The sequence below is a fragment of the Miscanthus floridulus genome, chromosome 19 (genome assembly GCF_019320115.1).
Source record: "Miscanthus floridulus cultivar M001 chromosome 19, ASM1932011v1, whole genome shotgun sequence".
Lineage (NCBI taxonomy): Eukaryota > Viridiplantae > Streptophyta > Magnoliopsida > Poales > Poaceae > Miscanthus > Miscanthus floridulus.
Genome location: NC_089598.1, coordinates 16,298,460 through 16,370,548, shown reverse-complemented (window position 1 = coordinate 16,370,548; position 72,089 = coordinate 16,298,460). Strand labels below are relative to the sequence as shown.

General features: G+C 45.0%; 3 protein-coding genes and 1 non-coding gene across 4 annotated transcripts; all 4 read left to right on the top strand.

The window, feature by feature from the left end:
- The first annotated feature begins 7,220 nt into the window (after positions 1-7,220).
- Positions 7,221-7,328, top strand: LOC136530246 (small nucleolar RNA R71). The gene has a single exon (XR_010777729.1). It is a non-coding gene; the product is annotated as a small nucleolar RNA R71 (small nucleolar RNA).
- Positions 7,329-16,896: 9,568 nt separating this feature from the next.
- LOC136527243 (26S proteasome regulatory subunit 6A homolog) lies at positions 16,897-22,607 on the top strand. The gene is made up of 9 exons (XM_066519892.1): positions 16,897-17,124; positions 17,255-17,371; positions 18,295-18,402; positions 19,167-19,358; positions 19,522-19,713; positions 21,406-21,524; positions 21,732-21,939; positions 22,051-22,191; positions 22,376-22,607. Exons 1-9 carry the CDS (start codon positions 16,987-16,989, stop codon positions 22,451-22,453), a joined length of 1,293 nt encoding a protein of 430 aa, XP_066375989.1. The 5' UTR covers positions 16,897-16,986; the 3' UTR covers positions 22,454-22,607.
- A 21,152-nt stretch (positions 22,608-43,759) lies between these two features.
- Positions 43,760-44,984, top strand: LOC136525629 (uncharacterized). The gene is made up of 2 exons (XM_066518556.1): positions 43,760-44,755; positions 44,841-44,984. The coding sequence occupies exons 1-2, from the start codon at positions 43,760-43,762 to the stop codon at positions 44,982-44,984; spliced, it is 1,140 nt and encodes a 379-aa protein (XP_066374653.1).
- Positions 44,985-52,798: 7,814 nt separating this feature from the next.
- LOC136525628 (uncharacterized) lies at positions 52,799-59,160 on the top strand. Its single transcript, XM_066518555.1, has 4 exons — positions 52,799-52,933; positions 53,368-53,698; positions 58,720-58,829; positions 58,909-59,160. Exons 2-4 carry the CDS (start codon positions 53,371-53,373, stop codon positions 59,158-59,160), a joined length of 690 nt encoding a protein of 229 aa, XP_066374652.1. The 5' UTR covers positions 52,799-52,933; positions 53,368-53,370.
- Positions 59,161-72,089: the final 12,929 nt, after the last annotated feature.

The window sequence follows — 72,089 nt, the reverse complement described above, 5'->3', positions numbered from 1 at the left end:
ATAATCCGCAAGCGCATGGATATATCATTATAGAATTTCACCCAAAAGTATTTGGGTATCATTCATTTATATTTTCCCAAAGGAAGGCATGGTGTAAAAGTCTCTAATAAAGATATGGACAAGATAACATGACTGCATAGTAGACCAAAGTCCATAACAGGGGTAATTCCAGATAGATATTGGATAGTGTGACACACACACTCAAGCCAATCTCAAGGATAAAGATAAAAGAAAGGAAAAAGAATAAAAGAATAAACCTAAACTAGAGCAGACTTATCTTGTATAGCTATGATAAGGTGAGCAGATCATACAAATACATGAATATCTAAGGGTAGCGATCCTAAGTTAGGATAGCTTTGGTCATTATAAACTTACTTCGGGCACCGAATAACACTTGATCTGCCAAGCATTGCCAGCCTATAGATCTACGCCGTATTCAAACATGGGGGATTACAAAGTACGGATAGGGCTATCACCACCTGCCGCCTACCCCTCAACCGGAGGATACGAGGCAAATGAAGGTAGCCTCTAGCCTAGACACCAAGTCTATGCTATTGACTACTACTCTAGCGTCTTTATCAGGAGTCCTCTACTAGAGCATTCACCATGGGGGCGGACAACAAACCTACAAGAATATAATGACCAAAACTAATCTTAAAGTAGAACCTACTACCTCAATTTAGGTCTTGATCTATACATGTATATTGTATGAAAGGTTAAGCATAAAGTTTCATATGGTAAATGAATAACATAAGAACTTTGCTCTAATTTCATAACATAGCTATATTGAATAAATGAGAACAAGAACATAGAAGAATCCTTAATATTATTCATACTAAGAATTCTCCAAAGTACAAGCTCTCCCATGAAGCTTCTTGCCTTGCTCCAAGTAAAACTACTAAGAATAGTTAAAAGATACAAGTGTGGGAGAGAAGCTCTTTGTGTGGTGTGTGTGTGGTGTGAGAGCCCTCTCCATCTATTTATAGCCATGGCATGGTCAGTTTGGAGGATATTTCCATGCATGCCCACATGCAACCGCCATGGGGAGTTCACCAGGAGGCGCCACGTGGAAGCTGGAGGTGGTTGGCGTAGGTGTGGGTGCGGGCGCACCCTGGGAGAGCCTCCCTGCCACCGCCTTCCGCATGGTGGTTTGTTGTTGGGCCAGGAGCGCAACCATGTCGGTGGTTGGCCTAGATTGGATGGGTAGGTGGGCCTCTCTCTTTATTTTCTTATTTTGTGCATTTTTGATTGCGCATTTTGACTCTATTCCCATGCATTTCTTGTATGTGTCCTGCAAAACAGTGATTGTCCTATACATGTGGAACTAGGTCAATATAAGTAACATATGTGTGTGAGATATGCTAGTTCTCCTTTTTTGGTGTCTTATTTGGCATTCAAATTTGGTCGATAAGGATCGCCAACAAGAAGGTGCTTGTCTCTGGCTTCGATCATGGTGATTGTAAGGGGTTCTTGATCTTTCTCCGACGGAGAGCCAAAAGGTACTCTAGTGGATTGCTCGTAGCTTGTGGATCCCCATCTCGTGTTGGTTGTGCGGCACCTGATTGCGGGTTAGGCGTGTGATGCCTATTAGCGCGTGAACCTCCAAGTGAATGAATCGCTACAACAAGGACGTAGCTTGCCAGCAAGCAAATGAACCTCGGGGAAAAACCATTGTGTCATCTTGTCCTAAGGATTTCTTGGTATTCATTGTGATTGATTGATTGATCATCTCTTGCCATGGCGGTATAACTCCACTACCCTACCTTGTATTTATATTCCTAGTGTAGCTAAGCTCTTTAGTGTAATTAGTTTTGAGAGCTAGCTTGTGTCGTGTCTAGTGGTTAGTGAGGCTCTTTAGTTAGTCTTTGAGAGCTCACTAACTTAGTGGTAGTGACATAGCCTCTTATGTGTGAAATAGATATCATAGCAACTAGAATTATGGATAGGAGGCTTGCTTTTTGAGTAGGCTAGCGCAACACTCGCTTCGCTTCATAATTATCTAACCACTTGGCTTAATTGTTGTTGTAGAAATTTTTATAGGCTATTCACCCCCCTCTAGCCATTAGAACCTTTCAGCAGTTGACCTCCCTGGTTCCATCATGACTTAATGGTGCCCTCATGTGTGATTGTGCGTTACAGCGTAGCTCCTCGTTTCATGTGGGTCTATGGGGCCTATATAGGGTCAGACTCCATGTGGGCATGGTTCACGTTCCTAGGTGCCACCACATAATTAGCCCCCTCAGTCTGAGACTATCCCTTACCTTTGTTCTCACCTTCCATCATCATTTGCTGCAATCGCGAGAGAAAGAAAAAAGAGAAGGGAGATTAGGCTCGAGCGGTTCACCATGGACGTGCATCGCCGCCCACTGTTGCATGGTGTAGTCGTTGTTCGCTGCTAGTTCTACCACCATCGTCCTGCCTTCCACCTACGCTGTAGAATGGGTGAGTGGGTACCTTTGGAGGTGATGGAAGCGAGGTTGCAGTGGCTTATGGAGAAGGGCCTCCTTCCACCAAAGGAGGTTGCTAGATGGAGAGCTACTTCTAGAGACATCCTTCCATTCCCGTAGCCCAGCGAGGCAGTGTCATTCACCAACTTCCATGAGGGTGGATTCGCGGTCCCGGTGTTAGATTTCCTTCATGGCTTCCTCCACAAATATGGGGTTTAGCTACAACATCTTCCTCCCAATGTAGTGCTAGAGCTAGAGGGCTTCGTAGTTGTCTACAAGGCCTTCCTAGGGATCAAGCCCAATAAGAATCTGTTCCGGTGGGTCTTTGAGGTCAAGACCCATAAGGTGCACGGCTCCGATGGTGGCATGCTCACCCCCACGAGTGGGATGAATATCCAAATGTGCTAAGGAGAGTCTTGAGGTTATCCATGTCTACCATTGAGGAGTTCGAACTCTTGCTAGCACGGGAACTGGTTCTACATCTATGATGACAATGCTGCCCCTTCCTCACTTCTCCATCACTACATCGGTGAGGCTAGAATCGTGGGGTTAGGGGTGCAACAGGAGTCGGTCGACAAATGTGTCAGAGATCTTGCAGATCCTCAGGAGTCAGGTGTCGACTGGCCTGAATGGCATCACCGTCCTATGGACCATAGTCGAGCGATGGGTTTAGCCATTGAAGCAGTGGCCACACCTGCTGTGCGACTATGCTGGGATTGAGGATCTGAGTCATGAGACCATGGAGATGCTCGAGGCCAGTGAGGTCATGAAGCGAGTCACTAGGTTTCTCACTTCCGCGACCATTGTTGTGGCCGAGAACACTATGGAGGCATTCTCGGCTAGATCTGGTGAGTCCCCTTTTATTTCGTTGTCTTCCCTTTGTTCAGGGCCATCAATTTTATTGGTTTTGTTTTCATAGCCCATGCATTCATTTACCTCTCGGTTCCACCTTCCTCACCTTGGGGACACTGAGCGCATCGCTTAGGAGAAGGTGGCTACTGAGGAGAAGAAACACCTCCGATGGGAGAAGGCAAGGAAGCACATGGAGCGTCAGAAGCGTGGGACCTCACCGTCAGATGATGACGATGACAATGATGATGATAATGAGGACATCGAGGACAAGGACCTAGTAGTTCTTCAAGGCATCCTCAATGCCCCACAGAGGTCCAGCTACACCCCAGGACTAAGCGGTGATGACCGCTTGGCGAGTGCTACGGATGATGAGGGCGCCGCCCAGAAGTGCCCGGCTCCATCGCCGCCACGGAGGTCATGTTCAACACTAGGAATAAAATGCAAGGAGGAGATGTGAAGTTTATACCGTCGTGTTGAGGAATGGGCCAATCACAAGATGGAGCCAATCAATCACTTGAGGGTTCACTTGCTTGTCGACAAGCTACTCCTCGTTGTGGTGATTCACTCACTTGAGGGTTCACGCGCTAATTGGCATCACACGCCAAACCCACAATCGGGTGCCGCACAACCAACACAAGATGATGATCACACAAGACACGAGCAATCCACTAGAGTACCTTTTGACTCTTTGCTAGGAAAAGGTCAAGAACCCCTCAAAATCACCACGATCAGAGCTAGACACAAGCACCTTCCTCTGCTCAACGATCTTCACTGCACCAAGCCATCTAGGTGGCGGTAACCACCAAGAGTAACAAGAGAAATCCATAGCAAAACACAATCACTAAGTGTCTCTAGATGCAATCACTCAAGCAATGCACTTGGATTCACTTCCAATCTCACAAAGATGATGAAACAATGATGGAGATGAGTGGGAGGGCTTTGGCTAAGATCACAAGGTTGCTATGTTAATGCAAATGGCCAAGAGAGTGAGCTTAAGCCGGCCATGGGGATTAAATAGGAGCCCCCTCAAAATAGAGCCATTAGGCACCACGGGCAACCTACTACGGGCCGACCAGATGCGCCCATCAGAGGTGACTAGATGCACACCACCAGTGTTCGGTCTCCCGATGAGTGCCACATGGCCCCTGCTTCAAATGACAACCACCAATCTCCAATGGTCAAAACTAGTCACGCCACTGCTCAAGTAATGACTAGGCGCACCAGCACATGACCTGACTCACCCGTGCTACATTAGGTCAAAAGAACCACGCACACCGCCACACTGTGACTGGACGCGCCATTCAACTTTAGCCACCGCTCGTTAGGTCATTTATAGAGAGGTTCCAGAGGCGCTTTTCCACGATTGGACACGTTAGGTGCTCTTGATCGGATGCACCACCGCGTCAGGTCCTTACAGCACTCGCTCAGTTGCCTATGCCACTATTGATATTTCTTAGCATCACTCTTTACTAACTTGTCATCCCTAGCATGATGCCAGAAATGTGTGGTTGGTAATTATTAATGACACTTGTAAACTCAGAGAAAAATATATATGTTAAAGTAAAGTATCCGCAAGCGCATAGATAATATACATCATGATAAGCTTCCCATTTTTATCCTTTTTTAACATGTGTGCTTGGTTAAAATATTCATAATTGATAAGCCAATGGGGAATGTCATCGATGTAAGCAACAGAAGCATTTTCTAAAAGACCCAAATTTTTAGCTATGCAGGTGACCAAAGAAGTACACCCAACATCTCCCATAAGATCAGGAATTTCTTTCCATTATTTCATCATAAAATGGATTGGTGAAACCTTTCTTATTTTGACCATGGCATAGAGTAGTTTAAGTTCATCATTCCTAACAGTGCAAAAATCATTTCTAGAAAAAAGAGAAAAACCTAGCCATTTATGCATGAATCGCAAAGTAAGGTGATGAATTTCATTGATATGGGGATGGTAACAAGTAAGTTCTTTAGATATTTCCCTCCAAAATTTCATTTTATCAAAGTCTTGTATAGCAGTGTCCACATCAATCACACATTGTGCATGAAATCCTAGAAGTTCACTAAATTGTTTCCATGGGATAAAATTTTTCTTCTTCCAAAAAGTCTAAATGATACTTCCGAATCAGTGGGTTTCAAGGTGCATAAAAATTCGACAATCAAAAGCTTAGACATCGGCTCATTAATTTCCCAAACATCCTCCCATCCTACAGCCTTAAAAATGAGTTCAAATTCAGTGTTCATACATGTGGCTTGCAGTAGGGCTGGATCATAAGCGGGAGTGAGGACGAACCTGTAGGTCTTCAGCTTCTTGTAGATGTTCTTCTCTGCATCATCCTGGAGCTTGAGATGCTTCTCTTGCAAGAGAACGTTTCTCTCCATGGGGGCTGAACGGGACGACGCTCCAACAACGGGAGATGGAGGATCGACCTCCATGTCGGTGCTTGCTCGGGACGATGAACTTCTCGTTGAGCGGAACGACACCGCATGCTTGAGCTTTCTGACGACCTTGCTCATTTTCCTGCAAAATATACAAAAGACAACACAACTCGTGGAATGGGATTAGAAAAATAAAAATGTTAGTGGTTAGCCATCCAAAAGTCAATCGTCCAGAGGGTTAGTCATCTGAGATTGTCTAAAGAATTTTTCTAATCAATATTTTGGCATGACTTCTGCCCTAATTCTTTTTAATTTTCTCTCTTGATTTGGACATCACTACCACTCTTAAACCCTCTCTTTCTTGTTCAAATTTTAGCAGCACCTCTCTCTCTGTTACTCAAGATTTTAGCAACACTTTCACTCTCAACTTTCTTACACTTTTCTCTCACTACAAAACTTCTTCTACCAAGAGAATTTTAAACTATGAGATTTGGAATTGGAAATTCAAGCTTGGAAAGCTGGATTGCAGTGTGAGTGAGTGAGTTGAGCAGCTAGGAGGGGGTATTTATAGGGGGGAGAGCAGTAGGGCAGCCGGCCAAGTGGTGGGTACTTGTATGGCATCTAGTAGAGAAATATTGATATATAATTTTTGAATTACCTCCACAAACTGACCAAACTGCTCATTCATTTTGGCTTTTCGATTTCTATATGGAAACAGTAGGAAGGTAGTGTCATGGAAATCTTGTTGTAATTCTCGCTCTTGTGGCTCAACTTCTTCAACTTCATCGTTTCTCTTCTCCTCTTCCTGCATTACCACTTGTGTCTTACCTGTCCTTGTCGAATACGGCGGATCACGAGTAGACTTGCCACCTCTTGTGGTTATAGCATTGACCTTTTCAAGGTTAGTAGCGAAGGCAGAGCAGCGACCAACTGAGCTAATTGAGATTCTATCTTTTTATTATAGCTAAGTGGGTCTTTTATGGCAGAAGAAAAACTATCCATTTTAGTATTTATGTTTTCTAGGACCTTATCATTAAAATCAAGCTTTTTAGAAATATTCTAATTAATCCTAGCTTGTTCTAAGATTAAGTCTCTTAAAAATGGTTGCTTGGGATTATAACAATTATAATTATTACCTGGGTACTTACCTTGGTAAGTTGACCGTTATTGTTGATTTCATCCTTGTCTCTATTGTTGTGGACCTGAATTGTTGCCAATGATGTTGACATCCTCTTGATATTTAGAGAATTCAACCCCCAAATATTCTTCACATGTAATTGGCTCGCTGTTCGAGCCAATTCAACAGTACATCCATCTTGGTTGATAATGCACACACCTCTGCTAGTACTTCTTCACTCCTATTGCATGGTTTTATGTTGCATGATGACCAGCCTTGATTAGAGGCTATCTTTTCCATAAGAGTTTTAGCTTTTCCAAGTGAGTGACATAAATGATCCTCCAGCAGTGGCATCAAGTTGTTCATGAGCTTTCTGAGTTAATCCATGGTAGAAACTTTGCATGAGCAACCAATCTTCCATTCCATGATGAGGACAATCTAAAACATATTCTTGGAAATGTTTTCATGCTTCTGGAATGGTCTCTCCCTTCTGCTGTTGGAAGTTGGAAATCTTTACTCTTAAGCATTGGTCTTGTCTACTGGGAAGAACTTTTCTAAGAAGGCCTTTGAACACTTTGTCCGTGTATTGATGTTGTCTTTATTGGTGTAGAACCATTGCTTCGCCTTTTCCACTAGTGAGAATGGAAACAAGCGAAGTAGTATGATGTCTTGAGCAACATCCTTGATGATGACTATGCTACTAATCTCCAAAAAATTCTGAAGATGAGCACTAGCATCTTCATGTGCCTTTCCACTAAATGGGGTAGCTTGCACCATGTTGATGAGGCTTGGCTTGAGCTCGAACTCAAGGTTGTTGGTTTTGAGTGTTGGTCTAGTGCAAATGTTCTCGATGCTTGGAGCAGAGAACTCACGTAGAGTTTTGTCAGCCATAGCTCAGAAACTGGTGTTGAGCTTCCTTTTTGATTTGGTTGATTCTGATTGGAAGTTATTGGTGAATCACAACCAATTCTGCCATACCCTATATAAAATACGAATAAGAACAAACAAGGGTAAGCCTGCTAAAGTAGAGTTATTATGATTTTATCAATAAGTATTTATTTGATCAATTCTCTATAGCCATGTGCCCCTCCCCGGCAACGGCACCATAAATGTTTGTTGACATTTTTTAGCATCACTCTTTACTAAGTTGTCATCCCTAGCATGATGCTAGAAATACGTGGTTGGTAATTATTAATAACACTTGTAAACTTAGAGAAAATTATATATGTTAAAGTAAAGTAATCGCAAGCGCACAGATAATATATCATTGTAACATTTCACCCGGGAGTATACCGAGTATCGTTATTTATATTTTATCCACAGGGAGGAGCTATGGGATTGTTGGCATAGAGATATTGATAAATATGTATACTTATGATAAAACCACTCTCATGCTATGGCAGGGATAAGTCAAATGATAAATAAATGATAAGTGTGAAGCATTGATAATAATTCTAGAGATAGAAATAGAGACTCATAAAATGTAGTATGGCTAGGCAGGAGATTCGGTAAGAGCAAAAGATTTCTAAGTCATTCATTATTTACTAAGTCTTTTGTACACCCAAGTAGATACACTCTCATCTACAGCATAATTAACTCTGGATCTATGCATAAGGAACACTACTAAGAAAGATCAAGAACAGAGCTTGTCTCCCTTCGCAACCGTATTCTATTTGCTCTACAAACGGGGAGTGAACTACAAAGGACTCAATGGGAGTGTCACATCTACGATCTACCACATGACCCAGAGTGCAGAATGCATCTGTAGGTAAATAATATCTAAGCACCATGCTTACATAATGTCGACCACTTAACCCATGCGCATCTTGGGCTAAGCGCTTTGTGAACATATGCATAAACTCATCATCAATCACAACTATATCAAGAATATAGGCCAGAGCGTCAATCCAGAGCCCTCAGATCAAACCGACTTGAATAAACGGGCGTAGATGCAATCTAGGAGGCAGTGGAGAATCGATGTAGCGACGGGGGCTGACATGTGGGCCCTAGGGGCTAGGGGCCTATAGGTGGTTGTCATCCACTCGAATTTCTCCTATGCCTTGAGCTTTTTGTTTTTCTCTTTCTTCTTTTCCAAGTCCAAGCACTTGATCATCACCATGGTCACACCATCATCATGATCTTCACCATTGCTTCACCACTTGGAATGTGCCACCTATCTCATGATCACTTTGATAAACTAGGTTAGCATTTTGGGTTTCATCAATTCACCAAAACCAAACTAGAGCCTTCAATGCCTCTTGAGGAGAGCTCTGCTACTACGAGAGGTCGCTCCTATGCTAGCACAGAGGCGAGCAGGGCCATGTCGACTGATAGAGGGCCTAGAGTAGCCATTGATTAGGAGGGGGGAGCAGGCTCGCCGCTCGCCGCTGGCCCCCTGCGGCCCTGCCTAGGGAAGTGGCCTTCGGTGGCCCGGGCATGGCAGCTCTCGTTCTTCATGAGGACCTCGAGCTGGGCAATGATTTCTTCACATGGACACACCCCACAAACCCCCACGAGGCTCTATTCGTGGTAGATGATGCGGCCAAATGAGCCACGTGAGAGGGTGCCTCCTAGAGCCATAGAGGGGTCCAGGCAACCCTGTCCGAGATGGGTGACGCGATCACCACAGTCGCCCAACTAGGTGTGGAAGCCCGGAGGCAGATGACCGACGAAGTGATGGCCCAGACACAGGTAGGCCCTTTCCATGTTTAATTTTGTGGCGTGCGCCTTGTTTTTGTCAGGATTGTCTGATCATCCTTGTCTTCTTGCAGGGGCTGATGAGGACTTCTATGGAGAAGTCCCAGTTCTTGCGCTTCGCTTATCAGGCAAGGTGAGAAGTAACATGGACTATGGCCGCCTGGACGTGGTGGAAGGTGAGGTGCGGTGCTTGCGTGGGGAGTTAGAGGCTTCACTAAAACTAGATGAAGAATTGCTCTAGCGGGAGGTGTGGGCTCGGTCATAGATCAGTGCTCTAGCGTCCCATGTGGCTGGTCCCAAGGAGGCGATGGTCGTCCAAGAGATAGAGCTCACCTCGGTGAGCGCTTCTCGGGACAAGGTCGAGCAGGGGCGTCGGCGCCTCAAGGCTGAGTGCCAAACCCTACGTTCCACTTATGCCGGTGAATATTCTTCTGCCTATGTCTTGCTTTCATTTGTTTACAGAGTCTGGCTATGAACCTGTTGTTCTTTCAGGGATGCGTGTGAAGGCGCTCTCAAATCAGGAGGAGAAGACAGCTACGAACCAGAAGGTGAAAGAGATGGGCAACCAACTGGCAGCGCTGACCACTTCCAGGCGGGCCCTTTGCGATGTCGTGCTTGGCGTCGACTGGGGAGACGCCCGACTAGGGCTTCGCTTTGATGAGGCTCGCCAACAGGTGGATCCTCTGATCTCTGAGGGAGTTCGTTGCGGCATGCATGTCGCCTTAACGTCGGTTGGATCACACTATGATGGCGTCAAATTTGATGCCGTTGGGCGGGGGTATGCACTGTGGAAATCTGACAGCGATATCCTCGCCATCGGCAATACCACTTCTCATAGTGCATAGGTCCTCGCAAGTAAGGTGTCGGCCACTAGTATCCGCCTCCAATACTAAGCTCCCGGTGCATGAGAGTTGTGAGCATAGATATTCATTGTGATGTAAGTGGTACCATTGTAATGAACACGTTTATATTTCGCGTGTATGTGATGTTTGCTTGGCGTATTCGTTTGTCTATTCTGCCATCTTTTCTTTTTGCTCTCATTCGAGCTGGGAATTAATGTGCTCCGTACCCCTTAGTCCTATGCGTGTAGGCACACGTTTTAGCCTAGGCTAGCCTATGGGGCTAAACAATGTGTGACCCGATGGCGCGGTTAGACGTCTGAGGCATGTCACAGATCCAGTGTGATGTGAGGAGAAAATGAGCAGGCGACAAGAGTTCTATTTCCACTTGTTCCTTTTAACTTGAGCGAAGCAGCGCCTCGTTTCCCTCCGAGCTCATGCGTGGGTGCTTGGCCTCGCCTCAAAACTGGTCCATGAGACTTAGTTGGAGCGACCTCTTAGTATGAATGAGAAGTTGAGAAGTAGGTCACCGATTCATCGTGGCGCGAATTACAATCGGAAAGAAACTCAAAATAGGTCATTGGGACAATGACAAACATTACAACACCTTAGAGCATATATGTACATGTCTGTATGTGTAGCCCCCGTGAGTGAGCCGTGTCCGGCTACTTCCACGAGCCAGGACGGATCACTCGGAAGGTGAACGACACCAAAATAGACTATGCATGTATCATGTTCTTGGGTTTACTCTATAGGTCGGCTCTAAGTTTTTGGAACTATGGGTGAGCCTACACATGTGTGTAAGTGTGCTTAGATAGAGAAGCTAGGGATAGAGTTGACGTAACTGAGTGATGTACTGGAAGTCATCGAGGGTCCTACCGCCATTGCTCGGGGCATGGCGAGCCCCCGAGCACACGTCCATGGCGAGGTCATTGCAGTTCATGAGCCACAAGCTGGTGAGGGTGCTTCTCTATTGCCCAGAGTGGTCACAACCGGCGCAGGTCATCCTTTCCGGTTCCCTCGGGTCATCCCTTGCCACCTCGATGTGCTCGGCAGGATTGAGAGCCCCTAGGGATGGCTTCTTCGCGCTTGGCCTAGAGATGTCCTGGACCACGAGGGGTCATGCCCCCAGACATCTGAGCCCTCGCGCCACGATGTCATCATGGTCGCCACTTCTCTACTTCCAGCTGTGGTCATCGTTCATGATGAAGAGCTAGCGGACTTGCTGTTGCTGGTGCAGGTCTCAAACGTTCCATGGCACCATTAACTTAGCATGGCGTGGCACGCGTTTGGAGGACACGCACCCTTGGATGCATGTGCCTTCATGGAAGAGCTGACGGTTCATACTGACATGGCGGGCATTGTTCGCCTAAATGACCGTTTAGCCCGTTTACACACCGTGTAAACACTACACGGTGGTACACCGTTTCTGTTTAATCGGTTGTTTTGACCGTTTAAATGGCCGTTTTCCCGTTTAAACACCCGTTTTGCTCGAATAATGGGCTAAATGGTAGGTGACCGACTGTTTACCGTTTAGCGTTTAGGATAACACTGGTGGCGGGTGGCCGGCTCGGCGTGCGTGGCTTGGCCTGGGCTCTAGGCTTGACCGTGGGAGGCGTGATGCTGGATCGTCGTTTGATCACTTAAGGCGATGCCATGTGGTGGGGGTGGTTTCATTGCTCATGCGCGCCTTGATCCGTCATGTCCTGCCGGTGGTGGCAGCGCTGTTCAGGGCATGATCCTACCGTGGGATCCAAGCTCCCGGCGTAGGGAGCCTAGATAGGGTACAAGCCTGCAACGGGAGTTAACGCGTTGATACAGACGAACTTGTGGTTTCTCAAGTGGATGTAGCCGCCGAGGGCCATTCCATGGGCGAGTTCGTCGTGAGCCATGGGCCTCGGGTTGCCTAGGCGGAAGACCGGGCCATGGCCAATGATAAGAGAGGTACTAGTCCCCCTATGTAGGTGCACTCTAGGATGCGGCCGCCGAGGGCCGTTCCGAGAGTGTGTCCAGTCTCCCAGTTCCTCTGTTTCGTCTTTCGCACTCCCACTGCCACTGGCCAGTGGCCACTAGCGGCCCACTAATGAGATTTTTAATTGCATAACTCTATATACGATGATTAATGTCGTCTATAACTCTATATATGATGAGCCAATTAATAAGCTTAGAAAAAAAAGTACGCCAATCTACCGTACGGGCCACCTTTGACCCCCAATAAATTTAAAAGAAAAAAGTCCACATTACCTCCCTCAACTTTTGCGAAAGTATGTTTTTCCTTCCTGAACTCTAAAACCAGGTAAACCACCTCCTTGAACTTTTAAAACCGTTCGTTTTACCTTCCTGGCCGGTTATAAGCGGTTTCAAAGGCACTTTTGTCTTTTTCTTTTTTATTTATTTTGTCTAAATCTTTGAAAAAACATAGTAAATCACAAAAAATCATAAAATGGCAAATTCAATTTCGTTTGACTCCACATGAGTAGATCTACACAGTGAACATATAATATGTTATGCTTTAGTACAATTTTTTTGCTATAGCTTTAGATCTATGCTTTTCATTAATTAATTCATAGCTGTAGTTTCTATGGTCCAATTGTGGTGAAATTTTTATGGTGGGCTAATTATTGTATGCTTGAACTATAGTACAAAATTTCATATTCTTTGTGTTGGTGTTTTGTCGACCGACTAGTGAATTTGTATGATTGTTGCGCTGTGCTAGGAAGACGATAGTAGCATCTAAAAGATACAAGGAATTATACAGGCTCAGGCCGAAGCCTTATGTCCAGTCTTAGAGAAGATCAAGTGCGTGTTCCCTGGTTGAATGCTCTAAAGTTCTTACAATGGGGTATGCAAGAAGAGTGGAAAGAGGTAGGAGAGTGGAGAATGAGTTAGAGCCTTCTTGGAGGGGTGCCCTGGCTACCCTTATATAGAGTCCGGGGCAAGACCACGTACAAAGAGATAGGTTCTCCCAATCAAGGGATCATGAGCATGAGGAAGGGAACCTAGCTAGCTTAGCTGATAAGGAACGCCATCTTATCTTGGTGTAGCGCACGTCCGGGCGTGGTTGTCATCATGATCTTGTGCCCATGTCATGGCACGGGGTAACGTGGTGCTACTATGCCTGTCGTAATGGCACTGTTGGCATGGTGGTGATTCGCTAGCCATCCTGTGCGATGTGGTCTATGTCTTGGCTTCCTTATCTCCTGGGCTTGTCGTACGGGAAATGGTAGTCTTGCTAGTCGTGGAGTTGATGGCCACGATCCCATGCTCTGGGGTGGTGGCCTTCGTTGGCTCAAATAGCCTTGAAAGTCGAGGCTGCTGTCGTAAGCTCCATCCCAGTCATACGCCTGTTCCGTCAGGCTATATTTGGATGGTGGTTATCGTGTACTTGTCGTCACCTCCTAGCGGTTCTATCTTGTCTGCGGCGTGGAGTAGGGATGGCGCCTGTTCCGAGACGGTTGTCCTCTCGGTTCTGGCAGAGCGAGCAGGCATGCCTATCCTTGTCAGGGTAGGTGTGCTTGATGGAGCTCGACCCCTTTCGACCCTCTCCGGGGTTGGGACGGAAGAGAGGTCGTGTGGTACTACGTGGTGCGCGATGAAGGGAGAGCGAGGAGGTCGTGGTCGACTCCTCATCGTGGAATTCGGCCTAGTCCTTCATAGCTTTGTTGGGCCGCAGTCATTAGGGCCTATACCAAATTGTGCGTCATGGGCCATCCGAGCGGCTAACTAATCGGTGTCCTGAGATACCAGGATATCATAACCCCGACACATTGGATCATGTATAACTTAGCAATAGATTTATAAACTTTTTAACAAGCATACACCTAAATAAATTTATAACTAAGTTATACATGATCGTATGAAATTTTTATTACAGTTCATGCATATAATAATTAGTCCACCATAAAATTTTTAATATAATTGGACCATAGAAACTGTAGCTATAAATTAATTATAGAAAAGTATAGATCTAAAGTTACAGCAAAAAAATTATACCAAAGCATACCATATTATATGTTTACTGTGTAGATCTACTCACGTGGAGTCAAACAAAATTAGAATTTCTATTTTATGATTTTTATGTGATTTACTATGATTTTTCAAAGATTCAACCGAAATAAATAAAAAAAAGACAAAACTGCCTTTGAAAACCGCTTATAACTGGGAGGTAAAACGAATGCTTTTTAAAAGTTCAGGGAGGTTGTTTACCTGGTTTTAGAGTTCAGGGAGGGAAAGCATACTTTCGCAAAAGTTAAGGGAGGTAATCTGAAATTTTTCCAATAAAGTATAGATCGTGTCTTGCTATTCGATATTTAACCATTTGATTTCATGCATTGTTGCTTATATTATCTATATTCAATCTCCACTAGTTTTTTTTTACAGTCGATGCTCACTCTTACCTTCCACGGTTTTATGCGTAGGGATATGGTAACGGCTATAAAACACCGATTGATCTTTAGATTTTACTTACTTATCTTTCATGAAGTATATTGTCCTGCTGTATATTCTTGGTGGACCTAAAAGGATAGTTCGATAAGTGGAGAGACGTGCAGGTGGTCAATGTACTATGCCCTGTTCGTTTGACTAATAAGTCATGGCTGAAAGTACTGTTGGCTGATTTGTTGTGAGAGAAAAATATTATTTGTTGGCTAAAAAAGTACAGCTTAGAAGCCAAACGAATAAGGCGCTAGAAGCTCGTGCTCATCCAGCTAAATGAATCTCTAGACCAGTCTAAGGGTCAGTTCGCTGGTCTGGATTCATCCAGCCAGCCGGCTGATCCTCCTCACAGTTCACTATTCACCAAACCAGCCGAACAGTGTTTTTCTCTCACAACAAACCAGCCGGAACAGTGTTTTTCAGCCAAGTTTCAGACCAGCGAACGGGACCTAAGTAGGGATGTCACAAGAGTTTCATGAGTATTAAATCAACTACCAACTTAGTAAATGTGATGACATGGCACAATATTAATAAAGAGAGATGATCAAAATTTCATGGGAGTAAAATGAGTTTCACGAGAATGAAACCAGTCCACGCTGTTTAGAACACAAATCCTTAAAAACTGGAATATGAAACCTCCACGGAGCTTGGGATCTTCCTGACAAGAATGACGCTACATCATAGGGAACATGTTCTAGAAAAACTAATTGCAATAAAGAAGATCCGGGAAAGGAGTTTGTTTGAATTTATTCTTGGTATTATGGATATAAATAAACATCAATAGAGGTATAACTTTTTGAGATGCTTATAGTTTTAGGTGATGGTCCATTGTGAGCAGAGGTGGAGTCTAGTGGATTTCCATGCATGGTTATCATATTTGCATGACTCTGTACAAGTTGCTGAATAAGTCTTTTGTCTAGTAGTATAAATTTTTTAGTAAACATCTGCACCTATTTTTTTAGCCCCTCGATTGTTCTCACCCTTTGGTTGTGGGCATGGTGGTGATTGTGGGCCACAGGGTGGCCAATTAGCAGCTTTAGAGTTGCATTGGCTATTTGAAAGTTTAGACATTCTCTCAACCATATCTATAGAGCATTCATGGTAAGAATTGTGATGGAGTTCCATTGCATTAACCTGTACTCCCTCCGTCCTGAAATACAGTGCATCGTGACTTTTAAAATTTGTACTAAAATATAATACAATCTACATAATGATTATGCTTAGGTTTGGCAAAGTTTGTTAAGATGAAAACCATGATTTAAGGAGAAACTCTATAATTGGAATAATTTATGGACACATGCGTCATTTGAGTGTTCCCTTAAGGTGTCTTAGAATTTTTAGAATGCACTATATTATGAGTAAGCCAAGAAAGAAAATAGAGTACTACCTTCATTCTAAAGAAATACAATCTCTGTTTGGTCTAAACCAAACCATTTTAAATTAGACTAAATTAAAATACTATCAACATGTATAACTTTAATAAATATACTATAAAAATATATTTAATGGATCTAATGATATTTATTTGGAACTATCATAAATAGTATTCCATTCACTATAAATTATGAGACATTTTAGTTCTTCTAAGAAATAATATCTTTTATCGCACACTTAGCGATATACTATTGGCCTATTCGCTGGTTGATTTCTGAGCTGATAAGCCCGGCTGATACCGGTTTGTTGTGAAACCAACAAACGAACAGGATGTATGTCTAGTTATGTAATATAAAAATAAATAAAAGTCAGAATATCTTATAATTTGAACGGTAGAGTAGTACTCTCTCCGGTTTCCTAAAAAATATTGTTTTGACAGTGACACGGTCTCCAAAAACAACTTTGACTATTACTTTTTACTATAAAATATAGTCTATATATACATTTATGAAACTACATTTCGAGATGAATCTACCTACATCATTTTTATTTTTTAAAACATAATTAATTTTTTTATTTATAATTAAAGTTTAAAATATTTGACTTAAGACAACTTTAAAACGACATTGTTTATGAAATCGGAGGGAGTATATATTTTTATGAACTTTGATTAAACTTTGACTTCGAAGGCCAGACCTGATACAACTTTCTATATACGGAGGAGTATACAGCCACACTTTGGCTCGCGAAAGAAAAACGCAGAACAAACCGAACTCGCTCGTTCTCGCTACTCGCGTCTTCTCGTCGACAGCTCCAACTCCGAAACCCTACTACGCCGGCGATGTCGTCATCCGGCGCCCCGGCCCCGGCGGCGGCGATGGCTGTGGACGACGCGGAGGACGACCAGCTCGCCTCCATGTCCACGGAGGACATCATCCGGGCCTCCCGCCTCCTCGACAACGAGACCCGTGTCCTCAAGGTGAGCGAGCCCAATCCTAGATCAGATCCCCGCGTGCTGTCCCCGCGGCTTTGTAATCCTCGTTCGTTCGGCGTTAGGGTTTTGCGTCTGATCCGTGGGGTTTGTTTGGTTTTTCTCCTGCGGCACACAGGACGAGTTGCAGCGGACAAACCTGGAGTTGGAGTCGTTCAAGGAGAAGATTAAGGAAAACCAGGAGAAAATTAAGCTCAACAAGCAGCTGCCTTACCTCGTCGGCAACATCGTTGAGGTTCAGTTTCCTTCCACTCTGTAAATTCCCTCCGTGTGGTTGTTATCTTGGGTTAATTTGAGGCCAGGGAAGTGAATGAGTGAAAATGATTTGGTCTATTATCTCATAATTTGGTGTGATAGCATACTTATAGAACTGCTTGTGCTATTATATTGTGTCTGTCCCCTTATAATTCATGTTAGATTAGATCTTCATACGCACCACGGCCACACTTAATTTGGAACAGAACACAAGGTCCTCTTGTGCAGCCACTTCAAATTAATTAGGGTAGTTTGTCTTTGTACATCAGTGATTCTTTAATTTGAGTAACTGTGGTCTGGTTAGGAATCCAGTCATTCAGAAACTCGGAACTTGATAACTGGTTTGTTTCAACTACCTTAGCTTTCAAAATTTCCAATCTCCGAGACGTGAGATACAATATTTTGAAGATTTGTTGGCTTTATAGATTCTGTGGAGCTATCTCACGTCTTAAATGAACCCTGACATGTATTATTGTAACTTACTGTGCTGCACTCCTCGTCCTTTAGAGATGATGATAACTATGGGTGTGTTTGGCAGTGAGAAACGTTTCAGATTCTCAGTAGGATTACTAGAATCGCTTCGCCAAACGCCACAAAGAGAGAAATGTTTTTGGGAGAATCACTTGGAACCCATTCTCGTTTTTGTAGTAGTCCAAAAAACCATTCTCCTAATTTTAGTTCTAGTTTCAAGAATCCAACGAGCTAGCCAAACAGTTCTACGAAGTGATTCTAATTCATCAGAGCAACATTTTTGAAGGGAATATGGATCCAAAACATTTCAATGAGAATCTGGAACCCTGCCATTCCTTATTATTGGGTATTTGTCAGGCAGGGTGCCTGTACATCATTTTTTTGTTTATGGGTTACTCACATATGGTTTGCCCTTTTCTTCAACTGTTTTAGATCTTGGAAATGAACCATGAGGATGAAGCTGAGGAGGATGGTGCTAACATTGATTTAGACTCACAAAGGAAAGGAAAATGTGTTGTTCTGAAGACCTCCACAAGACAAGTGAGCAATCTATTCTCTGCTCATCAGGGTCATGTCTTTTGCTGTTCTCTCTCTTTTTTTTCTTGTGTCCATATACTGTATGCAATCCACTTTCTAAATCTTTGACCACTAATATGCATACAGTGAAGATTTATCACATGAAAATAGAGTACAGTAGATTCTATATCAAAAGTACAACCAACATTTTGTTGTTGCTAACGCACATGTGAAAAAGGTAGTCAAGGGGGTATGTATTGGGTACCCAGGATAATAGTCATATAAGACATTTGGGTTATGTTTGTACTACTTTTGATCCAGATACTCAGTTTTTGTTTTAAATCATAACTCATTAGGTATTGACGTGTTGTCATGTCTGACCTGAATAACAACTTTATGGCTGTAATGGTTCTGGTTTATGGGTTATTCCAGTAAAGAATTGTATACTGTAAAGCGAAATATGTTAAAGCAGTCATAATTGGCCAAGTCTTTTTTTGCTAAAGAAACAGTTCTGTAATATGCTTGCCCAGCTGTCACATTGTGCTGTTAATACAACATCTTTTCTTCTGTGTTCACCTGCCTGAGCTTGCAGGTGTGGCCGTATGGGATTGTGTATAGTTTACTTTGTCTTAATTCCTATTCTTCCACATCTCCTGTCAAATCATGGTTGATAATTTAAAGCAACGAAATATTTTATGAACTACCTTTTATGTATGGTCACGACTCTTGAGTTTAAGGAATCAAACTCACCGCTGCAAAATCTTCGTTTCCTGTCTTGATGATTGCAGACTATATTCCTTCCTGTTGTTGGGCTAGTGGACCCTGATAAGCTAAAGCCTGGTGATCTGGTAGGAGTGAATAAAGATAGCTACCTTATACTAGATACGTTGCCATCAGAGTATGATTCACGAGTGAAGGCAATGGAGGTTGATGAAAAGCCAACTGAAGATTATAATGACATTGGAGGTCTTGAAAAGCAGGTATTTTACTGAGTGAATGTTGAAACTTTGTTAGTTCCCTATTTATCAAATTGCTCTTTAGGAAATGAGCTGGCAAGTTGCATCAGTCTTACATAAGAAATGAATAATGTACTGTTGCTTATGTATTACTTGTATCCTTTGAATCTTATGTGATCGAATTTAGATTCAAGAGCTTGTAGAGGCAATTGTACTGCCCATGACACATAAAGACCGGTTCCAGAAGTTGGGTATTCGTCCTCCAAAAGGAGTTCTTTTGTATGGACCGCCAGGAACTGGCAAGACACTCATGGCGCGTGCATGTGCTGCACAAACGAATGCAACGTTTCTTAAATTAGCTGGTCCACAACTTGTGCAGGTAATCAGTTTACTTGAGAAGTTTTGTTCCCTTTCCTTTTTTTTATGTGTTTGTTATATCGCTGCGCCTGCAGTCTTTTCAATGATAAGATTTTTTTATCTGACATGAATCCTGTCGTACACTGCTGCCCCATTTCATGTTACCATATCTATACTTCAACTTCTGTTCCTCTTTGTTCATTCCTGGAGTTATTGTTGGCTTTCTGCATAGCTTCATTATTTCATTGCATCATCCTAGTTAATTTCCTTTTTTATGTACATGAATATTTTTTTGTTCTTTTCAGTTTCCATTTCAGAGAGTACTGTTATTTATTGGTTTCAGTTGTCACCTGTACCGTAGCATTGGTCTTAAAGCAATATTTCCTTTTGCCAAGGTTCTCAGAAGCAAGTTTGGAATGTCTTAGTGCTTTGTACCTTCTGAACATAGTTTGTTAACTTGTCTAGGGCCAGTGTGTTCCTGAATGTCAAGTTTTTTGTACATACCATATTGTTACTGTTGAGGAAATTGGATATATGGATTTCACCTTTCTGTTATTATGGAGTTTGTCAGTTCAAAGTGTCTTTGTTGAAGTTTAGTCAGTTATATGACACACTTGATGAATTGTCAGGATTTTGTAGACCATTCGTTGTCTCTATATTGTATAATTGGATTTGGAAATAAAAATTGCATTGGTTTAACTAAAATATTAGTCTATTGTATGACTAACACTGAAACGAAAGTTAGGCGGGAGTAAATAGGAAACTAGAGTTATGGCGGCAGACCCTTGAGTCTAAAGGTTTTAGATTGAGCAGAACTAAAACCGAATACATGAGATGCGACTTTGGCGGAGTTGTACAGGAGGAGGGAGATGTGAGTTTGGAAGGTCAAGTAGTGCCTAAGAAGGATACCTTTCGGTATCTGGGATCGATGCTACAAAGGGATGGGGATATTGATGCGGACGTTAGCCATAGAATCAAAGCAGGGTGGATCAAGTGGCGACAAGCTTTTGGCATTCTCTATGACAAGAGGGTACCACAAAGGCTAAAAGGCAAGTTCTATAGAACGGCGATTAGACCGGCTATGTTGTATGGAGCAGAATGTTGGCCTACAAAGATTCGACATGTTCAACAACTGAGTGTTGTAGAAATGCGTATGTTGCGATGGATTTGCAGTCAGACAAGAATGGACCGAGTTCGGAACGATGATATACGTGATCGCCTAGAGGTAGCACCAATTGAAGAAAAGCTTGTCCAACATCAGTTGAGGTGGTTTGGCCATGTCCAAAGGAGAACCTCCAGAGGCACCAGTGCATTGTGGAGTCCTAAGCCAAGCTAATAATATGAGGAGAGATAAAGGAAGACCGAAATTGACATGGGGGAAGGCAATAAAAAGATATTTGAAAGCTTGGGATATACCTAGAGATCTATGTTTGAATAGGAGTACTTGGAAAGCAGCTATTGAAGTGCTTGAACCGTGACTTGGGGCTCTTGGTGGGTTTCAACTCTAGCCTATCCCAACTTGCTTGGGACTGAAAGGCTATGTTGTTGTTGTTGTTGTTGTTGTTGTTGTATGACTAACACTGACCATTTGGAGCATTTTCATTGAAGACATTGGAGATATTGCTTTGCCATGCAAAATCTGTTTATTCTGATGTTATCTTGAGCATAGTTTATACTTTCGAGTAGGGTAGTAACAGTGCTCTTGCTGGTTCAGATGTTTATTGGTGATGGAGCAAAGCTTGTACGGGATGCGTTCCAGCTTGCCAAAGAGAAGGCTCCTTGTATTATATTTATTGATGAGATAGATGCCATTGGCACCAAGCGTTTTGATAGGTATGTCTTTTATGACATTTCAGCCCTTGCACGGTTTTATTCTTGTTTTGGCTGATGATACTCTTTATGAGATGAAAATGTTAATCGGCTGCACAGGATCACAGAAAGTAGAACACTTTATATGTTTCAATTTAGTGTAAACAAATCATTCTTATTGCGAAGAAGCATATCTGATGTACGCTCCATAATTTTGTTCTCTTGGTACAGTGAAGTTAGCGGTGATAGAGAAGTTCAGCGAACTATGTTGGAATTACTGAATCAACTGGATGGATTCAACAGCGATGAGAGAATAAAGGTCATAGCTGCAACGAACCGAGCTGACATCCTTGACCCTGCTCTGATGCGATCTGGACGGTTGGACCGAAAGATTGAATTCCCTCACCCATCTGAAGAAGCAAGAGCTAGAATCTTGCAAGTTGGTCTCCACAACTTATGTTCAATTTGCTGAAGTTTATCAATGAATGATGTTTTTGCTTTACTCAGTAGGCCATTTACCAACTAATGTGTTCTGTATGGTGCTCTGTAGATTCATTCAAGGAAAATGAATGTAAATCCCGATGTCAACTTTGAAGAATTGGCTCGTTCAACAGATGACTTCAACGGAGCACAGCTAAAGGCAGTTTGTGTAGAAGCTGGTATGCTCGCTCTACGGCGCGATGCTACAGAGGTGAGCCTTCCGCTCCTCCATATGTACAAATCCATTATATTTGCTTTGCAAATGTGGTAGCACCACAATCCCTTACATCGATAGATGGAGGATGACATCTGTAGGTTGATTATTGACTTATTTATTTATTTATTTATATTTTTGTGATGATTGTGATCTCCTAACCTGATGTTTGCTTGCACAGGTAACTCACGAGGACTTCAATGAAGGAATCGTACAGGTCCAGGCGAAGAAAAAGTCAAGCTTGAACTACTATGCTTAAGCTATATGCAAAAATATATGGACCACAAGTTGTTTGTAACACTACTGTATGGATGATCGAAGCTACGTTTTTACGTTTGCTTTGAGATGCAAGTTTTTAACATTATCTCAAGATTTTTATTCAGCCTCAGGCTCCCCAGAAAACTGTTTGCTTACCATCTGTGTTGTGAGCGTGAGTTTATGAATCGAATGATATGTTGTACTAGCGCATTCTAGGTGTGGTGCAACATATCATTCGATAACACCATACCTAGAGAGTTGGTGTCTGATGCACTTCCATATCTTCTTGAGTGTCCCGACAACTTACTGGAATGAGCCAATGAGAAGTAGAAAACTACCGCAAGCTTTTGCTTTCAGAATACACACTCCCTCCATCCCAATTTGTAAGTCATTCTTGAGGTTTTAGCAGAGATTAAGGTAAGGTGTAGATAGTCACTTCTGCTCCTCTGCCAATAAAGTTAATGTAGGTAACTTGCGGGTGACAGCTAGCATATGAAGACAATTTCAAATAAAGTACATGAAGCAATTACACGTACGCACACCAACAATTTCAAATCTCTCTCTCTCTCAAACGAAACCTCCGATCTCTCTCTCAGAAACGCAACCTCTGATTTCAAATTTCTCTAAGAGCATCTTCCCGCCAGTGCCAGGAAGCCATCGCGCCGGCGCGAGATCCACTTCTTCACGTCTGGCCACTCGCCGGTGTGCCTAGCTCACCAGCGCTGGCCACCCAGACTCACTGGATTTGTAGCAGAATTAGAGCTACGTGATCACCAGGTGAGCTCCCCAGATCACCCCCGTCCAGCTGACCTCCCTCTAGTTCTCTACATCCAAGCCAACTCATCAAATGTTGCATCATCTACATCAACGGGTGTGAAATTGAGTGGTTCGATCTGTAATTCATCTCAGATGGCAAAAACTGTTTTGCTAGACCTTAATTGTACACCTCCAGAAGACTCAGACAGCGGAATCATACCTGGAGAAGGCAATTTTGCAGCCCACTAGGATGCCAACACTCTAGCTCAAGATCAAGGTGGTGACTCTGTTGTTGCAGGTATAAGTTCTGCATCTGCCTCTTCCTCGCTCCTCTATTGGCAGGCTTGATGTGTTAAAAATATGTTGGAATGTGACTGATGAGTTAGAAATGTTGATCAGCCAACAAATACAAATCCAATATGCTCGTGGCTAAATAACATCATCATGTTGTCCATTTTCTTGTGCTCTTATAAAAATAGCAAGTTGGCTTATCCATGAATGAGTTCTGAATAGCATGTTGGCATGTTGTTGATTAAATCTTTTAGTTGTTCAATGTCATAAATTAAAAAAACCATTAATCTGAATCAACCTAATTTTCAGACAGCAGAATCGTACCTGGAGAAGGCGATTCTGCAGCCCACGAGGATGCCAACACTCTAGCTGAAGATCAAGGTGGTGACTCTGTTGCTGCAGGTATAAGTTCTGCATCTACCTCTTCCTGGCTCCTCTATTGGCAGGCTTATGTGTTAAAAATATACTGGAATGTGACTGATGAGTTAGAAATGTTGATCTAGCCAACAAATACAAATCCAATATGCTCATGGCTAAATAACATCATCATGTTGTCTATTTTCTTGTGCTCTTACAAAAATAGCATGTTGGCTTATCCATAAGTGAGTTCTAAATAGCATGTTGGCATGTTGTTGATTTATAATCTTTTAGTTGTTCAATGCCATGAATTAAAAAAATTATTAATCTGAATCAACCTAATTTTCTTCTCTTATTATTACAGTTGCATATGTGGTACCACAAATGAGGTTAAGGAGATGGTTAACTGATGCTCAAAGATACGATGTGTACACATCTTTGCATGCCAAGAGCAGAAATGGGAAACTACCAAATAATGCAACAAAGGAGGTTGCTACTTTCTTTCATGCTCATATTCGAGTTATCCAAAGGATCTGGAAATGTGCATGTGAGCAGATTGCACTAGGAAAAGAGGTTGATGTTTCTAACAGAAGAACAGGTCAAGTGGGTCGCAAGAAAGTTCAACTTGATCTCTCTCAAATGGCCACAATTCCACTAAATAGAAGATCCACCTTAAAGTCACTAGCCAGATCCTTAGACGTCAGTGTTTCGACATTGCACAGGAAGTTCAAGCTGGGTGAGATAAGACTCCACTCCAGTACATTGAAGCCACACTTGAGAGAGAGCAACAAAAGGGATAGACTGCAGTTCTGCATTTCAATGTTGGATCAGAAAACTCAAGGGCGTGCAGAACCTAAATTCATTGATATGCAGAATATAGTGCATATTGATGAGAAATGGTATTTTATGACCAAAAAGGGGAAAATACTACATGACGCCTGAAGAAGATGATCCGCACTATTCAGAACAAGAACAACATTGGTAAAGTCATGTTCCTGACTGCTGTAGTAGGCCAAAATATGATGAGGAAGGGAATTTGATATTTTCTAGAAAGCTCGAAGCATGGCCATTTGTGAAAGAGGTGCCTACGGCAAGGAGGAGCCAGAACAGATAAAGAGGGACCTTAGAAACTAAATCTATCATAGTCAACAAGGAGATGATGAGGCAATATTTGCTTGAAAAGGTTATCCCAGCCATCAAAGATAAGTGGCTACAAGAAGATGCAGACAAGACTATTTTCATTCAACAAGACAATGCTAGAACCCATGTTCGTCCAAATGACCTAGCGTTTCTTAAAACTGTGGCGGCTCCTGGTCTAGACATTAGACTAATGCAATAGCCAACAAACTCCCCAGACATGGATGTTTTGGATCTTGGTTTCTTCAACTCTATACAGTCCTTAACTGATTGTGGAAGTCCAGAAACTATTGAAGATCTAATTCATAATGTGGAGGAAGAGTTTGAAGAATATGATGAGGCAATTCTGAATAGAGTATTTCTAAGTCTACAATTGTGCATGAAAGAGGTCATGAAAATTGGAGGAGGAAATAGGTACAAACTCCCACATATGAATAAGCAACGCCTAGAAACACTGTTCGTCCTCGTTTAGCCTATTTAAACACAGTGTAAACGCTGCACGGTGGTATACCGTTTCCGCTTAATCGTCCGTTTATCCCGTTTAATTGTCTGTGTAGCCCGTTTAATGGACCGTTTAGCCTGAATAATGGCGAAACGGTAGGTGACCGACTGTTTACCGTTTAACGTTTAGGAAAATATTACCTAGAAAGAGAAGGGAGGCTACCTCATCGGTTGTCATGCGAGAATGGTCTCTATGCTACTGCGCTAGTCCATCTAGCACAATTCGGTTGAGTATCTTAGTGTGTTGCTATAAGAGATTTTGTAAAGATTATACTAGAACATTTTCAGAGATTATTTTTAATTTATAGAGAGAAATAAAATATTAATTCAGAACCTATGTATGACTGGCAATACTTATCTGCAATGTTACTCTAAGGTGGCCTCATTCTCTCACTGGTCTTTTAGCCTATACATGCAAGAAAGCAACATTCCACCATTATTTTTCAATCATCAATAGTTTCTCAGCTCAGTTTTCAGTCATCAATAGTTTCTTAGCTCAGAGTTAATTCATGTGTTTTTTTCTTACTTTTTCTGCTCTTGTGGATATCATAAATGAGCTTCTCAAACAATCTGCTACAGTATCATACTGAACTAACAACAGTGTACGTAGATTGGTAAACTAAGCATCATTGATAGGAATAAAATAATAACATGGGGGTTACACAGTAAGAATAGTTGTTTTGCTGTCAAGATGAAACTCTAGACTGCTATAGAGTATCATAATTCTACTTCACACAGACCAGTATGAAGCACCAAGGACTATAGACAGTCATAAGCCATAGAAAGCACCAAGGATCACCTCTAATTTTTAATGTCGTTTTGTTGCCTACTTTGACACTTTGAGAATGGATAATACAGGAGTCATTTTATGACAGTCATAAGCCAGTTGTTCTGCATTATTAGATTGAATTGGAAGTCACAAAACTTTAACGACAGAGCGGAGTTGCTTAATTAGCGCAAGATATTCTTGCTGACAGACAGAACAACCAGAGTTTCAGAGATTCATTCAGACATGTCTCTACTTCTTCAGGTCTGAATCGTCTGATGTACTGAAAACTGAATGTGGCCAAGTTTTGAAATGGAAAGTGGCCTCATTGAGCTGGGTGAGGAAGTTGGGAGTCACTGGTGTGTCGGGCCGATCTGGTACTTCAGAGTTTCTATCCAAAGAGGACTCTACCTCAACGTGCAGCAAGCAGCGTACACAGCAGAAGCAGCCGCCATCAAAGGATAGTAGATTGTCGTCATGCAGTAGTCTATCAGCGCAAGCTCTCCGAAGAAGAGTATCATCATATAATGAAGCTACATCCACATCCATACCATATGAACAGAACACATAATTCAGCATCAAGGCACACCAACGAAACGCCATCGAAAAGCACCTTCTAATTTGAAACGCACAAATTCAGCATACATACCGAAAGTGTGCGCAAACGTGTCCCAGATTCTCTGTCCTCTGCCATCCGTCTTGACGGCTCCCTCGTACTGCAAAGCATTTGTTCAGATACTCCATACCCGAGGCCAACCAGCTCCTAGTAAAGCAACCCCAAGCACATCTAAGGCGTCAGTTTAGAAACTGGGACTGTACTAATCTTTTTTTTTGTTGTTGAGATAATAGGACTTCTGAGGGGAGTATGCAATTAAACAAGTTTATAGGGGAGACTGGAGAAGCTTACGATGCTGAAGACCGCGCTCGTCCGATCCATTGTCTGCTGCAAGAGCACGAAACGTGCACGGTTAGAGGATCAGCATCAAAAGGAAGGGGAGATGACAGATCCGAGGCACGGACTGACGCACGCACTGGTGGGGCGGTGGTGGCCGAGGAGGAAAACGAGCGTGAGCAGACGACGAGCGCTGGCAAAGCGGCCGCCAGCGCGTTGCAGTGACGCTTGCTGGGCGGCAGCAGCGCACCAGTGGAGAACGCCGCCGATGGCGCGCCACAGGGACTAGTTGAACGCCATGGCGCTGTTGATGACGAGGCGGAAGCTGATGGCATCGGGCACCACCTCGCCGAACCACGCGCCGCCCGGGCCGACGCCGTGGAGAGCCTCCCCCGACGAGGGTAACTCCTTGAGCAGCAACTTGATGACGCCGAACAAGTCCGACGCAGTGCATATTAACCAACCAAATCAGTGAAAAGATGAAGTTTTTATCAAACAATACTCTATAGCAGTCTAGAGTTTCATCTTGACAGCAAAACTAGATTCCTAATGAAGATTTGGAGAGGAGGTACGTACACTAAATCTAGATGGGCGCCGCCGCTGCCGCCTTCTGCCCTTCTTGCGCCACCCCAGATCCAGCTCCCAAGCTGTGATCGCATGAGGCATTTGTGGATTCCAGTTTTGAAGGCACATCGAAGCGCTCGCTAGATTAGAGGGGACCAAAGATGTCGGCGATTTTGGGGGAAGGCGGAGCAAGACGCCGGCGATTTTGGGAAGGCTTGATCTAGATCTGGGGCGGAGGGAGCTAGGCAGTCGACCGGGCGAAAGGCGGGAGCCAACTGAGCGAGCGGAGGCAAGGGTAATTTTGGAATAGACCGAAGTTGAATGAATACGGGAGCGGTACGACGACTTACAATTTGGAAAAAGTGAACAGGGCCAGAACGACTTACAAATTGGGATGGAGGGAGTACATGCTAACCATATGAAAATATATGAAAAAAAAACAAAAGAAAACTCTTAGATCTCATATGATCAAAAGAAAACTCTTAGATCTCATATGAACCAACAGGGGGTGTACGAACGGAATGGACAAACCTTACTGTAGTCCAAGACACCACGTCCACGTACTGGGCTTGTGCCTTGCCCGCTTGCCGGCCTGTGCAACTTGTGGGCTGGGCTGTCGGCGCCGTGGTCACATTTTAAATTGGAAAAAGTCCACATTATCCCCTTCAATCTTTGTGAAAGTCTGTTGTCTCTTTATGAACTCTAAAATCGGGTAAACCACCTCTCTAAACTTTTAAAACAGTTCGTTTTACCTCCTGATCAGTTATAAGCGGTTTTCAAAGGCGGTTTTGTCTTTTTCTTTTTTATTTATTTTGGTTAAATCTTTGAAAAATCTAAGTAAATCACAGAAAAATCATAAAATAGAAATTCCAATTTTATTTGACTACACATGAGTAGATCTATATAGTAAATATATAATATGATATGCTTTAGTATAAATTTTTTTGATGTAGCTTTAGATCTATGTTTTTCTATAATTAATTCATAGCTGCAGTTTCTATGGTCCAATTGTGGTGAAATTTTTATGGTGGGCTAATTATTATATGCATGAACTGTACTAAAATTTTTATACTCATTGGATCATATATAACTTAATTATAGATAAAGCATAGTTTTAAGGGATTTTGGTGTTTCTACCCTTATTCCAGAGTCCAATGGTTATTTTGTCTCTCTTTTTTTTTTTTACTTTGCGAGTTAGGGTCTCGTCCGCTCCCGAAGTCACAAAACAAAGTCATGGCAAATCTCGAGTTAGGGTTTTGTCCAGGCGTCGGCGCGCCTGAATTTTTTTATTTTTAGCCCTTTTTTGAAAGTTTTTCACAAATACGTCCCTGGAGGAAAGATTTTAGAATTTGGACCCTTAGCTCGGCGCCATCGTTGCTGGCGCCGAGATCTTGAGCTGGACACTGACGTGGCGCTGATTTGGTAGGCAGCTCGGCGCCATAGACACTGGCACCGAGCTCGGCGCCGTAGACGCTGGTGCCGAGGTATGGCCCCAACCGTCGAGGAATAAATCGGGATGGAAAAGTGACGAGCAACAACAAGCAATAAAGACACAAAAGTGTTACTGTGAGTGGGTTCAGGGGGCCATGAATGGGCTTTTATTCCAGTGATGACTATGGAGCCACATGCAGCTGGAGGTAGCACTACAGTCTACCCCGCACTGTGCTACTGCATCACTGCAGAACCGGGTCGGTCGCTGTCGTGTCGTGGCCCCCACCACGCCACTGTTTCCTCGTCGGGCGAGGAGCCACTGGAGTTTTCTGTGTGTCGCGTCGTTTACATGCTGCTGTGTCGTTACAAACTGGAAAGGCACCTGCCATCGCGTCAACTATGGGGCTGCAATAATTCCATTATAAAAAAAACTCTCTGCAGACTCTGTGAGTCAACTCTGCAATCGAAAGCATATATGGGACGACATTGCTTCTACAGTAGTAGAGATGGTGCTGGGGTGGGCTGCTCTTGGGCTACTAGAAAAAAGTACTAGTCAATAGTCATAGAAACAAACTTCTTATAAATACCTTTAAAATGCTAATTAGTATATTCACAAAAATGATTATGAATTAATCATAGACATGTCTTAAGAAGTTGACTAACAGCTCCTTATAAACCATATAATACATCATTGGTCATATTAATTAAAGGTAAAATAATTATCCATACTGAACTTAATGTTGTTTAGCTATATTAAAATTATCAAAATAAAATCTTTATATACTACTAGTAGTGTTAATCTTAATATTATCAGTCATTTGCTACGGAGACAACTTTTAGATATAGTTTCAACAATAACGTGTTTATGATGTTATAGTTTATGGCCATTAGTCTTACGTGCATGTAAACGAGGTATCATGGTTGAGCGAGTAAGAAAGAATTTTTCATACTTCATTGATATTAGGTGCACATTAGATAGAGATCGATATACGGAGAAGAAATAACCTTGACTAATTTTTGCGCAGTGAGTGATGCACTGATACTGCACGCTAATGACGCCGGCCGGCTTTTTTTATCCTAAATCTTCGCGTGGAAGCAAAGAATTTAATTAATTTAACTAAAAGTCGCTTTTCTCCTTTTTCACAGAAATGCTGAAAGGGTTGAGATGGCGGACTAGAGGGGGACGGATTTCTATGATTAATCACGTCGGCTAACCGAAACAAGTGCGGAATTAAAACTATCGGTCTAGCCAAGACTACACCCCTCTATCTATGTTCTCTAGCACCTTCCAAAGATACTAATTAAGCAACAAAGGTGTCGGGCTAGCTAGAGCTCACCTAACCAATTCTAGAAGCAAGGTCACACAAACCTATGCCGATAGTACTTCAAGCAACAAGGGAGCTCCTACATAAGCTAGTAAGCAAAAGCACAAAGCCACCTAAGCTCACTAGCGATGCTCAATAACAAGGCAATCAATGCCAAATTAGAGAGCGTAATTACTTAGCTACACAAACTAAGTAATGTGACTAACAAGGTTACACAAACCAAATTAGCCACGCAAGGGAGCTACTTCTATGCTACACAAGCAAGAAGGTAACTAGTAAGCTACACAAGCTAACTAATTACAAGAGCAACTACACAAGCACAATATATGCAAAAGTAATTACAAGCTTGTGTAACGAGGATACAAACCAATGGGGAGAACAAGGTTGACACGGTGATTTTTCTCCCGAGGTTCACGTGTTTGCCAACATGCTAGTCCCCGTTGTGTCGACCGCTCACTTGGTGGTTCGGCGGCTAATTGGCATCACCCGCCAAGCCCGCACGTCGAACACCGCAAGAACCTACCCCCGAAGTGAGGGTAGCTCAATGACACGCTTTACTAAAGTTGCTCTTCGCGGCTCCCGCGGGGTGAGCAAATGCCCCTCACAAAGTACTTCTCCAGAGCGCCGCACAAGCTTCTTACGGGCTTCAACGGAGACCACCACCAAACCGTCTAGGAGGTGGCAACCTCCAAGAGTAACAAGCACCACCGGCTTGCAACTCGATCACCTAGTGCCACTCGATGCAACCCCACGATGCAGTCGTACTAGAATTGCTCTCTCACACAATAGAATGATCACTATCAAGTATATGTGAGATGGAGGGCTCCCAAGCACTACCACACAAGCCACCAAGGCTCTAGTGTGCTCTGCACTCGGCCAAAGGCCGACCACCACTTCTATTTATAGCCCCATGGGCTAAAATAGCCGTTACCCCTTCACTGGGCGTTTTTTGGGTCGACCGGACGCTGCACCGGACGCACCGATCGTGAATACCGGACGTGTCCGGTCACTATACCGGACGTGTCCGGTAGCTGCCAGACAGCCACGTGTCCCACTGTTGCCTCCAACGGCTTTCTGACAAGACGACCGGACGCACAAACACAATTGACCGGACGTTGAGCCGCCAAGTCCGGTCGAGTCCAGTAAGCCACCAGGTTTGACCGAACGCGTCTGTTAGAAACTGACCGGACGATGAGCCTCAGCGTCCGGTTGAGTACAGTAAGCACCCATGGACGACCGAACGCTGCCAGTGTCTGATCAACAGATCTACCGAGCACTGTGTTTGCTGAATCACACCGGACGCGTCCGGTGTGGCGACCGGATGTGTCCGGTCGCTGAGTACGTCGCCAATTACCAGACGTGTCCGGTCGCCATACTGGACACGTCCGGTCACTCTGTAACCAGTGCGACTAACTCGTTTTCAACTCTATCTTCTTCACCCTTGCTCAAATGTGCCAACCACCAAGTGTATCACCTTGTGCACATGTGTTAGCATATTTTCACAAACATTTTCAAGGGTGTTAGCCACTCAACTTTCCACGCCACTCTATCCTAGCGACGATGCAAAGTTAGATCACTCGAGTGGCACTAGATGACTGATATACAAACAAGTTTGCCCCTCTTGATAGTATGGCCATCTATCCTAAACCCGGTCATAAACTTCTCTACACACCTATGACCGGTGAAATGAAATGCCCTAGGTTATACCTTTGCCTTGCGTATTCCATTCCATCTCCTCCAATGTTGATGCAGCACATGCACCAACATGATCAACAATGATATGATCCACTTCATATTATCACGTGATCATATTGGTTCATCGATCTTGACATCACTTGCTTTTCACTGTTGCCTTCGTCCATCGGCGCCAAGTCTTGCTCAAGCTTCACCGCCACGCGGTCCATCGCTCCAAAGCCTCCGACTTGCCCTTCACGCTTGCAACCGGTCCATCAAGCTAAGTCTTGTCTTGATCTTCTCCACCTTGATCACATGACTCAATGTCATGTCTCATGTGCAATGAGCTCCTTCATCATCACATGTGTGAGCTTTGCAACATCTCCAAGCCATTTTCACCTTCATGGCATATGTTGCTCACACATATGTACCTGTGGACTAATCACCTATGTATCTCACATAAACACAATTAGTCCACCTAGGTTGTCACTCAATTACCAAAATCACACAAGGACCTTTCAATCTCCCCCATTTTTGGTAATTGATGAGAACTCTACAAAGATATGGAAATTAAGCTCTTTTGGATTCATGTTGCTTGCCCAAGCAATTTTACCATGTGAAAATGATTTTAGACAAGTACCACAAACCCGAGATAGTAGTATTAGCTCCCCCTACATATGTGCTAGAATGTTTGATTTGAAGCTCGCACATATGCATAGATTAAAATTGTGGGAGAGTAATTACTACCGGATGATGCTAAGGTGTATAGAGTAAACCTTTGAAGTGTGATACCAATCAGAGTTGCACCTTGAAGTTCATCCTTAGCACCATGGTTAGCTAGATAACACTTGGAAATAAAAAGCACTAGATACCTTGTGAGATTAACATTAAAAGCAAGGTACTAGCATTACTTGAAAAACATACCAAGTGTCTAGCTGTCATCTTATGCATGCTAGTTATCAAATCATCATTCAAGTTCTACAACTAGCATACACCACACAAGCATGCATATTGAATTTGAAAGCTTATGCAATGCAAGCAAGCACATGAATATGCACATATCAAATGCAATCAATCAAAGTTCATGAGCTTGCTCCCCCTACTTGTGTGTTTCTCTTATCCAAGAAATTTTGATCCATCTATTTTCTTCAATGTTGCTCCCTCTTTGTCCATGTCCATGTCCATGTCCAACCTCTACTTCTTTGAGCTTTTATATCTTATCTTTCCCCTTTGTACAATCTCAATCTCTAAGCTTTCATATCTTTGTACAATCTCTCTCCCTTTGTCATCAATTTCCATAAAAGGTGAGCTTCTCATTGATGCAAAGGTATACGTTTGGGGTAGATGGTTGAGGCTTGAATCTTGCATTTTTATGGACATCACTTGATTGTTGGAATGACACCATTTGTAAATACCACTTGTAGCTTGTACCACTTGTATCTTGTGTAGGGCTTCTTGAGATACCACACATAAGATTTTTGATCTTGATACCAATTTGTGAGACACCTCCCCCTATGTGATAGCATGGGTCATCCATTTGATACACTTGAGCTCTTGTAGGTGAGGGATGCATTCTTCATTTGATGATCACTTAAAGTTGAGGATCACTTGTGGAACCATTTTCTTGCATGATTGATATTATGTGTAGATGTGATATCACTTGAAAGAATCTTCTAGTATGGAACCACTTGTTGGATTTTTCAATAAAAACCATTTCTTGAACATTTGCTATCTTCATGAGTACCACTTATAGGATATCACTTGTGAGTTGATCTAGACATCATTTGTAGATTCTTGATAAAATACTTGAGTCTAGATACCTTTTGAAACAAACAAACTAGATACCCATTTGCATTATTGTCTTGTGCTTGTATTCTTATCACTATCATGAGCTTCTATGATTGACTTGAACTAAATTGATTTGCCTAAGCTTCTAAGTCCGGTTTGAACCAATGACAAGCTTCTTCACACCTCTTGCAAGGGTTATCTTGCCAATGTTGTACTAGTCACTTGTTAGCAATCCAAATTGAGTCAAGTACTTGGGTTCACTAGCTCATGAACAAATTCATGTACTAACCACTAGATCAAGTAATCATTCAAACAATAGTGGTAGGCTATGAATTTATACATTTCATTTGTTATGCATGATACTATGAAGCATGTACTATATGCACTAACCACATACTAGTAAGAAATGAAATGATCATGCACATACAATGATACCTTTGCTATATTGGAGTAGAGGATAGTCACATAGATTCCAATTCATTACTCCAATAGTAATGCGAAGTCCAATTATAAGCTTGGTGAAGACCAATAGATACCATGTTGAATTTTATTCTTCACCCATATGAAATGAATACAACTTATGATCAAGTGCACTTTCTTGTTGTGGTTGACTTGTTTTATCTTTTGATCTTTGCTTGCATGAGAGCATCAATTTGAGAATACCACTTGAAATATCATGACTAGCTCTCTTTTGGGTGTTGCTTGCTTTTCTTGATCAACCCTTTTGATTGCTTCAACTAAGCATCTCAAATGTTCCTCGGATCACCACTTCCATGTTAGCCTTTCAAGTACCACACTTGGTTCACCTACACATAGGCGGCAAGCCCCTACACTAGGGAGAAGTGACCTCTCTCTAAGAATCATTCTTGATACTCACTTGAAATGACTTGATTGATTGATCCAAGTGATTGACTTAATTTGATGAATGGCCTTGATTCCTTCTTTAAGTCCTTTTCTTTCTACCAAATGATCTTCAATCATATCTAGAACTTAAACTATATCTTCAACTTGAGTTTGATCTTGATCTTCATCTTGAGTATCAAATGTGTGCAAAGTGCACTCTACAATCAAATGGCCTTGTACTCTTTTCTTGTCATGCTTATAGATCATCTCAAAACCAAACTTAGGTACCTCAAACACTTGTAAACATATTTCCAACTTGAGGACATTTCAATCAAAGTGACTCTAGATCAATCCAATATTTGTCACTTTTCTAACAGATTTTGTACCCTTCAAAGGAATAAGCATATTTCCAAAAGTACAAATCCAAATACCATGAAATTTGGTGGAGATGTGCTTCACTAAGTTATCTAGCAGCTGTAAAAATTTGAGCTCTATTTGACTTCTAGATTGCTACCAGATTTCAATTCTTCCACCACTGCTATATGCTAAAAACTGCTGCACTATAGCTGACAAGAACCACTCCAAAACCAAAGCATTTCTTATCTAATTCTCATGAAAATTGTACAGCATCTTATACCATAAGTCTAGAGCATGTACACCAATTTTTATGCCAATCTAATAAGTGTTGATTACTCAAACATGGCTAAGATCACAGCTAGCTCAGATTCTCAATTATAGGACATATTTCAACAATCGAGCTATACTTCATCAAATATGAATCAAACTTAAAACTAACTTGTTTGAATACTTCCATAAGACATAAATCCATTCAATCCACTTACTAAATGTCATCTTATGAACTTATCCAACACAAATCAATCCAAACTTGACTACTAAATTAATTTATCCATTCAAACATCTCATAGCAAGCAACATTGCATATTTATCCAATTCAATCAACTCATATGCACCCAAATGAAATGATCAACAAGAGATATACCTTGGTTGGCTCATGATAATCCAATTAGCAAGCTTCAACTCAAGTATTTGCAAGCCATCAAATAATTCAATAAATCACCACAACTTGAATATGACACTTGTATGTTGTAGCACTTAGACTTCACTCAATTTTCACTTAGCATTGGGTTGGATATGCACTAAGCTTCAATGCTTGATTCAACATATGATGATTAATATGAAAACAATTTGAATCAAGCCTCCAATGCCATGTTACCTACACACATTCATCTACTTTTTGATGGTACCCAAACAATTTTGGGTCCTCTCAAGTTAGGAGCAACATACTTAGGCGATGCCTTAGTATGAGTAGCGGGATGTTTTGCAATAGCAACCATAGAGGTACCATCACCATCCTTTCTAAGCATATTATTATCAATAATTGAAATAGGCTTAGAAATATCACCTAGGGGACATGAATGTGCCAAGTGTCCCCTTTTCCGGCATGAGTAGCACTTTCTCTTTGCTTGAGCCTTCTCTTCTTTGCTCATGTGGTGCTTCTCATTGCCTTGCCTCTCATGGATTGCTTGAGCCTTCTTCTCAAGCTTGGTAGGACACTTAGAGGCAAAGTGTCCCACACTTCCATACTTGAAGCACTTGATGTGAGCATAATTTTTCTTCTCATCTTCATTCTTGCTCATCATCTTGGCATCTTGAGTTTGCATTGGATGCCTTGCCTTTCCACCCCATCTTGTTTTCTTCTTCTTTATCATCAAATCACCACTATCTTCATGGTTGATCTTGATTTGAACTTGGGGTGTCTTCTCTTGCTCAACTTGTGGCTTTGGTTAAGGCTCTTTTAGTTGCTTCACCAATTGCTTGGTTGGGCACATTGAGGTAAGGTGACCCCAAGTGTGGCACTTGAAGCACTTCACATGCCTTAGCCTCTCTTCTTCTTTCTTCAACTTGAGCTTTTCTTCATTGGGGCAACCATTTGCAAGATGTCCCACTTCATGGCACTGGAAGCACATGAAATGAGAGAGCTTCTCTTGTTCTTGCTTCTTCATCTCTCTTTCATATCTTCTCTTGCCCCATCTTTTGCCCTTGATCTTGCTCTTGTTGAAGCCAATGCCACTTATGTCATTGCGGCTTTCTTGATGATTGACTTTGCCAGTCTTGAAGCCGACTCCACTCTTATCACCAAAGTTTATTTGAGTCTTCAACATATGCTCAAAGGTGACTTGAGAGTTGTAGCACCTCTCTAACTTGTTGCTCAATTTCTTCACTTGTTCATTGAGCTCATTGTTCTCCTTCAAAAGGTTAGTCTCATGAGACATAGAAGTAGAACAAGCATCTATATGTGAAGAGCATGGCATTTCTAATAAATCATCACAAGAGGTGGATACATGCTTCTTGTCTACATCACAAGGGTTAGCAACATTTTGTAATTTATCATTTGATCCATGTGATGAGCTCTCATTATTTTTAATTTTTCCATTAGAAATCTCCTTAGTGAGAAAAGCATGGTCTTGTACCAAGTTATCATGAGCAACACTAAGTTCCTCATGAGCCAATTTTAGCTCCTCATGTGTACAAGTAGTAACATAAAGTAGATGCTTTTGTTGTTCACATGTGTTCTTTAGAAAAGAGTTTTCATTTTTTAATTTCTCAGTTTTAGCCATCTCTTTTTCTAAAGCTTTGATCATGCAATCATATCTATCTAGAATCTCCTCATATGAATCAAGATCAATCACGTTTACATTAGATACCTTAGTGTCACCTTGTGACATGAAGCAATGTGATGTAGTTGAAGAGCTTGAAGAAACATCACTCTCGTAGCCCGAGCATGATCCATCATTATCACCATCAAGTGTGCATGGAGTAGCATCATCATTGGCATCACTTGTGGCATCATCATCAATCTTGTCAAGTGATTTTGTGATATGATTATTATCATCATCACTTGACCATGAGGTGGAGCAATCTTCCACAATCACCAAATTGTGGTTATGCTCAACACACTCATGTGCCTCCATCTTGGGCTCATCATCATCATCGGAGACCGTCCCATATTTCTTATTGAGATAACTCCAAATCTCATGGGCGGTCTTCATGTCAATGATCTCTCCAAATATACAATCATGCAAAGATCTATACATGATGTTAGTAGCTTGGATGTCGAGATCTAGGCATTTCTCTTGTGCTTGAGTTAGATTATCTTCATCCAACACATGACAAAAGCCTACATCTACCATCCACCACATTTGAGGGTAAATAAACTTAAAATTGCATATCATCCAATTTTTCCATTGTGTAAAGTGTGTGTCATCAAAAATGTGTGGGCAATCAACATCTAGCCCATAAGCCGCCATCCTCTCGGGTCGGTGAAGACCACAAATGAGAGACCTTGCTCTGATACCAATTGAAAGGGTCGAGATGGCAGACTAGAGGGGGGTAAATAGTCCTTTCTATGATTAATCACGTCGGCTAATCGAAACAAGTGTGGAATTAAAACTATCGGTCTAGCCAAGACTACACCCCTCTATCTATGTTCTCTAGCACCTTCCAAAGATACTAATTAAGCAACAAAGGTGCCGGGCTAGCTAGAGCTCACCTAACCAATTCTAGAAGCAAGGTCACACAAACCTATGCCGCTAGTACTTCAAGCAACAAGGGAGCTCCTACACAAGCTAGTAAGCAAAAGCACAAAGCCACCTAAGCTCACTAGCGATGCTCAATAACAAGGCAACCAATGCTAAATTAGAGAGTGCAATGACTTAGCTACACAAACTAAGTAATGTGACTAACAAGGTTACACAAACCAAATTAGCCATGCAAAGGAGCTACTTCTATGCTACACAAGCAAGAAGGTAACTAGTAAGCTACATAAGCTAACTAATTACAAGAGCAACTACACAAGCACAATATATGCAAAAGTAATTACAAGCTTGTGTAACGAGGATGCAAACCAATGGGGAGAACAAGGTTGACACGGTGATTTTTCTCCCGAGGTTCACGTGTTTGCCAACACTCTAGTCCCCGTTGTGTCGACCGCTCACTTGGTGGTTCAGCGGCTAATTGGCATCACCCGCCAAGTCCGCACGTTGGACACCGCAAGAACCTACCCCGGAAGTGAGGGTAGCTCAATGACACGCTTTACTAAAGTTGCTCTTCGCGGCTCCCACGGGGCGAGCACAATGCCCCTCACAAAGCACTTCTCTAGAGCACCACACAAGCTTCTTGCGGGCTTCAATGGAGACCACCACCAAGCCGTCTAGGAGGTGGCAATCTCCAAGAGTAACAAGCACCACCGGCTTGCAACTCGATCACCTAGTGCCACTCAATGCAACCCCACAATGCAGTCGCACTAGAATCACTCTCTCACACAATCGAATGATCACTATCAAGTATATGTGAGATGAAGGGCTCCCAAGCACTACCACACAAGCCACCAAGGCTCTAGTGTGCTCTGCACTTGGCCAAAGGCCGACCACCACTTCTATTTATAGCCCCATGGGCTAAACTAGCCGTTACCCCTTCACTGGGCGTTTTTCGGGTCGACCGGACGCAGCACCGGACGCTGCATCGAACGCACCGATCGTGAATACCGGACGTGTCCGGTCGCTATACCGGACATGTCCGGCAGCTGCCAGACAGCCACGTGTCCCACTGTTGCCTCCAACGGCTTTCAGACAAGTTGACCGGATGCACAAACACAATTGACCGGACGCTGAGCCGTCGAGTCCGGTCGAGTCCAGTAAGCCACCAGGTTCGACCGGACGTGTCTGTTAGAAACTGACCGGACGCTGAGCCACAGCGTCCGGTTGAGTATAGTAGGCACCCATGGATGACCGGACACATCCGGTTACACCGGACCGGACGCTGCCAGCGTCCGATCAACAGATCTACCGAGCACTACGTTTGTTGAATCACACCGGACGCGTCCGGTGTGGCAACCGGACGCGTCCAATCGCTGAGTACGTCGCCAATTACCGGACGTGTCCGGTCACCATACCAGACGCGTCCGATCACTCTGTAACCAGTGCGACTAACTCGTTTTCAACTCTATCTTCTTCACCCTTGCTCAAACGTGCCAACCACCAAGTGTATCACCTTGTGCACGTGTGTTAGCATATTTTCACAAACATTTTCAAGGGTGTTAGCCACTCAACTTGTCACGTCACTCGATCCTAGCGACGATGCAAAGTTAGATCACTCGAGTGGCACTAGATGACCGATATACAAACAAGTTTGCCCCTCTTGATAGTACGGCCATCTATCCTAAATCCGGTCATAAACTTCTCTACACACCTATGACCGGTGAAATAAAATGCCCTAGGTTATACCTTTGCCTTGCACATTCCATTACATCTCCTCCAATGTTGATGCAGCACATGCACCAACATGATCAACAATGATATGATCCACTTCATATCATCATGTGATCATATTGGTTCATCGATCTTGACATCACTTGCTTTTCACCGTTGCCTTCGTCCATCGACGTCAAGTCTTGCTCAAGCTTCACCGCCACGCGGTCCATCGCTCCAAAGCCTCTAACTTGCCCTTCACGCTTACAACCGATCCGTCAAGCCAAGTCTTGTCTTGATCTTCTCCACCTTGATCACATGACTCAATGTCATGTCTCATGTGCAATGAGCTCCTTCATCATCACATGTGTGAGCTTTCCAACATCTCCAAGCCATTTTCACCTTCATGGCATATGTTGCTCACACATATGTACCTGTAGACTAATCACCTGTGTATCTCACATAAACATAATTAGTCCACCTAGGTTGTCACTCAATTACCAAAACCACACAAGGACCTTTTAGCCGCTCGCCGGCACCACCCTCCCGCCGTCCAGACTCGTGCCTCCCATCGCGGCTGCACTCCATCCTCCTACCGCGACCATAGCCGAGGTTCATGCCGGCGTCAAGCACCTCAAGGACGAGCTCCATTCGTCCATGCAGCAAGGTGACATTGCGCTGAAAGCACGTATTGCAAGCGTATGTTTCAAATATTTCAGTTAGTTTAGAGGTATGTTGCAAGGGTTTCGTATTGGGGATGTTGCAAAACTAGATCAGGATGTTGCATATGTTGCAATGGTTGTACACTTATGTTGCAAACATTTGTCCCTAATGTTTCATCTATTTTTCTATACATATGTTGCAAGTGTGTTTATCTGAAAGTTGCATATGTTCCACGCATATGTTGCAAACATTTTTATCTCAATGTTGCGTATAGGTTGCAAAGGTTTTCAAGTGTTTTTCATGTGTTTTTGTAAGTGTTTTAGATACATATTTTAAATGTTTTATTTATTTTCAGACGTATGTTACATTTGTTGCATCTGGATGTTTCAAAACTAGATCGAGTGTTGCATCTCTCTGCTCGCATTTCTGTTGTCTCGCCTCTGTGTCAAGCATGGGAAGGCGGAGGCAGTCCTCACTGGCACGGGCGGACCCCATGTGCTTATGGGCGGGCGTAACAGACGAGATGTGGGCGGGTAGGCGAGGGACGCGGGACAGGGGGCAGCGGCGTGGGCGTCCACACGTCCGAACGCTAGCTACGTCCTTTTTTTCATTGACTTCAGAGTTAAGAGGTGACCTACGTGTTGTATAATCTACACTTTGATTTACCTCACTCTGGCTTCCTTTACCTTTACTGGTTTACTGAACAACTCCTTTAATTACCTTGGCCAAGTGAAAGGTCCTAGTATGGCTAGAGGGGGGGTGAATAGCCTATTTAAAAATCTACAAATCAACTAGAGCAATTTGATTAGTATGACAAATAGTGTCATGCAAACTTGCTCTAGCTCTACAAGGGTTGCAAGCCACCTATCCAACAATTCTAGTTGTAATAATTACTTAGGCACACAAACTTGCTACTCTAAAGAGCTCAACTAGATGAATGTAAACAATAAAGCAAGCTCTCAATTCTAATTACACTAAAGAGCTTGTATCAACTAGTTTGCAAGAATGTAATCAAGTAAGTAGGGTGATTATACCGCCGTGTAGGGGATGAACCAATCACAAGATGAAGATCAAGCCAATCACCGGGAGAATGCAAATGACAAGAGACAATCGATTTTCTCCCGAGGTTCACGTGCTTGCCAACACGCTACGTCCCCGTTGTGTCGACCAACACTTGGTGGTTCGGCGGCTAAGAGGTATTTCACAAACCTCGTCCACACGATAGGACACCGCAAGAACCGACCCACAAGTGAGGTAACTCAATGACATGAGCAATTTACTAGAGTTACCTTTCGGTACTCCGTCGGGGAAGGTACAACTCCCCTTACAATCACCGGAGATGGCCACAAACAATCACCAACTCGTGCCGATCCTCCACCACTGCTCCAACCGTCTAGGTGGTGGCAACCACCAAGAGAAACAAGCGAAATCCGCAGCGCAACACGAATACCAAGTGCCTCTAGATGCAATCACTCAAGCAATGCACTTGGATTCTCTCCCAATCTCACAAAGATGATGAATCAATGATGGAGATGAGCGGGAGGACTTTGGCTAAGCTCACAAGGTTGTTATGTCAATGAAAATGTGCAAGAGTTGTCCCTTGAGCCGGCCATGGGGCTATAAATAGAGCCCCCATCAAATAGAGCCGTTATACCCCTTCACTGGGCAAAACGCGCTCTGACCGGACGCTCCGGTCATACTGACCGGATGCTGGCCCTCAGCGTCCGGTCGCCCGATGGACGCCACGCGTCACCAGCTTCAAACGTTGTTCGTCAGATTTCAACGGCTACGAAGCTGATCGGACGCTCCGGTAAAACTGACCGGACGCTGGGGCTACGCTGAAGCCCCAGCGTCCGGTCGTTTCCAGTAAGCTCCCCGAGGCATATTTTTTCGACCGGACGCGTCCGGTCCACCTTGACCGGACACAGACCAGCGTCCGGTGCTATACCCTCGGTACAGTGCAGACCCGTCAGTTTGACCGGACGTAGAAACTAGCGTCCGGTGCTTTCAGACCTAGCGTCCGGTCAGTTGACCGACGCCAGCGTCTTTGCGATCAACTCATTTTCACTTCTAACTTCTTCACCCTTGATCCAATGTGCCAACCACAAGAATTTGCATCCGACGCAGTAGAAAATAGGCATTTCATTTTCCCGAAAGCACCGAATCCCGCCGAGCTGATCACTAAAACAAAATGGCTCCTACATTTTATACATTTGCCTTGAGCCTTTTGTTTTTCTCTTTCTTCTTTTCCAAGCTTAAGCATTTGACCATCACCATGCCATCACCATTGTCATGATCTTCACCATTGCTTCATTACTTGGAGTAGTGCTACCTATCTCATAATCATCTTGATACACTAGGTTAGCACTTAGAGTTTCATCAATTAACCAAAACCAAACTAGAGCTTTCACCAAGGTCTAAGAAAAAACCAATCTTGGATCGTGGCCGGGCTTTCTGGTGGGTTAGGCGTTGCGTGGCTTTTCCTTCTTGACGAAGGTGAGAAGCAGTAAAGAAAAGCTAGACATATGGCAAGCCTCTGTTTCGAGCTGGTTTCCTCAGCAAGAGGGTGTTTGGATCCGGCTACTAAAATTTAAGAGGTGTGTCAGGAGAATGTTGCATGGGGTGTTTGGATACTAATAAAAAATAAATTACATAATTCGTCAGAATTCCACGAGACGAATTTTCTAAGCCTAATTAATCCGTTATTAACACATATTTACTATAGCAAAACATTGTCAAATCATGGGCTAATTAGGCTTAAAGATTCGTCTCACAAATTAGTCGCAAACTATGTAATTAATTTTATAATTAGTTTATATTTAATACTCCATGCATGTGTCCAAACATTCAATTGACAGCGACTAAAATTTAGGATGGGGCAACCAAACACCCCCGGCTCTTGGCTTCAGAGCTGAAAGCACGCGGATTGACGCTTTGACTGTACTTGCCTTGCTTACCTTCTGTTTTCTTGGGGATCCACATCCACTACATCCCCTCGTTGCTTGCAGTTTCCAGACTCGGCCACTCGGGGAGTTCCACAGGCAGGGCCACAATGGAAGCGCTCCGCAACGCGCTTCTCAGCGAGCTCGCCAGCAGAGCCGTATCCTTCCTGGTGTCCACGTGCGGGAGCAGGCTGATGCCGGTGCCGGCGACCGTCCGGAAGCGGGAGGAGGAGAGGCTGATGCACCGTCTGCGGCTCCTGCTCCTGAGGAGCGCCACGATCGTCGAGGAAGCCGAGGGCCGGCGCGTCACCAACCGTGGCGTGCTCCGGCAGCTCAGGGTCCTGAGCGACACGATGGTGAGAGGCCACTACGTCCTCGACACCGCCAGGTACGGCGCCGGCGGAGGAGACCGACGGCACGAGGACGGCAGCGAGGAGGTGGTTTCAGCGTTCGCCCCGTCCAGATTCACCCCAGCCAAGCGTGCCAGCTGTGAGTCGTCGTCGGAGACCACGGCCACGGCCGGCCCGGCACGCAGGAGGGACACCTCTCTCCAGCTGCAGCGGATGGTTCGCAGCCTGGAGGCCATCATCGCCGACGCCAAGGAGCTGGTGGTGCTCCCGGCAGCCTGCCCGCCCGTGTCGTTCCGCCAGCCTTACAGCGTCCATCTGTTCCTGGACAAGTGCATGTTTGGCCGACACGCGGAGAGGGACCAGGTTCTTGAATTCTTGCTGCAAGCTGAGCCGCCGGTGCTGGTGACTGCTGCAAACCCGGCGCCGGGCGTTCTTCCGATCGTCGGCCCCGCGTTCATCGGGAAGAGCACTCTTGTGGAGCATGTCTGCAACGACGATAGGGTGCGCAGCCATTTCTCCCTGATCCTGTTGCACGCTGCTGCCGGGAGTGCTGGCCTTGGAGGTGTCGGAACCATGGCCACCTTGAGGGACAACTGCGCGACCAAGCATCAGAGCAACACGGAGGACGAAAGATGGTTGCTTGTCATCGAGCTCTCAGGGGACATGGACGACGAGGCATCAGGCATGGAACAGCCTCTTCTACTCTCATGGAAGAAAATGCATGCCGCGGGGGAGCAAGGTGATACTCACGAGCCGGTCTGAGAAGATCGAGAGGTTCGGTACAACACGAGCTGTCAGGCTGAAATGCCTCAGCACGGAATCCATGTGGTACTTCTTCAAGCTGAGCGCGTTCGGGTGCCCTGATCTAGAGGAGCACCCGAAGCTGGCGTCGGTGGCCATGGACATGGCGGTCGAGGCGCGGTTCATGCCCGCCAACATCATGGCCGCCATGGTGAGAGCCGATCTCAGCAGCCTGCAGCTCTGATGCAAGGTTCTCGCGACAGCGAGGCATTACATGCGGAAGAACCTCGTGCTGTTTGGTAAGTACCCGGCGACCTCAAGGCCAAGGATCTCCTCGCCACACTTGGAGCATGAACAAGCTGCTGAAACCCAACGAATGTTTCCTCATGTACGAGACTTACCAGAAGTGCTCTGCTCAACCCAAGAGCAGGCCGTCCCGGACCGGGAGATGACTATAATGGATATGTTATCGGGACGAGCACAATCACGAGGAAGGTTTGATATCTTGTTTTGAAAATCTACGCTACCGCTCTACTTTGGCTACATATGTACATGCGAGATTCGTGATACATATACCTAATAGCTTTATCCGTAGGCACGTGATACGGAGACCCATGGACTCGTACGGTACTATGTGTATTGTAAGTGTGGTGTGCGTGTGTATAATACATGTATAGGAGGACAAGAATATCACTGTACTTATGAATGGGGTCGTTAATTTGGTACAAATTATTGGATAGCTTCTGAAATTATTTTGCAGCGTTTTCTACTGACCAAGGGTGGTCCTCCTCGCGTATAGCAAAATAAACTCTTTATAATTGTAGTTATCTCTTATAATTTCACTCCACACCAATGGTCAATGGTACGACCGTATGCAAGCTTGTTAAAAATTTCGAAAATGCTACTTTTTCGGCATGCGTCCGCACCCCCGAACGCCCGAACACCCCTGACGCATCATATCCTCGGGATATTTAACTTTTTACCATCATAACGGATAGACACTCCTCGAATAGCAGGTTTAGAATTGGCGATACGATTTTAGCATTGAAAAAGAAAAACGATATATTTTTACCATAATTGTTGACGTGGCACGCCACCTCAGCTGACCAGTGTGGCAGGCGAAGAGAAAATAACCGTCCCTGCCCCTGCCCTCTCTATCCCTCCCCACGCGCGGTCCGGCCCACTCCAGCTCGCCCTTCCGCTCCTCATTTCTTCTTCCTTCCGCTCTGCTCACCTCCAGCACCTTTGTCTTGAAATCCACGGCGCGCACCTCGGCCTTGAAGCACTCGACGGCGGTCGCCCTGAACGCCAGCTTCAAGACCATCTCGTCGTCGTGCCAGACGCCGCACGCGGACGCGATGAGCGGCCCGCCGGACCCGGAGCCATCGCCGAGCGCGCCGCGGATGAGCTCGGCGAGGTCGTCGCGCGCCGTGGCGCCGAGCAGGGCCAGGAGCTCGTCCAGGGCGTCGCCCCGTGCCCCGGTCCCCACCAGGGCCAGCGCGGCGTAGATGGACAGCGGCGAGAAGACGACGTTGCCGCCGTTGCCGCGGTCTCTAGTCTTGTTGGTGGCGAGCTGCTTCGCGAGACGGAGCGCCAACGACGTGAGCCCGGCGCTGGCTGCGGAAACGAGCTGCGTGTCCGTCTCCGTGGACCCTGGTGATGTGATGGTGCTGGGGAACCGCATGGCGAGGTTCTTTGTGTTCTTGGGGATTGGAAAAATTTGAGAATTTGACTACTGTAGCATTTTCGTTTTTATTTAGTAATTAGTGTTCAATCATGGACTAATTAGGCTCAAAACGTTCGTCTCGTGATTTCCAACCAAACTGTGCAATTAGTTTTTTTTCGTCTATATTTAATGCTCCATGCACGTATCGCAAGATTCGATGTGATGGTTACTGTAACACTTTTTTGAAAAAGCTTTTGAAACTAAACATGGGCTTATATTACCAAAAACAGTTCCTAGCTTCCCTCTATAAGCAAGCGGGGCCTGGAGATAGCAAGCGCGCGGCGCGGCGGGGCGGCAGTTCTGTGCACGGCCGCCTCCAGCCCTCTTCTACTCCTCGTAAATTGACAAATTATTGTGCCTATGCCATTTACTGATGATTCAGTCACATATAAGTTCTATACAACAGTTTAATTCTAGTTGACAGCTTGCAAATTCTAGTTCAAATTGGCATGATGCCATGAGATATCGAGACCAAGATTATCGAATTCCTGAAATGCCATCACTAAGAAAATGAAATTGCTCTGCATTGCGGCCACCTCAGGTGAGCATACATGAAATGAAGCAGCATATCCAGAAAAGAGAGAGAGAGAGAGAGAGAGAGAGAGAGAGAGAGAGAGAGAGAGAGAGAGAGAATTTTCCAATCAGCCGACACGTATATTTCCCCATCAACTATGCATGTCGTCACATGCGTACTCAACAACCATCACAATGACTCCAGAATAGGATCGCTAAGTAGTTTTAGACCCAAGCTTATAGATTTGGTTACAACTTGGAGACATGGAATCCAGAAAAACGAGCCCAGCTCACAGCACACCATCTGACTGGATTAGTACATCAAGGAAATATATCCGTAGTTTCTTCACCAATCTATGCCCAAATTCCTTGAGGTGAAAAGGTCTTCAACATAGCAGATTACTGGAGCTGATGACCTGACAAAGTTCTGAATTTGAACCTTTGCTGATTCCTCTGCGAGTGAAAAGGAAATATGGGTCAGCATTGCCACAGGTCAAAGTTAAGCCTGAAGGATCGAAACGGGCGACCAGAGGGGGGGGGGGGGGGGGGGGGGGGGTGGTCGCGGAAGCCAAAAATAATTTCTAACCCTTCCCCTAAACACAAAATCTGATTAAATCACGTTTTTCAAATCTGGCCAGAACTCTATGTACCTAGTAAACCTAATGTGGACGAAAATCCGTAACTCCGATCGACCTAAAAATTTGTCAGATTAAACTAGATGAAATTACGAAACTAACCCAACTGGAATCACGTCAATCGGACTTACGGATCTTGAGATAAAAATAAAACAAGCAGACTATGTCAGATGCTGACGAGAATTGTAAAGAACCAATCGAGATGCACAAGATCAATCATTATAGATGAAAGATTAAATTGAGTAATTGAACTTACAAAAGTGCATCTAGCCTCCGCCCGAACATCCTCCCTCTCTTAATCGGAGAGATCAACAAAAACCTCTCACTAGAATTCAAACCCTAGACTAGACCGGAGAGAGGAAAACTGAACCGGGGAACCCCGGGGCATGAGTACTGTTCATGGGTACTGTTCACGCGTGAATAGTAACTCGCTGAGAGTCCAAAACGTTCCGCCCTACTCAACCCTAGGTGCCACATATTTATATCTCCAAAGGGTGGCACGACCTATTTTCACATAACCCCCTACGCTAAATAAATCCAACGTAGGGGCGTAAATTCCAATTACGTCCTCCATGGCAAATTCCGCGATGTCCGCGATCCCTCCATCTCCGCGATGTGATCCTCACGATGTCGCCGCACGACCATCCGAAATCGTATCGCGATCGCCAGAATTTTCCATCTTCGGCCAACGCCTGCCGCACGGGCGTCCCGGTACGATGCATGGCTTTGTGGCTCAACCAGCGAACCCTGGATTTTGTGGCATAATCCGGAAACCTCCCTCGACGTCCTCCCGCCATGTAGCCAGGTACAGTAGACGTACACCGCACGATCGCCTGTCCCTCGAACGCAAGCCTCGATCCGCCCTTCTCCGCCCCCGCGGTTTTTCGACGCGGCATCCTATCTTCGTTCTTCACTCGTCGCCGCATGTACCTTGTCTCCACCTGCCACCTGCAACCACAACCTGCCAAGAGACACGTCACACGCACACCGTGTTGTCAATCGCTCATCACCAAGGTGCTAGCCCACTGGCATCTCAAAGCCATATTACCATATGAAATCCCAGATATCCTAGTATGCTTTTGATAAATCTGTACCCAGCACTATCATCATTTTTATGAATCATGAACATCAGAGAATCATAGGCATACAGGAATATTAGTTTGTCTCTCACTGGATGATAGTGCTGGCGTCTGGCATGACGACGAGATGGTCTTAAGCTGGCGTTCAGGGCGACCGCCGTCGAGTGCTTCAAGGCCGAGGTGTGCGCCGTGGATTTCAAGACAAAGGTGCTGGAGGTGAGCAGAGCGGGAGGAAGAAGAAAGGAGGAGCGGAAGGGCGAGCTGGAGTGGGCCGGGCCGCGCGTGGGGAGGGATAGAGAGGGCAGGGGCAGGGGCGGTCATTTTCCATTCGCCTGCCACGCTGGGCAGCTGAGGTGGCGTGCCACGCCAGCAATTGTGGTAAAAATGTATCGTTTTTCTCTCTCAGCTGTTAAAATCGTAGCGCCAATTCTAAACCTGCTATTCGAGGAGTGGCCATCCATTACGATGGTAAAAAGTTAAATATCCCCATATCCTCTCCCCGCATCACATAGCACTTCTTCTTCCTCGAATGCCCGCACAGTCTCTCTCTCTCTCACCGGCGACAGCGACCGGTGGCGTCCTCCCTGCGCCCACGCCCCACCGCCTCCCCGCGCCCGCGCCCCACCGCCTCCCCCGCGCGCAGCCATGGCGGATGCGGCGGCGGATCGGCCGGACCCAGCGACGGCGGCGGCGGATCGGCCGGATCCAGCGACAGCGGCGACAAATCTGCCGGATCTTGCGGTGGCGGCGCCAGGTAGGCCTCCTCCTCTCTCCTCTAGGGTTCCGACGAGCTCTCCCTTCTTCTCCCCAACTCCGGTGGACTATAGAATGGCTGACTGGGGAGAGGCAGGTAGGCCAGGCGGTGGGGATGGTCGACGGACGGCTTAGGGGGGAGCTAGCGGCGGCAGGGACGGTCGGGCCGGGGAGGCTCGCCAGAGCTGAAGAAGATGGCGGCGGGGTGGGAGGCGGGTGGGGGGAGAGGGTGGCCGCCGTGGGCGTTAGGGTTCGTCGGAGCTTCGGAGAACCCTAGCGCCCGCAGCGGGGGTGAGGGCGTCGGAGTCGGGAAATAAAAGATCTCGTCTGTTTTTTTCCCTTTTCGGGCAGCCAAAATAATTTCTTTCCCAAATTGGAGTGTGCAGACAGAAATTGGATTTCCTGCACGCGCACGCTCTAGTAAAGTTCTAAAAATTTACCTCCCATCCTAAGACTCGCGAAGAATGACGAATAGTACAGTTGCTGCTTCCCATATCTTCTTGAATGTCGCGACAACTTACTGGAATGAGCCAATGAGAAGTAGATACACTACCGCTAGATTTTGCATTCAGAATATATACATTTTCTTTAGGGGAATTCAGAATATATACATGCTAACCACATGAAAAAAATCAAAAGAAAACTCTGCGCCTTGCCCTTGCGGCTTGCCGGCCTGTACAAAGGATGAGAAAACGACGTCTTCTCTTGTGGGCTGGGCTGCCGCTGCCGGGGTCACATTTTAAATTTGCTGGGGTCGAAGGTGGCTAGGACATATGGTAGATTGGCATACGCTTTTTTTTTCTAAACTTAATTGGCTCATCGAATATAGACGACATTAGTCAATATGTGGCAATTGAAAATCTCCTTACCATGCTCGGTTATGCAATTATTACGCTGACTGCATGCATGCGTGTATCGGTGTATATATAGTTCTTAATCAAGTTTTTACACATGAATATGTGTGCCTACTACATTTTGTTAACCTTTTCTTCTTGTCCGATGATGAAGTACACTAACCTGCTTTACAATACGTTCATTTCGTCTTTAGTTCCCTCCAATCCCATAGGGAATGATTGATCCAAATGAGCCCTTAAATACTGAAAGATATCTTTATTTTTAATCTTCATGGAGACATAGACGAAGCAAAGAACACAAGTAAAGGCAACACACTATAACACAACCACATACATATAATAGTAACTCAAAAAGTTCCAATATGACGAAATTGTTCCCTCCCGACTATAGGACATAGCACTTAATCCGCATGTATATGACATACTAATAGGTTGCCATGTCATAGGGTACTAGGATAGATGCAAAACCTACTTCCTCATCATCCATGGATCAACAAGAAAACCTCCCTCTTGATCACTTGTGAGTTTTTTCTTGCTCCCACCCCCCTCCACCTTTGGAGCCACACAAGAACCACCAGCCCCACCTCTGTTTAAGGTAGTGGCTTGGTTACTGCTGCTGCTTGCCTGGCCAGTATAATATAAGGATGGAAACCACATCTGCTTGGCCAGGTTACTCATGGCGACAAATTGGCTGCTGGAGCCATAGTGGTTTGAGTTGTAGGTTCCACTGGTGAAGGTGGACCCCTCTAGACTTGAAGCATTAGTTTGCACCCTGGGCTCATCATCGCAGAGGCCAACGTCGTCGTTGATGCTGCTGCGCTGCCTCCTGGTAGTGTTCTCCATCCTGCGGAAATACTTTTGGGCATGGCTAGAGATTTGCACTGGTGTCCTAGTGGTAACGAAGTGCTTGGAGATGTTCTTCCAGTCACTTCGACCAAACGCACGCAAACCGTAGAGGAAATTCCTACATTGGGACAAGGTTCAGAATAAAAAATTGCATAATATACACACTCATTATTAGTGACGAATTCTCAAACAGGCATAATCAATACATCACACGTCATTCTAATATATGTAATAATAATTTGCATGAAATATGTGAGAAGCATTCCCAAAACAAGAAGAAAGAAAGAAATGGATCAAAACTCATGAGTATGTGAGATAAACAAATCATTAACCTATGTTCGTCTGTGGTCCAAAACCTCCAGCGCTGCCTCTCCTTCTGAGGATCTGGTTGGCTATGCAGATCTTCCCCTGCCTTCCGCTTGGCCTTCCTCTCCTCCACCAAAATAAAGGCACTAGGTAAAGAAATCCACTCGGTAAATGACCATTTTGCCTAGTGTCAATACTAGGCATACCATCACACTCGGCAAAGGCTGCCGGAGGGCAACCGCCGTTACCATTTTGCCGAGTGTCTTCCGTTAATACTCGACAAAATTAGAACTTTGCCTAGTGTCTCTGGACGACACTAGGCAAACTGACCAGTTTGCCTAGTGTCTTACAGAGACACTAGGCAAAATATTTTTTCTTTTTTTTATTTTAGCTTCCAATTTTTTTTCTGTAGCTTTCCTACTATACCTTGACCAACATGTTGAAAGTTGGCACAATTTTATGAAATTTTGCTATATTTCTTTAGTTTATTTAATTTCTTTGAATTTTTTTCGACAAATGCAAATTTGAACAGCAAGTGTGACGAATAATGGCAATTCATGAATGCAAAAATGATATTCATGTTAGTAAGTGTTAGTTGAGGCCGTATCCAGAAACAGACAAAAAATTTCACACATCTTCACGTCGAGACATGACCACGAACTTACGAGCAAATAGTTTTTAAATTCTATTAAATGAAAACGGAGTCTGAAATTCATGAAACTTGTCGACAAGTCAAGATATCGCATGCGGGTGCCATGATAAAAATTTAAAAAGATTTCGAGCACATCGTCACGTATGATGCTTAGAAACCCTAACATCTCCACATGATCACACTTGCACGGCCCCAGGGAGAAGGTGAGCAGCAGTAGAGAGGGAGGAGGAGGGAACAGAGAGAGAGGAGGAAGGTGGAGAGAAGAGGAAGCCCCATCGATCTGCTCCCGTCCGCCGGTGCCCTGCTTGACATTCTGTCCACCGATGTCTTGCTCTGGTGCCCCGCCCCATAAGCCAGCGCCTTGTTCCGGTGCGCCTCCTGCCGGCCTGCAGCCCCGTCCGACACCGCGCCGTCTCTTTGATCGACGACTAGCACGCACGAGGTTCGTCGACCACTTTTGTATTCGATACATGGTGTACGAGAAGTAGTGGTACAAATATGCATAGGATGGATAAATGATGATGTTGGCGGTGATTGTGTTAGTACTAGTTGTTGTTGTGTTAGTAGATGTAATTGCTTCCCTTGATATATATGTGTTTAGCGGCCATCGTGCCGTTGGTTCATTGCAGGTTTTGAGAATCTCACCGTACAGGGGAGGTGCTGCCAAAATTTTTTGTTTTGTTTTTATTTGCAGGAAAAAGAAGGTGAAAAAGGAGCAGAGGCGACCCCGATCGTCTTCCTCACCGGTGTCGGTCTGCCTGCACCGCGTCGCCTCGCCACTGCACCAACCCTCCACGGCCCCGCTAGCCTGACTCCACCGCCACCTTAGGTATAACCCCTCTTTCCGTATCATGGTTGTAGGTGGCGAAGCCCAGTTAGGCATCTCCCGTTCGAAATACATACGGTTGGAGGTATGTAAATCTTTGCATATCGATAACCATATGTGTTTCGAATTGTCCACGTTTTTTTGGATAGCCCGCGGCTGCGTAGATGGATTAGTTTTCATGGTCTGCTCCTATCCGAGATAGAGTTTTGGTATCACCTCCCTGTTGTTCTCCGGATACACTCTCCTTGTCAGGACATGTATTTGGAGAACAACGGGTAGGTGCTGCCGAAATTCATTCTTAGATAGGAGTAGATCATGAAAACTAATCTCATCTACGCATCCGCGGGTGGGATTAGGACCTATCCTCACCTATTAGATGGTAGGAACACCGTGTAGATGCAATTGATGCTTATATTACTCGTTGATACATATGTTAGAGGATGGATGACCGTGAGTGGATGTACACGGGCCACAGAAGCAAGGTTGATTTCACCAAAGAATGGATGTGCAAAACGGATGAGTTCTTGGAGTCAGCTTTTGGCGAGGCTGGTGGCAGACCTATTAAAGCTTTGTGTCCCTGCAGCAAATGTGCAAATAGAAAAAGGCAAAACAAGGTGAATGTGGGTAAACATCTAGTGAATAATGGGTTCACGCCGAACTATACCCGGTGGGTCCACCATGGTGAAGGCCATCGTATGAGAGAGGAGGTAGTGAGACCACGTCTGGAGGGTTTCGATGATGATGCCGGGGTAGCGGACATGTTAGATGACTTTCATGAAGCACAGTATGTTGAAGGACGTAGGTTGGAGGAGATGGATGCAACAACAAAGGCATTCTACGACATGATGGAGTCAGCACAGAAACCCCTGCACGATAGGACAACGGTTTCTCAACTAGATGCCATTGGATGTGTAATGGGGTTCAAGTCCCAGTTTAGCCTGGGTCGAGAAGCCTACGATGGTATGTTGGCCCTCATTGGCAGCCTGCTTCCTGAGGGCCACATTCTACCAAAGAGCATGTACGAGTCTCAAAAAGTGCTTCGTGCACTTAAAATGCCGTATGACCAGATAGATGCTTGTCCGAAGGGGTGTGTCCTATTTAGGAAAGATCACAAGGATGCAAAATACTGTCCAAAGTGTGAATCCTCCAGGTACCTTGAGGTTGACTCTGGTGATGGCCAGAAGAGGCAGCTTTCTATCCCGTTGAAAGTCCTTCGGTACCTTCTGTTCTTACCGAGGATGCAACGTCTATATATGACCGAGGAATCCGCGAAACAGATGAGATGGCACAAAGAGGGCAAACGATACAATCCAGACAAGATGGTACATCCCTCTGATGGTAAAGCATGGACCCACTTTGAACGCATTCATAATGACAAAGCTGAAGAGGCTCATAATGTACGTGTTGCGCTGGCAACAGATGGGTTCAATCCTTATGGTCAGATGTCTGCTCCGTACACTTGTTGGCCCATCTTCGTTATCCCCCTCAATCTCCCCCCCCAGCGTCCTCCTTCAATGACAGAACATCTTTTTGTCATTGATAATTCCTGGACATCTGGGGAATAACATGGGTGTGTACATGGAGCCTCTTATTGATGAATTGATCCTTGCTTGGGAGGACGGGGTATGGACATACGATTGGGCTACAAAGAGAAACTTCAAAATGCGTGTTTGGTACCAGTACTCCATGCATGACTTCTTGGCATATGGGATATTCAGCGTGTGGTGCGTTCATGGGAAGTTTCCATGCCCAGTATGCAAGGCAGCTCTAAGGTTCATTTGGTTGCAGAAGGGTGGCAAGTATTTGTCATTCGACAAACATCGTCAATTCCTCCCTATGGACCATCCTTTTAGACAAGACATAAAGAACTTCACAAAAGGTGTCATAGAGACAAATCCTCCACCACACATGATGAATGGTGCCGAGGTTCATGCTCAGATAGATGCTCTCGTGGCCAACGAAGGAGGTGGTTTTGTGGGATATGGTGAGCAACATATGTGGACACATAAGTCGGGCTTGACGAGGCTCCCCTATTTTAATGATCTTCTCTTGCCACATACCATCGATGTAATGCACACTAAAAAGAATGTCACCGAGGCACTTTGGGCTACACTCATGGACATTCCTGATAAGTCCAAAGACAACCCTAAGGCTAGAGTCGACCTGGCAGCATTATGTGATAGACCAAATCAACATATGCGTCCTCCTAGAGGCAGCAAGAAATGGATAAGGCCTAAGGCCGATTTCGTCTTGAGCAGAGACCAAAGGAGAAAAGTACTTGAATGGATCCAGAGGTTAATGTTCCCTGATGGATATGCAACGAATCTGAGGAGGGGAGTGAACTTATCTACTCTATGAGTCCTAGGGATGAAGAGTCATGACTACCACATATGGATTGAGAGGCTTCTTCCAGCTATGGTTCGAGGCTTTGTCCCTGAGAATGTCTGGCTAGTGTTGGTAGAGTTGAGTTATTTCTTCCACCAACTGTGTGCCAAGGAGTTATCTCAAACCGTGATTGATGACTTGGAGAGAGCGGCACCTTTGTTACTCTGTAGGTTGGAGAAGATCTTTCCCCTGGCTTCTTCTTGCTGACGCAACATTTGATTTTGCACCTCTCGAATGAGGCACGAATGACGGGGCCCGTGCAGTTCCATTGGTGCTATCCAATCGAGAGATATCTAAAGGTTCTTCGAAAAAAATGTAGAAATAAAGCCAGAATTGAGGCTTCCATTGCAGAGGCATCCGTTCTGGAGGAGGTGTCAAACTTCACAACAACATACTACGCTGAAAACCTTCCTAGCATCCATAATCCTCCCCCTCGTTACAATGCTGGGGAAAATGAATCGAACCTCAGCCTTTTTCGAGGGCAACTCGGAAGCGCAAGTGCATCGACCACCAAAGTGTTGCAACCTGAAGAGTGGCGTAGTATCATGCTGTATGTGTTGATCAACCTTGACAAAGTCAAGCCATACTTGGGGTAAGTTCTCAATGAACTTGATTCATAACGTCATCACTCATTGGCCAACCCCTTTTTGTCTCATTGCTACAGGGAATTTCGTCGTCAAACCTGGCATCGACAAAGGGAACCTACCCCTCTAGAATGGGATACCCTTCTTAGACAGGGTGCTGGAAATGGGAGCCCCGACTTCATTTCTTGGTTCAAAAAGAAGGTACCGTCCAATTTATCTTGTACTTTCACATTCTAAGTTGCTTGTACATGTGAAATATAAAACGATCTATCTTGCTCGAGCTTGCAGGGCCAAACCGATGTGTCCATGACGGCCGAGTTGAGACAGGTTGCCAATGGCTTTGCTTATAAGGTGAAGTCATTTACCAGTTATGACGTGAATGGATATCGCTTTCGCACATCAAGCTACGAGCAGAGTTAGCCCAATCGAAAAACCACAAGTACTGGAGTTTTTACGGTCGGCCAAGATAGGGTCGAGTATTATGGAAGACTTGAAGAAATATATGAACTCAGCTTTCATGGTTGCAGGCCTCTTAATCCTGTTATATTCAAATGCCATTGGTTTGATCCTGCAGTAACGAGACGGACTTGGGCTAGTCTTGGGGTAGTTGAAATTCGACAAGATTCCGTCTTACCAGGAGACGATGTCTATGTTGTGGCCCAACAGGCCACACAGGTTTATTATCTCCCATACGCATGCCAAGACAAAGAGAATCTTAATGGTTGGGATATTGTGCACAAGGTATCGCCACACGGTAAACTACCTTTGCCAAACGATGAAGATTATACATTTAACCCAAACACATATGATGGAGAATTCTTCCAAGAAGAGGGGTTGGAAGGAAGGTTTGAGATAGACTTAACCGAAGCGATTGGAATGGAAGTAGACAATGAATGGGTTGATGCAGGCAACGCTAGAGACGAGGTGCTAAATGAGAAGGACTTACAAATGCTTGACCGATTACAGTTAGGCCAAGATAATGTTGACAACATCCCCCCTTCGGATAGTGTCGAGTATTTTGACATGATTGATAGTGATGATGAGACTTATGATCCAGCTAATCCCGATCATGAAGATTATTTTTAATACATGTAATAATATGTTATTTTGTAATTTTAGTTTGTTCCTTTTGCCTTTATGTAATTATGTTATTTCTAATACAACATTGTTTTTTTGTTTTTGATTGCAAGTGATTAATCAAAGATGGCGGGCGGGCGTCAAAATAGGAGGGTCAGCTCGATCTACCAAAGAACACGCCCGGTAGACACCACTGCAGATGAGGACCTATCGATGCCGTCGCAGAGGAGGAGGAGGAGGAGCAGCACCGGTCGCAGGAGGCGGTCACAGGAGGAGTAGTTGTCGCTGCCGCAGGAGGAGGACGAGCGGGTGGAGGACGAGGAGGAGCGGGTGGAGGATGAGGAGGACAAGAGGGTGGAGGACGAGGAGGACAAGCGGGAGGAGGACGAGGACGGGGAGGAGGAGGAGGTCGAGGAGGAGGCAGCAGCGGGTTCGGCTTCCTCTGGTACATCGAGTGTGTACTTGCGAGGTCCCGCGAGCCTCCCTACGCGGCTGATACCTTCTTACAGACGCCCGAAGATTACACCCGATGGAGAAACGTAAGTAAATTAACATGTTTTCACTACTTCAAATGATATGTTCAAAAATCACACTAGAAGCTAACTATTATTCTTAATAACTTGTGCAGGGGCTGGACGGTTGTAGAGTCTGCAGGATGTCACACACGCAAGGTCAGTGGCATCCTTGGCCTTCTGGTCAAGGAACACTTCCCTGGCTTGGTCCAGTTCACCGGGAGAGAGGAGCCGCCCTACACGTTTGCCCACTACGCCAACGCCCCCGATGCTACAGATCTGCTTGGCAGGACATTCCCCAACAAGGCGGAGCGAGTGAAGGCTGAGCTATGGGTAAGTCTTCCTCGCACTACATTGTTCAATACATCGCATTCATTGGACATTTTTTGAAATAATGAATGAATACTTCGTGTGTATATGCAGGATTTCTTCAGACTTTAGGAAGGCTTTAAGGACACGGCGGATGTGGTGCTAACCAAAGCATGTAAAAGACTTGTGAAGCAGCTGCATTACGAGGCACGCGTCTAGGCCATCATAACATACTATGGGTCCTACCTTGCAACGAAGGTCACGAAGAAAGAAGCAAGAGATATGGCATTGACCAAGGAAGAGTTCATGAAGGTAAATGTATTCGAACATTAATAATGTAGTGCTGATAGCTTTAATTTAACTTCTTATATGTCATATACTTCATGGCTTGTAGGTGGTTCCGTGCTGGTGCTCCGGGGATCACCGATGCTGGGAGATGATGGTGGACAAGTGGTTGGACCTCGAATGGATTGCCTAGCACAAAGCTTGTCGGGAGCGCCGTTTGCAGATGATAGGTGTACCACACTATCAAGGCAACCGCAGCCTCAACGGATACGCGCAAACTTGGGTACGAGAATCCATTTTTTTATTATAACGTTGTATGTTGCATGATTTCTAATCATCTTGCTATTTTTCTCGCAGTCATCGTCGCATGGTGGGCAGCCGGTTACCCAGTTCATGGCATATGCCATGGCCCACAAGGGCAAGGTGAAATCCGACGTCTCCTACAACCTGGATGACCCTCCTTCGGCATACAGCAACACAACCGTCCATAGCCATCTCAGTCAGTATACTGAGATGGCAAGGGCGGTCCATGGGCCACAGTACGATCCGAGCGCCCATGACTTTGACGGAGAGATCGTCATGAGGGTGGGAGGTGGCAAGAAGCATGGGCGGTATTGGATGGGTGATGGTGTCATCAACACGTCCTCTACTCCCACCCTCTCCCAGATCCGAGCACAGAGCACGAGCGCAAGCCCGGCCATACGTCCACGGCCAACCACTGCTTCGCACCTTGTCAACGAACTCCAGGTAATTTCTGTTTTATTCGTTGCTTATTGATTTTTACATACCTTTGCCTTACTTTAACATTAGGGGTCAAATGTTGTAGGCCCAACTGCTAGAAGAAAGGAGGTTTCGCGAGGAGATGGAAGCGAGGGCGGTGGAAGAGCGGGAGGCCCAACGACAGAGGATAGAGGAGCTAGTGGGGTTCATGTCCACTCTTGGCGCCGCTATGGGGCGAACCATGCCAGCTAGCCTAGTCTTGCTACTTCCTCAAGCAGCTACTCCTGTGAGTACCAATATATTACTTATTATGTTCCAACCTGACATAGGGCACACTAGAAAAAATATGCAATCTTAAACATACAATATGGTGTTGGTGGTGACGGCGGTTGTTGTTGTGGTGTGGTGGTGGCAGTTGTGGTGTTCGGGTGGTGGTGGTGTTGGTGGCGGTGTATTGATATGTATGTTCTTGACGGTCATCGTGCCGTTTGTTTTCTTGCAGGGTTTGGAAACCTCTCCGTGCAGGGGAGGTTCTGCCGAAATTTTTTATTGACGGTATCATTTTTATTTTTTTCAGCATCAATCGGGCGTGGCATCGAATCAAATTGGAGGGTCGCCGGCTTCACAGATTGGAGCATCGCCGGCACCACAGCTTGAGCCGAATCAAGTGGAAGGGTCGCCGGCTTCACAGATTGGAGCGTCGCCGGCACCACAGCTTGAGCCGAATCAAGTGGAAGGGTCGCCTGGAGCATCAAACCACGGGCCTCTTCACCCTTGACAATCGTCGTGATCAGCTTGTTGTGAACTTTGTTAAGAAATTTGGTTGTGCACTTATGAACTTGTGAACTTGTGGCACATTTGGACTTTTGGTATGAACATGTGATATATGTGAACATGTGGTTCTTATTTATGATTCATGTGATATATTTGTGGTGTTTGAATATGATTTATAGTTGTGTCGCAAATGGAATAATCAAAAAAAATTCAGCTTCTGGTTACTTTGCCTAGTGTCAGGGGTCTGACACTAGACAAATGGGCCACACGTGGCACACCTGGGAATAGGCTTTGCCTAGTGTCAGGAAACTGACACTGGGCAAAGTAGACAGTTTGCCTAGTGTCGGAGGCCTGACACTAGGCAAAGCTTGGCATATTTGCCTAGTGTAGGCGGCCTGACACTAGGCAAAGCTTGACATATTTGCCTAGTGTCGGACGCCTGGCACTAGGCAAACCTTGCATACTTTGCCGAGTGTCAGACCTCCGACACTAGGCAAAACGTCCGTTACAATTTCCACCGTCAGTGGAATACTTTTGCCGAGTGGTATCCTTGACATTAGGCAAACACTTTGCCGAGTGTCCGAGGTTTAACACTCGGCAAAGTGCTCTTTACCTAGTCCGCCTCTGCCGACCCTTGTTTGCCTAGTGTGACACTAGGCAAATTGTTTGCCTAGTGTTTCTAAGCCTTTGCCTAGTGCCTGCAGCACTAGGCAAATCCCACGATTCCAGTAGTGACGTATGTAACCGTTGATGGGGCCAGACGTGTGGATGCGCATGGACATATCTCCACCCGCTCTAAGGCACACAGTATAGTAGTATACCGGTGCTTGATTGAGTAGTATCAGTTGAATCTATCATCTGTGGTGGATTTTCATGATTGCGGCGCTTCATATTATGATACGCTTACAAGATATGTATCTATCTCTATCCAAATGACTTGAATAGTTGCTACTACATAAATGGTCGTGGACAATTCAAATCTTGTATATATGCATATTTTTCTTATGATATAATATTGAATAGTTATATATAATATTCACAATTAAATGAGCATGAAAGCAAGTTAAATTCTTTTAACAACTAGCTACATTGCGTGGATACCGAGTCTATGCATGGTTTGGTATTTAATCATTTCTTGAGTAGTTTCTCCATGTGACCGACGAATGACACAAACTGCATGTTTGAGACCTTCAAGACTGGTGTAGATATAGGGTATACGACATAAACTAACTACTTTGGTAATAATAAAATTATGATTGTGTCATTGATTACTTATCTGAGATTTTTACATTATCTCAGATTTTTATTTAGCCTCAGACTCCCCAGAAAACTGTTTGCTTACCATCTGTTTGTGAGAGTAAGTTTATGGATTGAATGATATGTTGCATTGGCGCACTGCAGATGTGGTGCAACATATCATTCGATAACAGCATACCTACATAGTTGGTGTTTGATACACTTCCATATCTTCTTGAGTGTCCCGACAACTTACTGGAATGAGCCAATGAAACGTAGAAACACCACCGCTAGCTTTTGCATTCAGAATATATACATGCTAACCATATGAAAAAAAAAATCAAAAGAAAACTCTGAGATCTCGTATGAGCCAACAGGGGCATGCGTCCAGGTGTACGAACGGAATGGACAAACCTTACTGGAGTCCACGTACTGGGTTTGCGCCTTGCCCTTGCGGCTTGCCGGCCTGTGCAAAGGATGAGAAAACGATGTCTTCTCTTGTGGGCTGGGCTGCCGCTGCCTGGGTCACATTTTAAATTTACTGGGGTCGAAGGTGGCTAGCACATACGGTAGATTGGCATATGCTTTTTTTTCTAAGCTTAATTGTCTCATCGTATATAGACGACATTAGTCAATATGTGGCAATTAAAAATCTCCTTACCATGCTCGGTTATGCAATTATTACGCTGACTGCATGCATGCGTGTATCGGCGTATATATAGTTCTTAATCAAGTTTTTACACATGAATATATGTGCCAACTACATTTTGTTAACCTTTTCTTCTTGTCCGATGATGAAATACACTAACCTGCTTTACAATACGTTCATTTCGTCTTTATTTCCCTCCAATCCCCATAGAGAATGATTGATCCAAATGAGCCCTTAATACTGAAAGATATCTTTATTTTTAATCTTCATAGAGACATAGACGAAGCAAAGAACACAAGCAAAGACAACACACTATAACACAACCACATACATATAGTAACTAAAAAAGTTTCACTATGACGAAATTGCTCCCTCCCTACTATAGGACATAGCACTTAATCCGCATGTATATGACGGACTAATAGGGTACTAGGCTAGATGTAAAACCTAGTTCATCATCCATTGATCAACAAGAAAATCTCCCCCTTGATCACTAGTCAGTTTTGTCTTGCTCCAACCCCCTCCACCTTTGGAGCCACACAAGAACCACTAGCCCCACCTTTGTCTAAGGTAGTGGCTTGGTTACTGCTGCTGTTTGCCTAGCAGTGTTCTCCATCCTATGGAATTTCCAGTCGCTTCGACCATACGCACGCAAACCATAGAGGAAATTCCTACATTGAGACAGGGTTCAAAATGAAACATTGCATATGAATACACATCTAGTGTCCAGTGACAAATCTCAAATGCCTCATCATAATCAATACCCCACACTGATAAAAAAAATAATCAATACCGTACCCCACATGACATTCTAATATATGTAACAATAATTTGCATGAAAGATGTGACAAGCATTTCCAAAATAGTGAAAATAAATAAATGGATCAAAACTCATGAGCGTGTGAAACAAAATTGAGAGTACATAGAAAATCATTACTTGTGTTCGTCCATGGTCCAAAATCTCCGACGCTGCCTCTCCTTCTGAGGATTTGGTTGGCTATGCGGATCCTCCCCTGCCTTCCTCTTGGCCTTCCTCCCCTCCACCAAATCACCACCCAAGACATCCATGGCTGGATCCTCCACTTTTATCCCAAACTTGTCATTAACAAGCTTGCTACCCGCCGTTGCATGCTGGTTGCCGCTCAACAGCATATGCATCTTCTCCACCATGAGATCAGCATACAAGTTGGTTACCTTATGCTTCTCCTTTGTGGGAAACCTTGCTTGGAGCACATCCACAATGTCAGTTTTCTTATTGTTTATGTCATTGGCATAGGTACTCTTGGCACTGTGGTAGCGATGAGAGCTTTCACCGCTTTGATCTCAGAGGCATTCCACTCTCCATAATTGGGATCCATAAGTACTACACACTAGACATGGTATTATGAACTCTGAATGTGGTTGTTGGTATGGGGAGAATGGAAATCACTACTTTAATTACATATGCCCATGCGAGATTCTAGGTACATATGCCCAATAGCTTTATCTGTAGGCACATGATAGGGGGACACATGCACTCGTATGGTACTTTGTAATGTAGTGCGCTGTGTGTGGGGACACATGCACTCATATGGTACTTTGTAATCGTACTTATGAAGGGGCCATTTGGTACAGATTATTGGATAACTTCTAAAGTTGTTTTGCAGATTTTCTACCAACCGGCTAAGAAGGGAGGTCCTCATGTGGAGCTCCAGAAATCCCGCTGAGACCATGCGGTTGACACTTGATGAAACTAAAGTAGGCAGCTTCTCCGTGCACAGGCCCAGACATGGAGATGACGATAATGGATATGTTGTCCGGACGAGCGCAACCGCGAGGAAGGTTTGAGATCTTGTTTTGGAAATCTGTGCTACCGCCCTACTTTAACTACATATGTCCACGCGAGATTCGTGGTACATATGCCCAATAGCATTATCCGTAACCACATGATAGGGGGACACATGCACTCGTACGGTACTATGTAATGTAAGTGTGGTGTGCGTGTATATAACCCATAAGAAGGCTACAAGAATGTAACCATACTTCCCCTCAAAAAGAAAAGAATGTAACCATACTTATAAAAGGGGCCATTTGGTACAGATTATTGGATAGCTCCGAAGTTGTTTTGCAGCATTTTCTACCAACCAACTGAGAAGGGAGGTCCTCCTCGCTTGGAGCTCCAGAGATCCAGTTGTGACATGCGGCTGGCACCTGATAAAGCTGAAATAGGCAACTTCTCCCTGCACTGTCTGCCAATGCATGGGCCTGGACCCGGAGGTGATGATAATGGATATTGTTGTCCGGACAAGTGCAACCGCAAGGAAGGTTTGAGATCTTGTTTGGAAATATGTGGTACCGCCCTATTTTAGCAACATGTCATGTGAGATCCGTGATACATATGCCCAATAGCTTTATCCGTAGGCACATGATATGGGCACACATGCAATCTTACGGTACTATGTAAGTGTGGTGTGTGTAACACGTAGGAGGACTACAAGAATATAACCATACGTGTGTAAGGAGCCATTTTGTATAGATTCTTAGGCAGCTTTCGAATTGTTTTTGCAGCGTTTTCTACCAAATGACTGAGAAGGGTGGTGCTCCTTGCGTGAAGCTTCGGAGACCTTAGTTAGACATGGGGATGGCATCTGGTAAAGCTAAAATAGGCAGCTTTCTGCTGCTCCATTTGCCAGTACATAGGCTCGGACCCTTTTGCCCCAGTTCGAGTGGGCGTAACGTTGAGGCAAAGTGCAGGCGTGACGACGAGGTGGAGGTGGAGCACGAGCCGCTCGGGCATGACAACGAGGAGGGCACCAGCGTGGCTATCGAGAGGAGAAAAGGCCACGGCAGTCAGCGAAGTTTGCTTTTGGCTGGCAGCGATGGAGCTCGAGATCGCGGATAAAGAAATATGAAGAGCGGCACGTTTGTGGTTGGAAGGAGGAGAAAGAAACCAGAGATAAGAAGAGAGAAAAACAAAATAAGGACGCTACTAAAACAAAATAAGGACGCTACTAAAGCATGCGCGCATGAGATTTGGAGGTTCCGCGCGCACCTCCTCGAACACTAGTTTTTAGTAAAAAAAACACAACTCTCTTCCCCGACTCCGACGCCCTCACCCCCACCGCCGGCCACCGCCCCACCGCAAACACCCTCTTTCTCTCCCCCACCGCCGCCATCTTCTCCAGCTTCGGCGAACCACTCCCGCCCCGACCTGTGTAACACCCTCAGTGTTACGCCCTAAACAAATTACTAAACCCTATTGAAAGGATCAAGATGCCCAAGAGGGGAGGTGAATTGGGCTAATTCTAAATTTCTTTGCAATAATTAAGTCCTATGGTTAGCCCAATTAACCCCTTGTGTCTAGAAAGTGTTTCTAATTGTTCTACTACACAAAAGACTTGCAACCTAAGTTCCAATCCTACTCTAGCATGACAATTTTAAGAATGTAAAGACATGAAATGAAATGCTCAAAGTAAATGCTCAAAGTAAATAGAGAGAAAGGAACGCGGCGATGTTTTGCCGAGGTATCGGAGAGTCGCCACTCCCCACTAGTCCTCGTTGGAGCACCCGCGCAAGGGTGTAGCTCCCCCTTGATCCGCGCAAGGATCAAGTGCTCTCTACGGGTTGATTCTTCGACACTCCGTCGCGGTGAATCACCCACAACCGCTCACAACATGAGTTGGGTCACCCACAAGCTCCGCCGGGTGATCACCGAACTCCTAATCACCACCAAGCCGTCTAGGTGATGGCGATCACCAAGAGTAACAAGCACGAACTCTCACTTGACCACGACAAGCCTAATGAGAAGGTGGATGCACACTTTGCTACTCTTGATCTTCACTAATGAGGGCTCTCTTTGGGATTCTCAAATCTCAATCACCTCACTAGGACCTTGCTCTTCTTGGCACTCTCTAAGATGTTTCTCAGCTGTTGGAATGAGCAAAAGTACCCCCACACACGAGTGGAGGTGGTAATCGAATATTTTTTTTAATTTTAATCTTTTTTGAATATAATTTTAAATCTAATAATATCGGGTTTTTTTAAAACTAACACTTTTGGCCGCGCCTATTGTCCTAGCGTGGCCAAATGCCTGTGTCGCGCCATGCATGGTGGCGCGGCACAGGGCTAATGTGGCGTGGGCTGGCCGGGGGGGGCGCTAACGTGGCGGGTCTTGCCGCGCCACCGACCCTGGCGCGGCAGTGCCGCGCCCTGTTGCGTGGCGCGGCTAGACCAAACATACCGCACGAGCAGCCACACCACCTAGCCGCTGCGCCTGCCGCCGGCCCGGGCTACCTGGATGGTAGAATTGAAACGCGTCGCGCCCGTATTTTGTTGAGTTGTTTTCACGACCGAATAGAGAATTTGATAAGCCAATGATTAGTTTTTCGTCTTTCATAATACGGTTATGCACCATTTTAACTAATCAATTACGAAAAATTACCACCGGTGTCCAGATACGTCGGGACTGCCGGTTCCCGAACGCAAGGTACTTAATCTCGCCGGCAGTGCTGCGGTGACTCAACGAAACAAATAAGAAGCAAGTTGACAAGCTGCCACATAACATATTCATTATTTTGACATAAGTTTGACATAATATAACCAAATAACCCCGCAAGTTTCGGATGTCAATATTCGTTTGACCTAAACAAACTAAGACCCAGGAGTATAAGGATCCCTCGGACGCCTCTGTCTCTTCGGATTTGTTGGCAACACATTGGGAGTGTAGCCAACGTCGGTATAGTCGCGTCGACGGTGCGTATGGCTCGTACCTTGCAGGTATATGATACGCACGATTACTTATAATTCTTTATGATCGTTAGTTCATGGAGCCTACGTATTGAAACAAACTATCTTTGGTAGTACCTGTGAGGCTCCTTGGGTGCCAAACGGAGCACCACCTAGCTGAGACATGCCGATCTCGTCCTGCGGCCATTCGTCCCACTGGCTGTGCTGTCTACGGAAGCCTGGGGGTTCGTCATCGTCGTCATCGTCCTCCTCCTCGTCCTCGGTTGCAGGGTCCTTCCCAGCGCTATGATGTGGTGGTGTACGCACCGCGAAAGTGGCACCCTGCGTCATCGGCTGAGAAGAGCCGGCTGGTGTCCCCAAAGAGGTTGAAGACGTGCCACCCGACCGGGCGAGGAGTGGCGGTTCCTCATAAGGAGTGTCCATGTAGCTCAACTTCTGAGCTAGCTTCCTACAGCTCTTCTTCACCTTCTGCATAAATAGACGTTAAAGTTAGTTCATTAGCCAAACGCATATACAATAAAGAAATATTTTTGAAATGGACAAGTTTATGTTTACCTCCACAAAAGCCGCGAGAACGTCTGGCCCCTGCCCTCTAGACTCGTGAAGCCAGAACGCTGCTTCGTTGGACAGCCTTGACAATTGTGTCGCCTGGGTACAGAAACGCGATTGGACATTTTTAGTACACATACTTAATACCAAAAGGATAACAAATTGTACCATTCAAGTATTTTACCACGTATCTTTGAAGCGGGGCTCTCTATAGTTGCGTGTCCTCCCTAGTGGTAATGTCGTACACATCTTCGATGACATCTTCCTCTGAGTCCTCGTCAATCGCCACGTTAGTGTACGAAGGCTTGATATGTGTCCTCGTAGACCTGTGAAGCCACCGTAGGTACTCATCGAAGGTGTGCTGGTCATGTGAAGGACCCGCAAGGACCGCATATGGTACCCTGGTCTGCCACAAATGGATGTACGAGTTGTGTGTCACGCGCCAATCCTTGGTCTTGTACCTCTTCCTGCGGTCAAACCTGCAACAAAACGATATTAGTTGTACCAAACACACCTCTGAATTGTAGCATTGTTATTAATCGATAGCGCACCCGTGCAATACTTGATTGGTGGAGTAAAGCGGTGGTGGGCAGCCTATCATTCTTCCAAACTGTCTACAGACCCGGATGTGCAAGTGAATCTCGACCACATGGAAGAAAATAAGAGGGTCGTCGCTGCGATACTCGTGTGACTCATCCCTAGTGACAGGACTCAGATAGTCCTGGAGCTCCAGAGAATCCCAAGGACACCAAAACACCTAAAATTTCATAATTATGTTAGGTTGTGATATAGTGTACATCGAAGAAGACACTGCTACGATATTATAGAGAGCGTAACCTGGTGCTGTGTCAGGACGTCGAGACCGTTTGTATACTCTCTGTACTTGCGCCACGCATTCCCTCTAACTAACTGTGCTTCCGTCCAGATATACAGAGCTGTAGGGAGTGTATCATGCCCGTTCCATTGCTGCATTGAACACGATAATGAATTAGCAACAAATAATCTCATCATATCTAACTGCATGGAGGAATATAATGAACCGAAGTACTTACCGGTAAACCATTATTAAGGGGCCTCCCAACGGGCAATCGTTCCCAACACCAAACTTGGAGTAGGTAGGAGCAACCCCCAAGGTTCGCATGTCCTGAGGTGCGACAGCAGGCAACGCATAGCTGTCGATACGTCCATGCCAGGACTGCGCTGCCCCAGCTGTACCCCGCTATGTTCTCCCATGGCTGGCGAAGTATATCAAGGAAGATCCAGCTGATGGTGTTGCTCGAGGCGTTTGGGAAGAGGAAAGCACCAAGAAAGTGCCAGAGCCACACTCGAGCGAACCTGTCGATCTGTGCCTCCTCAGCTTGTGGGTCTAAGTACTCAAAGCGCTCTGTGATCCAGGACGACGAAACACCAGAACTTTTCCTGTAATTGATCAAAGAAAATGAGACCTGATGCCAGCTGTAAAGCAATGCAGGTATTAAATAGGCTTGAATTACTCACTTATTTTTCTTGGAAGCATCATCTTCCGGTGGAAGAAAACAAGTAAAATGAGCCACCAGCTCCCTCCAGTGATCGTTGTCAACTATCCCTGTCACTGGAAGTCCCCCCAACCGAAGGCCTAAAATAGCCTTCATGTCCTGCAACGTCAAGGTCATCTCGCCACAAGGTAGGTGGAACATGTGGGTCTCAGGCCTCCACCTGTTATAAGAATAGAACGACTGTTAGTTACCTCTAATTTGTTACAAGAAAGTTTACGTACAAAGAATGCACTCGCACCTGTCTACAGCTGCAGTAAGTAGTGCTGGGTCAAGGGGCGAAAGACCATGGTTGACAACACGGACAAGCTCGAAGAAGCCAGCACACCGTATGTACGGCGTATAACGCTTGTCCCACTGATGCGCCCTGTTGTGAGTGCGGGGCCTCAAAGGAGGCAGGGACACCTCTGTGTCATTGTCATTCAAGATATATGCTCGGTGCTAGTCGTCGTACTCCACCTCCAGAATGGGGTACAATGGGTGCTGCGGGGCGGGGCCATCCTATTACAAATTGATAAATAAAGCATTAGAGTATTCAAATTAACAAAATTCAAGTTAACATTAGTAAGTTCACAAACAAATTCACTAACCTAACTAGCCTAAATCTCTAAACCCAAAATCCTAACTATACTAGATAACAAATACATAATCAATCCATATAAAACTTTGGTTCTAAAATTACAAGTAATCTCTCCGTTTGAAAATAAATACACAATTTGCTTCTCGAGTAGTCAAAAATGTTAGTTTGATCAAAACTAAAAAACGGTATCAATATTTCTATCTCCTAATAAGTTTATTACGAAAGTATACTCCATGCTTAATGTAATAGTACATATTATGTATCATAAATATTAGTACGCTATTATATAAATTTGGTCAAAGACACTAATAGTAGATACAAAAAATACTAACTATACTAGATAATAATAAAAAATATAAAATCGAGAGGGAGGTACCTTAGGAGCGGGCGGCCTTGACGTGCCGGCGTTCGTGGCGCGGCTGGCTAGGGCGCTGCGCGGAGGGAGTGGTCGGGCGCGTGCGGCCGCAGGTAGGGCGCTGGCGGCGGCTGGCGGCGGCGGCGGCGTTCGGGCATGGCTAGGATGCGTGCGAGCGGGCGGCTCGCACGCGGTATATATCTGGTCCTGCCGCGCCACAGATCAGGGTGTGGCACTGCCACGCCAGGGTCGGTGGCGCGGCAAGACCCACCACGTCAGCGCCCCCCAGGCCGGCCCACGCCATGTCAGCCCTGTGCCGCGCCACCATGCATGGCGCGGCACAGGCATTTGGCCGCGCCAGGGCAATAGGCGCGGCCAAAAGTGTTAGTTTTAAAAAAACTGATAGTGTCAGATTTAAAATTATATTAAAAAAAGGGTTAAAATTAAAAAAATTCTATTTATAACACCGGCTGAAAAACGAACCGTTATGTGCCTCTGCGGGGTGACCGGACGCTCCAGTCATGTTAACCGGACGCTTCAGTCAGTATACCCTGAACTCCAGTGTTTATAGTGTGACCGGACGCTGGACAACGTTCGGTCAGCACTGACAGGACGTGTCCGGTCATGATTTTCCCTCACTGAAACCTTACTGGAGTCAACCGGACGCTGGCCCTCAGCGTCCGGTACCATGACCTAGCAGCGTCCGGTCAAACCAGACGCAATCACCTTGGTCAAATGAACTGACCGGACCCTAAGCCAGCGTCCGGTCACACCGGAGCCAGCATCTGGTTAGTATTTGACCCTCCATTCACTTCCAACTCTTGAACATATATGAATGAAGTTTGCTACATTGGATCAAAGGGCTGTTATGGAGCTACCTAGTGCTAGTTTTAACAAGTGTGCACCACACCTAACTCACTAGACTCACCTAGGTCAAGCTACCCATTCATACCCCCCTTAATAGTACGGCCAAAGGAAAAACAAAGTCCTAAACTACTCTAAGTGTCTCTCCAACTCCAATCGACACTTAGAACTAGTCCATCCTTAACCTTGTCGTCCATCCTTTGAAAACCGAAACGATTTTCATCGTAGGGGCATAACAACCATGATTGCCCAATCGATCTCCATTACCATGACCTAACTCAATTGTTTCTGCAAAACACATGTTAGTCACAGTAATCATATATTATCATTAATCACCGAAACCCAACAAGGGGCCTAGATGCTTTCAATCTCCCCTTTTTGGTGATTGATGACAATACTACCTCGAGTATGTGAAAGAGGTGAGGTTTTTAACATGCTTGGTTCATATAAGCTTTAGGCAATAAGAACAAAGGTGTTAGATAAGCTTATATGACCCAAGCCAACATGATGTACTCAAAAGATATAAAATAAGCATGAGTACAAGTAATAAAGCTCATTTGCATCGGAGTAAAACATGGAAGCAAAGGCAAATGAGCAAAACACAAGTGATATGACATATAAAGAATTCAAAGTAGAGAGCACACATGTTATATATCACGATCACATAGATATCACTGTCACATAAATATAGTAAACATGTATGCATAATGTATCTCACACATAAAAACTCCAAATGTAAATAGATAAGCTAATATAATAACTAAGCTCCCCCTAGATAAGTAGCTCCCCCTAAGCCTAACATACTCGAACCCTCTCCCCTTTGGTGTCAAACACCAAAACCTACGGGTCAGTCGGTGGGGCTACAGCGGATGAGCTGGGCGCTGAGGTACGAGGAGCAAGGTGGAACTGGGTGCCATCATCGTCTGATCCTGAGCTCTGGGTTGTCTGACCCTCTGAAGCTGGAAGAGAGGCTGAAGCAATCTGGGTCAGATCAGGAACTGGTGCTGCTGTAGACTGAGCTGGTAAAACTAAAGCAGCTGGCTCTAATGATGCCACTAAGGAGGGGAGCGTCTCTATCGTTGCTGTGATAGGTGCAGCCATAGAAGGACCTAGAACATGTAGGTATGGAGGAGTGGGCTACCCTATCAACTCACTGAAGGAGGCTCCAAGACTCCTAGAGACTGAAGTGTCTGGCTCAAGTAGCGACGACGTCTCAACCGGTGTGAAGCCCGTACGAAACGGTGTGAACTGTAGGGCTGGCACTGACGTAGCAAACCACTGGGACACCTGCTCTGTAGGAGAAACAAACTATGCTAGTGGCTGTCCCTGACTCTGAAGCCCACTAGGCTATAACGCTGGAGTCGTGGAAGTGGTGGCAGGCTGACCAAGCTGGGGCGTAGGCTGTGGCGGTGGAGCCCTAATAGCTATCACTACATGCTACATAAATCCAAGAAGCTGTTGCTGCATGAGGAGCTGCTACTAATGCATGGCCTGCTGCTGCTGATGTAGTGCCTGTGTCTGCTGCTGAATGACTAGCTACTGGTGCTGGAACTCATCCTGCTGAGTCTGGAACTGTGCAAGTGTAGCAGCTGTCTCCTGAGCCTATCTGGCCTGGTCCTGCCTCATCCTCTCAAGTATAGCTAGAAGAGCGGGGTTAGTCTGCGGGGCAGGTGGCGCTGAACTAGAGCTGCTGGCCTCAGCATCATGTCGTCGGGGAGGCATATGTGGAATGGGCTAGTAATCATCATCAGAATTGTCACTAGGCTCGCTAGTGACCAACCCCTCCTGCTGGGCAAGCTCCTCCTCCTCCTCTGTATCTGCAATACCCCTAATGATATCATCCTACTGGGCTACAATCTCTGGCACCTCTAGACGATGGCGCGGCTAACTCGGTGCCTGTGGTGTACTGTGCCGGATCATCTGAGACAGGTTATAAGTAGGGAACTCTATCGTGGCACCACTGTACTCAGCAATCATCTCAGGCGACTTCATAGAAATAGCTCTGTGGATAAGGAAAGTGACC

Coding starts and splice junctions, on each gene's coding strand:
- LOC136527243 (XM_066519892.1), top strand. CDS start 16,987: ATGTCGTCATCCGGCGCCCCGGCCCCGGCGGCGGCGATGGCTGTGGAC. Junction 19,359..19,521: donor TTGGAGGTCTTGAAAAGCAG/GTATTTTACTGA, acceptor GATCGAATTTAG/ATTCAAGAGCTTGTAGAGGC. Junction 19,714..21,405: donor CTGGTCCACAACTTGTGCAG/GTAATCAGTTTA, acceptor TTGCTGGTTCAG/ATGTTTATTGGTGATGGAGC.
- LOC136525629 (XM_066518556.1), top strand. CDS start 43,760: ATGGAAGCGCTCCGCAACGCGCTTCTCAGCGAGCTCGCCAGCAGAGCC. Junction 44,756..44,840: donor AAGGTGATACTCACGAGCCG/GTCTGAGAAGAT, acceptor TACTTCTTCAAG/CTGAGCGCGTTCGGGTGCCC.
- LOC136525628 (XM_066518555.1), top strand. CDS start 53,371: ATGGATGACCGTGAGTGGATGTACACGGGCCACAGAAGCAAGGTTGAT. Junction 53,699..58,719: donor GGTAGCGGACATGTTAGATG/ACTTTCATGAAG, acceptor ATGGTGTCATCA/ACACGTCCTCTACTCCCACC. Junction 58,830..58,908: donor ACCTTGTCAACGAACTCCAG/GTAATTTCTGTT, acceptor CAAATGTTGTAG/GCCCAACTGCTAGAAGAAAG.